This window comes from Dendrobium catenatum, unplaced genomic scaffold (assembly GCF_001605985.2).
Source record: "Dendrobium catenatum unplaced genomic scaffold, ASM160598v2 fragScaff_scaffold_178, whole genome shotgun sequence".
NCBI classification, from domain to species: domain Eukaryota; kingdom Viridiplantae; phylum Streptophyta; class Magnoliopsida; order Asparagales; family Orchidaceae; genus Dendrobium; species Dendrobium catenatum.
The window spans coordinates 559,567-631,626 of record NW_021318640.1 but is presented as its reverse complement, the minus strand read 5'-3'; the positions used below and the strand labels follow the sequence as shown (position 1 = coordinate 631,626).

General features: G+C 36.2%; 3 protein-coding genes across 3 annotated transcripts in view; all 3 read left to right on the top strand.

Moving 5' to 3' along the window:
• Positions 1-908: 908 nt before the first annotated feature.
• Positions 909-2,256, top strand: LOC110112200. Its single transcript, XM_020844340.2, has 2 exons — positions 909-1,553; positions 1,645-2,256. Exons 1-2 carry the CDS (start codon positions 909-911, stop codon positions 2,254-2,256), a joined length of 1,257 nt encoding a protein of 418 aa, XP_020699999.2.
• Positions 2,257-18,792: 16,536 nt separating this feature from the next.
• Positions 18,793-59,816, top strand: LOC110112175 (alpha-mannosidase). Its single transcript, XM_020844297.2, has 30 exons — positions 18,793-18,980; positions 19,080-19,317; positions 19,392-19,475; positions 20,838-20,926; positions 21,016-21,190; positions 24,593-24,712; positions 24,791-24,874; positions 24,980-25,051; positions 25,177-25,290; positions 26,615-26,715; positions 26,800-26,893; positions 26,992-27,159; positions 27,288-27,377; positions 34,367-34,429; positions 34,550-34,606; positions 36,353-36,572; positions 36,691-36,827; positions 37,801-37,869; positions 37,948-38,007; positions 38,135-38,206; positions 51,502-51,549; positions 51,632-51,751; positions 53,121-53,186; positions 53,923-54,035; positions 54,111-54,195; positions 56,962-57,072; positions 57,142-57,237; positions 57,315-57,362; positions 57,449-57,517; positions 59,508-59,816. The coding sequence occupies exons 2-30, from the start codon at positions 19,090-19,092 to the stop codon at positions 59,694-59,696; spliced, it is 3,042 nt and encodes a 1,013-aa protein (XP_020699956.1). The 5' UTR covers positions 18,793-18,980; positions 19,080-19,089; the 3' UTR covers positions 59,697-59,816.
• An 8,311-nt stretch (positions 59,817-68,127) lies between these two features.
• Positions 68,128-72,060, top strand: part of LOC110112186 (protein EARLY-RESPONSIVE TO DEHYDRATION 7, chloroplastic) — a 5,269-nt gene continuing 1,336 nt past the window's right edge. Inside the window, exons 1-2 of the mRNA XM_020844317.2 lie at positions 68,128-69,338; positions 70,637-70,803. Of these exons, the coding sequence (XP_020699976.1) occupies positions 68,359-69,338; positions 70,637-70,803 (1,147 nt within the window). The 5' untranslated portion in view covers positions 68,128-68,358. The remainder of the gene's footprint in view (positions 69,339-70,636; positions 70,804-72,060) is intronic.

The following is a 72,060-nucleotide window of genomic DNA, read 5'->3' as shown; positions in this document are numbered from 1 at the left end:
AAAGATTGTTCAAAACGTTGAACAAGAGCTCTTAAATAGAAGAGCTTCAAAGAAGCTCATTAATTGCAAGTTGCCGACTATATCGTCCAGGCCGATATGGACATCGGCCTGGCCGATCAGTACAAATCTCAGAAGATCGGCCAGAGCATTGCCTTGAATACAAACTGGACGATTTAAAATTGGCTTGATCGTTCAGGCCGATCTCACGATCGTCCCGGCTAATCAGTTCAAATCAGAGGAAAATCGCCCAGAGCTTCGCTCTGAATTCGAGCTGGCCGATATTTATTGTCCAGAAGTGACTAAGGCTTTTGAATAGATCGTCCTGGCCGATCCTGCGATCGTCCAGGACGATATGATTGTATCAATCATCCTTAATTACTCCCTTGATTTCTTGATCAATTAAGGCATAATTTGTGAATATCGTCCAGGCCGATCAATAACCGTCCTGGCCGATTATTAAAAAATACATAATAACTTAACTTTCTATGGCGGCAACTTCTTTCTGTTTTGAGCTTATCATCCTGGCCGATACACGTATCGTCTAGAATCTTTCTACCCCCTCTCTACTCAGGCTTCGTTTGATTGAAAGTTTTTTTGTGCTTATTCTGTTTTAAAATGATAAATTCATTTCTTCTTTACTGTTTGATTCTTCAAATCAAGATCCCAATAACTCTATTTGTTTCATATTTCTGCTATTTTGAGAAAACTTTTTATATATATTTCTCGGATAGAAAAACTGTATTTTCTGAATCAATGTTTTTTTAAATTTTTATTTTACAAAATTACCAAAGAACCAAAGGAAACCTCAGTTGGCAGTGGCCGTCAACCCACCAGTATAAATTGATAATCTCTCCTTCTCACGCAACCTCCCACGCCTTCAACCCGCTCGACGAAATTCTCCGTCGACAATGCCTGCTTCAAACACTCCCTTCTCCTCCCTCCTCCCATTAGCCCTCCCCTTTCTTCGTGCCGAACCCCATCTCGTCGACCCAAATCTTCCCCACATGGTCTCCGCCATCACCTCCGTCGGCGCCGGCGAGTGCTGGCACAAAGACAACTGCTTTCTCGGTCACCTGCTCGATGTCTACCGCATCCTCAAGCTCTGGGGAGCCCCCGACCCTGTCGCCCGCTGCGGCCTTTTCCACTCTGTCTACTCCAATTCCTACGTCGACCTCGCCATCTTCGACCCCGCGAACGGTGGCCGCGAGCTCCTGCGATCGATCGCCGGCGACGAGGCGGAGAGACTTGTTCATCTGTTCTGTATTGTGCCGAGGCAGAGTCTTATACACGATGACTTGCTTTTCCAGTATACGGAGTTGGAGTTAGTGGAGCATTTGACGGAATCGGAGGAGTCGGTGCGACGGGCGAGGGACGAAGGGGTTGTGGATGAGAGGGAGCCGTGGCGGAGGAAGATGGTGGCGGTGCTGCCGGAGGGTGGCGTTACAGTGAAGCACATTAATACAGGGGAGGATGTGGCGTTGTCTCGGCGGATGGTGGCGACGTTTCTGCTCATGACAATGGCGGATTTCTGTGATCAGCTTTATGCATTCCAGGCATGGCGTAATCGATGCTATATTAGTAAAAAAAAATTATTATGTCAGGCTTTCAGAGCATAAAATTTTTGACCACGAGTTCATCTTGCAGGACGAGCTATTCGACAACACCGATGGTCAAATGAACTTCTCCGGCAACACATTCACCGCACTCTGGCCCGGCGACGGCCGACCCGGTCTATGGATGAACTCCCTCTCCCGAATGGCCGCCCTCTACAACCTCATTCTCCGCGAAGAAAGTCTCTACTTACAATCACGAAAAGCATCGATCCCGATCCAATCCGAGCGGGACGAAGCGTTAGAACTAATCGTCCCGCCAGTCTTTTCCAACTGCACCAAAATCTTAGGAAGGGAATCCCAACTCCTGGCGAGAGATCTCTACTGGAAGGCAATGGCGGGGCCTGCGAACAAGGATATGGCTGCGGCGGAGAGTCTATTGAAGGAGTGCTGTAAAGAGAATGGTTACGTTGCGGAGCCGCATTTGGTGCTCGGGCAAGTTTACATGGCGGTGGAAAGGTATGAGGAGGCGGAGAGGGAGGCGGAGGAAGGGCTAAGGCTGCTGTTGGAGTGGGGGAGCCCGTGGGATAAGAGGATGAGTTGGGAGGGTTGGGTGGCTTGGGGAAGGCTTTTACTGCAGAAGGCTAAGGCAAGGTCGTGGCCTAAGACTTCCTTTGGGATCATCAGTCTCGGTCTAGTAAGGTGAGGAAAAAGGAGAATATATATATATATTTAAATTTTAAATTTATATTGAGATTAATACTTAATAGTATATATAATATCTATAATTATATTAATCTTAATATAAATTTGAATAATTTTTTTTTAAAGTCTATTATGATATGTTTTATATCAAAATAATTGGGAATATTTTTTATCAGAGAAAATTCAAAACATAAATATATATGAAAACAAATTATATTAAAATATTTTAATAAAGATCGTGGCCTAACACATCCTTTGAGATCATTAGTCTCGGTCTACTATGGTGACGAAAAAGCAGGAAATAAATAAATAAATAAATATATATATTCTGATTCAAAACATATTAAAATTTGTTTGAAAATTCTTAAATTTATATTGAGATTAATATTATATATAATATCTATAATTATACTAATCTTAATATAAAATTGAATAAAAGTTTTGAAGTTTATTTTGATATGTTTTATGTCAAAATAATTGGGAATAATTTTTATCAGAGAAATTTTAATACATAAATATATATGAAAAAAATTATATTGAAATATTTTAATAAATTTATGATCAAATATGATTTATAATTATTACATTTATTTTAAATAAGTTTAATATTAATTTATGCTTGAAAAAATAAAGATTTTGATATATATCAAATAAATGACGAGGAGCACTTTCTTAATAGTTCTGTATAATTAATTAATTCCTTCTATGATTTTCTGCCCAATATGAAAATGTATGTGGAAGTGAATTTTTTACCTATAATTTGTCCTGAGAACTGAGCACGGATGTAGAAACCGAAGCATAATGAAATTGCTTCTATTGGGCTGAAAAACTTGGCCCAAAATGAGTTTTAGTGACCGGATCTGTATTAATTCTATTGGGCATATTGGGTTTTTTATATGAAATTATGATATTAGACACACATTCTAACTTTGTTATTTTGTTAGCACTTAACAATTGTTGTAGGGAATTTTTCTCATGATATTATAAGAGAAAAATTGTGAAGTATTATTTGGGAGAAATTACTTTTGAGGGAAAAGAATTAACTTAGGCTTCGTTTGGGACGGCTTTCTTCCTGCTTCTTAAAGTAGCTTTTCAGTACAAAAATTAAATTTTTTGTACTAGAAAGCTGCTCTCAGAAGCAGTAAGAAAGTCGTCCTAAACGAAGCCTTATTCTCACTATAAGTTTCAAGAATCTCCATCCCTGACTAAAGTAATCCTTTTAGTTTATGTTGTTTCTAATTTTTCCATATGATGGAGTGTCTGACTTCTACGAACAAATTTATCGCTATGGGGTCATCATGCACATTCATCATGCTTTTGATGCAATCATTTTTCAATGTCTTCCAGGTAATTCTTAAGGGATAAGTTCACACATTATTATACTCTCTTTATGATAGAACTATTCATATTTTTTGCAACTATAGTAAGACTTTTATTAAAAAAATTATGGTCAATTAAATAATCAACAAGTCTCCTCCCATCTTTCTGGAATTTATCGAAATAAGGGAAAGATCTTTAAGCAATATTTTTAAAGATTCTTTTATGAAGTGCTTCAATTTTTTAGAGTGGATACGGAGTTATTACAAGGTTCTCATTCATGCAAGAAACAATCTGCTTTTATGCTGATTTTATTCCACGAGTTCCTTATAAATAAGAATTAATGAACCCATAAATGCTATTTTAAAGTAATTAAAACAATCCTAAAAAAAACATAAGAATTCATCATAAGAAATTGATACTCCTCCCAAACAAAAAAACAAAATAGTTGTCAAGAGATTAAAGATGCTATTATCACTAAATCTAAGTCATTCTAAATCATCCAATTACACCCCATTATTTCATCCAAGATTGACACTCTATTGGAGATCTAAATTTTTTAACACATCAAGTGGGCAAAATCTCTACAAAATTCAAATGAAGAAGCGAGTCTCAATATTGTTACTTCCATAGTTAAAAGAAAAAAAAAACATTTAAAAATTATTATCAATAGATACAATAAATTGAATGCATGATTCACTAGAGACATATGGGCCATTATTTATAAAAATAACTTAAAGATCATAAATCTTAAAATAGAGGTCATAAGATTGTTAACAAAGAAATAATTAGAATTTATTAATAGGATTGTCATTACATTGAAAAATTATCATTAAAATAACTCTTAGAAGTTGAACTCAAAATTTTTAAAAGAATTTATAACTCCCCATTATTTCATCCAAGATTGACACTCTATTGGAGATCTAAATTTTTGAACACATCAAGTGGGCAAAATCTCTACAAAATTCAAATGAAGAAGTGAGTCTCAATATTGTTACTTCCATAGTTAAAAGAAAAAAAAAACATTTTAAAAATTATTATCAATCGATACAATAAATTAAATGTATGATTCACTAGAGACATATGGGCCATTATTTATAAAAATAACTTATCGATCATAAACCTTAAAATAGAGGAGGTCATAAGATTGTTAACAAAGAAATAATTAGAATTTATTAGTAGGATTGTCATTACATTGAAATTATCATTAAAATAACTCCCAGAAGTTGAACTCAAAATTTTTAAAAGAATTTATAACTTAATTCTATTGGAGATAAAAGGTGTACCTTTTAATGAAGTAAGCTTTAACTTAAATTCTTAATTAAACTCTCTTTTTATAAATAATATGGCATTTAGCAAAAACTCTTAGAACTCACGTGAGATAACTTCGATGAAACGGTAGCCGTGGAGATAATCGTCACTTGAAAGATCTCATAATAGCAAGTAGAATATATGCATATGAGATAGCCTAAATGTGAAGCTAATAGTAGATAGTGTATTCACCATAAAGATTCTATGAGAATAGAAGCATCATAAGATACAAATCAATATTCAAAAGTCTCAAAAGGCATAATCCTGAAAACGTACAAATATACTAAAAATCTCGTAACTCGTAAGTCTCAGAAGGTAAATGTACACATACAATCCCAAAAGGCATAAGCTTCAGATGATATATAGGATCATCTTAAAATCTTATAAGGTACAAGTACATAAAAAATTTAGAAGACTAAAAAATCATAAAATATATATTTATTTGATTTTTTTTAATTCAAAAAGGCTATAGTCTCAAAAGGTGGGGAGAGGGGTATTATCTTCTAATAAAATTTGAAGATTTCAAATAACTTCTTAATGTTACATAACTTATTACCAGTATTTGAGTTTGCTTACCCGTAAGGTCGGGTGTCTTCTTCAAACAAATTTGAATCCAATTGTTAAATTGTAATTATTTATTGGACTTGCTTAGATCATTGGAGTTCTAATGTCTACTTAGTAGTGATAAGTTGTTAGGATACCTAACTTGTAAGTGCTTTAGTAGATTTTCTATGCCGCATAGTGATATTAGATGTCCCCATCTCCGGTTCAAAAGAAGAGATTATTATGTTCGGAGACGGGACGCAGAACGTCGTTTAGAGACCAATCAGAATGTGCCATGTCAGCAATACCGAACAAGGGGTAACATGGCACATTCAAGTTAGTCTCTGGACAACATTCGGTATCCGCACATAAAAATTAATAGTTCATTCAAAAGAGAAGATACACAATTGTAGCCAACAAGTAGATTTAATTAAAGATACGAAGACATTCATAACACCTATGAGTGCCAACTAATTTAATTATTAAAAGTAATTTCATCTTCTAGGATCAAATCAGTTTTAAAATAAATGTGTTTTAGCATTATTATTTTTTATCACAACACTAATTAAATGGGAGGAACATTCTAATAGACTAACTTAAAAAAAAGTCTCTCTATAATTTATTTATAAAATATATAAATCTAACTAATAGCTCTTCTCCATTTATTCTGAATCGGTCAGTAGGCAACAAGGTATAGGACATGAAGACTTTGGAATAAAATACTGATAAAATATGGGGAAGGGTCGTCATTTAAAATTAAGTTAATAAAAAAGTCGTGATAAAAAATAAGAATGATTAAAAATATAATTATAGATTGCGATTTTAAAGAAAACGAAATTTTTTATTTCTTTGAAAAAGCAAAAAAAAAAAAAAATTGCGTTTTCAAAGTAAACGCAGTAATTAATTAAAACATATGTCAGGAGTCACTAGTCAACAATTAGAGGTTTTATTTTTGGGTTAGATCTGCAAAGGAAATATTTTAATAATACATCAAATTGAAAATTAATTATATCAACATGATATTAATAATAATAATTGTTGCGTCTTGAAATATTCGCGGCAGTAGATAAATATATAATTTTAATGTCTTAGAGTTATACGAAGATCCAACACACAACTATATAAGAGAGAGGGTGTAACATTCATAAGAGACACCAGAATTTTTACATGAAAACCCCAGAAAATGGGGGAAAAACCATGGGCATGGCTAGGGGTGTCATTTCGGGTAACGGGTCGGGTTCGGGTCGAACCCGAACTGACCCGGGTGCGAAACGGGTCGACCCTAACCCGACCTGGGTAGAGAAACGGGTCGAAAAATCGAACCCGGACCCGACCCCGGCGGGTTGCCGGGTTGACACGACCCGACCCGATTTGGGTGGCCGGCGCCGGAACGGCGGCGGACGACGGCGGAGGACGCGAGTCGGGTTTTCGTGTCGTGTCAAATATTGACACCCCTAGGCATGGCCCAGTTTGAATGAATCCACTAGTATTTGCAGTTGATTACAAATGAGGCCCTTCTTAGGGAGAATGCCTTGCTTGATGCCAGAAATGTACATCATATAGAGCGCATTACATGGTGGTAGTTACAATAATCAGCATAGAAATGTTTATTTGGTCGGCAGGACCATAGTTGATATGATAGAGGTCGGAAAGACCGTAGTAGGTGATGGAGGTTGAAAGGACCATAGTCGGCATGAGATAGGGGTCTGAAAGACTGTTGTCTAGTGATGGAGGTCGGAAGGACCACAGTCGGTAGGAGACAGGGGATCGAAAGACCATAGTAGAAGGGTGGTATCTCAGGTAGAACTCTAGGCGTTAGGTGGTGATCCGGTCGGGCGTCAGATAGTAGTCCGGGAGGAAGTCTAGGCCTCAAGTGATGGTCCGACAGAAGTCCAGGAGTTAGGTGGTGGTCCAGCAGAAGTTCGGCCATCAGGTGGTGACCTAGTGGAGAACATGGCCTCAAGTGAAGGTCCGACTGAAGTCCGGCAAGTGGTGGTCCGGTAGAAGTCTGGGCCTCACGTGATGGCCTGGTGGAGCACAGGGCCTCAAGTGGTGGGGTCCGGCGAAAGTCCAGGCCTCAGGTGGTGGTCCGAAAAAAAGTCCGGGCCTCAGGTGGTGGTCCGATAGAACTCCAGGCGTCAAGTGGTGGTCCGGTGGAGCTCAGGGCCTCAAGTGGTGATCCGACGAAACTCAGGGTCTCGAGTGGTGGTCCGACGGAGCTCAGAGCCTCAAGTGGTGGTCTAGCAGAGGTGAGGGCTTCAAGTGGTGGTCCGGGGGAGCAACGATGTCAGACGGTAGTTCTGCGGAACTCAGGCGGTGGTCGAGGAGGAGCGATGAGGCAAAAGCGATCTTAGATCTCTCTCTTACTCTCTTGCTTGGAGCCTAGCTCCCTCCCTTTTCAAGAGAAAGGAGGAGTCTATTTATAGATTTTTGCAGTGAAATGACCCATAAAATATGTGAGAGATCAAGGGTAAATGGGGAGTGGTTGGATGGATGGTCGATATTGAATCCCTTGATCGTGTATCGTTCGTCAGACATTTGAATGTCTTAATGATGTCGAAATTCATCGATCTTGGGCTTGTTAAATTCGACTCGTCGAGCCACTCGATTCATCTTTAAGAACATAATGTTTGGAAACTATTTGGTAATCCAAATTGTGGTTTGAACCTCCCAATAACACTTCAGGTCCTTGATTTAGACTCATTTGGGCTCGGATTGAGTCAAATTTGGTGTCTTTGGGTTCGTATTTCCGAGACGGTCAATTAGACTTTAAGTTTGCTAAAATCAGAGTTTAGATGGTCCCAATTTTATTTTTTAAAGTTTCCAACTTGATTTTGCTTCGAGATTCGTGACTGATCAAAATACTTTTTTGATGATGTATCAATAATAATAATAATAATAATTAATTTGTAAAATAGATTTAATTTACATCATTTTAGATTTAATTAATTTGTAAATAATTATATCAAGAAGAACTCAACTACAATAAAATAGATTTAATCCGCGCTCAAATAAGCTCAAATCAAGAGCTGAAAGTATATTTAGAAGTTTCATAGTATTAACTGGATGACTAAATGATCTGCAAAATATAAATGCATAGTACTAAATCAAACAACTTTGAATACCCAATTATAACATCATTAATGTACTTGAATGTTGAATAAATATTTTATGATTAATAGAATTAATATGAGCTGTGATGTGTCATAAAAAATTATCTTGATTGGGCACGAATCTAGATGCAGAATCAAAGGAAACTTCTGAAATTAAAATTGGGACAATCCGAACTCCGATTTCAGCAAACTTACTGTTGAACTGAGCATATCAAGAATACAAACCCAACGACACTAAATCCAACCTAATCGAGCCCAAACAGGTCCAAAACAAGGGTTAGAAGCATTGTTGGAAGGTTCGAACCACAATTTGGATTATCAAATGATTTCTAAACATAACATGCTTATAGTCGAATCGAGTGGCTCGATGAGAAAAATCCAACAAGCCTAAGATCATTGAATTCTGACAAATGTCCATCAAACGGTCTGTGATCAAGGGATTCAACATCGGCCGTCCATCCTGTGAGAGCTCGTTCCTTTGATTTTTCCTTTATGGGTCTGATTTTCCTCCTAGGATCGTCCGGGACGATATTGAGATCGTCCAGGATGATCAGTGCAGTGAATACAGCTGATTTTCTGGAGTGGATCGTCCAGACCGATTTTGGATCGTCCTGGGACGATCAGAGCATGGCACAAGTCAGAGAGCAAATCGTCCAATAAATTAATTATCGTCCTGAGATATCGTCCTAGACGATTGAATTTTGTTCACATCGTCCTGGACGATGTAGCGATCGGCCGGGCCGATCAGACTTGTTTTATAAGTAAATCAGCTCGATTTGAGGAGAGAGAAAATCATTTTTTATAAAACAAAATATCTGAGGAGAGAAAGAGAAGGAAAGAAAAGGAAAAGCTGGTTTCCGGAGGCCGCGGAGCGCTTTTCGTCCGATGCCGCTATTGGGAAAAGTGTTTATCTCGTGGTAAGGACTTCGAATCCTATTTCTGTTTTCGAAGATGTTGAGTTTTGATCATTTTGTGCACAGATTTGTGTTTTCGTTACCGAAAAACACGTCGTATTTTGTATTGACAAAACTTTCACCGTACAACTTTTGATATGTTATTGATATGATTTTTCTACACGTTTTGAGTATTTTCTGTAACGATTCTACCGGTTATTTTGGGTTCTGTGCGATTTTGATCGAATAGATAAATATCAGGATGTTGATTGATGTTGCTTCAGTAGAATAGAAGACTTATAATGTTGTCGTGCACGTTCTGTATTAATTTGGTAAATTGTGATTTTTAGGAATTTTTGTGTAAATTCCGTATACTACCGTTATGCCGTCGGATTTTCGTACGATTTCTGATTTTCTGAAATTGATGATTTGAATTGATATGCATACTAATGTGACTATCTGATTATTCATACTTGACCTGTACAGGATGGTGGGCCGACGGGCTTTCCTTTAAACTATTGATCATTGATATAATGATTGGGAGTCATAAGGAGATTGATATGCCGACGGGCACAGAGTGACGACTCTTATTGAACCAACGTATGAATATCTACAACAGCACTATGGATTTCTACAACAACACTATGGATTATTGATAACCAGTGATCGTACTTGTTCAATAAGACTATTGTATTGAAATGCATGTGTACGGCATTGACTCGTGATGGATTTATTACTTTATTGATTTGGATTTACTGACGGATTTACGGACTTACTGTTATTGTACGATTTCATTGATATTTATATTCTGTCACTGCGCATTGCTACTGTTATAGATACTGTATGGATATGGATACTGTGATTGATTCATTGATGTTGCGGACATGGATACTACTGATTTATTGATATTGATTCGCTTCATTGATACACTGTATTGAACTGCTGCATTTGATTCATTGCTAGTATAGACTGGGCTTTATCGTATTGATTTTATGATTTCGTACCGATCGATTTAATTGACCAGATAGTATTGTTTTGATTGATTCGATTTGATACGATTGATTTGACTGATCGACTGATTTTCTACTGTTTATTGATTCTTCTACCGCTGCATTGACGACTGATTTGATTTCCGTATTTGCATACATTCATTGATTATGTGAAATAGACTGTTATGGATTTGATTGACTGACATGCATATTGTTTCCAGTATCGTGCTTTGATTTCAGTTGTAGGTATTAGGTGACCTGCTGGGCTTTTTAAAGCTCATTATATGTGGTTAATATTTTCAGGTCAGGGCAAGGGAGCAGAAGATTGTGGTTGATCAGAAATCTCCAGGTTTTTGTCCTTTTTAGTTATAGTGATTCTTTTGTATTCATGACATGATAGATTTCAGTTCATAGTGTAGTTCATGAGTATTGTATATGATCTTTTGAGATATGAATCTACTTGTACATTGATGTTATAAATGTTATAGATATAGATTTTTGCTAGACTGTTTGATTGAAGTTATAGATAGCTCTGGTAAATTATTGATTGATTGTTTGAAATTCTTTCCAAGTTAGATCTTGGGGCGTTACACATCCAACCACTCCCCTTTTGCCCTTGATCTCCCACTTATTTATGGGTCATACCACTCCAAAAATCTATAAATAGAGGCCCCTTTTCTCTTGAAAAGAGACCCCAAGCCAAAGGATTTAAGAGAGAGATCAGAGATCACTCTTGCCTTCTTGCTCCTCCTCGACCACCGCCTGAGTTCCGCCGGACCACCACCTAACGTCGTTGCTCCGCCGGACCACCACTTGAGGCCCTTAACTCCTTCGGACCACAACATGAGGCACTCACATCTACCGGACCACCACTTAAGGCCTTGAGCTCCGCCGGACCAACACTTGAGGCCCTCACCTCTGCCAGACCACCACTTGAGGTCCTGAGCTCCGCCGGACCATCACTTGAGACCCTCACCTCCGCCGGACCACCACTTGAGGTCCTCACCTTCGCTAGATCACCACTTGAGGCTCTCACTTCTTTCAAACCACCAGTTGAGGCCCTGAGCTCCGCCGGACCACCACTTGAGGCCCTAAGATCTGGCAGACCATCACTTGAGGTCCTCACCTCCGTCAGACCATCATTTGAGGCCCTGATCTCCACCGGACCCCCACCTGAGGCCCAGAGTTCTAATGGACCACCACTTGATGCCCGAAGTTCTACCATACCACCATCTGATGCCGGACTTCCGCCGGACCACCGCCCGACACTGAAGTTCTGCCAAACCAATGCCATACTATCAACTGACGCCCGAATTTTTAAGTAGCACCGGACTTCTGCCCGTCCATCAAGTGATATTATTTTTTCATCCCAGTTTATTATTATATTTCAACTAAACGGTTGACATTTGTAATCTGATCGCCCTTAGGGACTAGTCAGCCCATTATAATATACTTAAACCCTAGTGAAATCATTTCAGACTGTGCCATGCCCTATAGTTTTTCCACTTTTTAGGGTTTTTTTAACAAAAAAAATATCTTGTGTTCTCTATGTGTGAGCTGGATTTTCGTACAACGCTAAGACGCTGAATTTTAACTCTATCGTTGCGTATATTCTAGCCCGCAATAAGTTGTATGATAAAATGTTTTAGATTATGGTTTAAATTATCAAAATATCTATCCCAAAAAAAACTAGAAATATGTTTATATTTTTCAGTCATCAACACCGACGACAACCATCAGTTATTACCGTCGATAACCACCATCACCTCTGGCGATTACCATGATTTAACTATGTTGTTTGGTATAACTAACCGCCTGTGAACATATGTTTTCTATAATGCCTATAAAGAAAATCAACCCCTATTGTTGGGTATAAATTGTCTCTCCGTGGATACTTAACTTTTGTAATCTCCGTCAAGAAAAATCACAAGTTTGTTTAGTCCCCTTATTCTTCAGCAATGAATAAAAAAGAATTCTTGTATCACATATTATATATTAAAATTTTCAACTGAGCTAGGCCCCATTATTTTTTTCCTTTTCCAAATTTTCCACGTAAAATATTTTTGGTATTATCACTTTTATCTATGCGTGTTAAATTTTTGTGCAATGCTAACTAAGATATAAAATATATACTCTATCGACTTAAATTTTTTAGCATGTAACACTATTGAAGATATTAGTATGTTATTTTCATATAAGCTAGCATTTTATTCTCAAACTTAACTCTATCTCTAGAATCTCAAATAGAGGTGTGGAAATGAGTTTTCAGATCAGGTTTGAGTTAAACTCGAAATTGACCTGTGCTAGCCCAGTCCCATGCTCACCAACACGCATAGCGACTGTGCTCACAAGCACTCGATCCCGCACCAGTGCGTGCCTCACTGCCTTGCGAGTCAGCATGCTTGGTCGTGCTTACCCAGATTAGACCCAGGTCATGTTTGGGTTTGTGAATTTGACCCATTTTATAAATCAGAACGAGTTCGGGTCAAGGCGTTGAAGGCAGATCAATTTCTGGTCTGAGTCGAACCTGACCCGAAAACCTATTTTTAAATCCCTATGGGCTAGGACGGGACATGAGATCGTACGCGACGCTAGTACAGGCGATCGGGCGAGGGCGAGACTACACGTGAATGCGGGCGACTGGGCGGGCAAGACATGGGTTCACACGCGAGTGCTCAATTGCGCGCCTGCGAATGAGAGTGAGCGAGGGCGAGACCACATCGCGAACGTGCGACTATGTGTCTGAGGGCCTTAGGGGTGTAAGCTCGCGAGTCAGCCCAAGCTTGACTCTTTTATGGACTCGCGAGTCGAGCTTATCGAGCTCACGAATAAAGCTTGATCTCAAGTTTGAGCTTGTTTAGCAAACGAGCTCAAGTTCGAGCTTGAGCCGGCTCGAAGAAATATTAATATTTATTAAAAAATAATTTTATTTTATTTATTAAATTTAAATATGAAAAAATTATTAAAAGCCACCTAAGTTTTATTTAAATGTTAAACATTTCATTTTTTTTTTTCTAAATTTTGATTAAGTTTTAAAAATCCCGCCTCTCGACTAAATTTAAAAATTATCGCTCATGGCTCGCGAGTCAGCTCGAGCTCATTTACAGTGAGACGAGCTCGAGTTTGGGCTCGATTTCCAACTAACGAGCCGAGCTTGATAAGGGTCTAAACTCGACTCGACTCATTTACACCCCTAGAAGGCCTGCACAAGTCCGGGCTTGGTTGAAGTGCCCGTGCCCGTACAGAGTACTGGGGCGACTGGCAAGGTTTGATTCAGACTTTATATTTGGGTTAGCGAGTTGACCGAAAACCGACCCAATTTTTTAAACATGCAAAAAAAAAAAAAAAAATGGAACCCGAATCCAATCCGTTTGTTAAACAGGTCAACCCCAACTCGGATTTTTTCAGGTTGGTTTATCGAGTTGGGTCAATAATTAACACCCCTAATCTCGAATGCTACAGCGAGTTAAAAAGGAATTATGAGAGCAGTTAGTTATATTTTAATTATCTTGTGGTTAGTCTGAATTTCAAATATTTCCTATTCATCTGCGATAGCTCCAACAATTAAAAGCTCCAAGGTATAGCCATACAAAGAAGACACGATCTTGTCTTGACCTTCCTTCATGCTAAGCACATTCATTATTAAGAATCTTCTTGATATAGATATTGTATTTTTTCTTGAGCTGGGTGGCCGGTTTTGGACGAATATACTAACAAACAGTCCTGCATTACATTGACGAATATACTAACAAACAGTCCTGCATTACATAGCTCCAACAAACTCGTTGATGCCCACTATTTTTTTCAAACTTCGAATTTAACGTATGATTAATATTTATATACTCCGAACCTAATGATTCAATTTTTTATAATACATTGACGAATAAATTGGTATTCTCTTGAAGATTGTTGCGTCCTGGATTATTCACGCCAGCAGAGAAATATAAAGTTTAATGTCTTAGCATTGGACGAAAATCCAGCACACATATAGATAAAAAGAGAGGGTGCATTGTTCACTAGAGACACCAAGACTTTTACGTGGAAAACCCCTTAAAAGGGGGAAAACCTAAGGGGCTTAGCTCAGTTTGAATGAATCAACTATTATTTGTAGTCGATTACAAATGAGGCCCTTCTTTGGGGGAAGGCCTTTGCTTGATGTACATTTTGTATAGTACATTACATGGTTGAAATACAAAGAATTAATGTTGATGTGTTTGTTTGGTCAGAAGGATCATAGTCTGGTGACAGATGTCCGAAAGATTGTAGTCGGTGGACGACGTAAGTCAGAAGAATCATAGTCGACGGGTGACGGATGTCATAAAGACCATTGTCTGGCAACGGAGGTCAGAAGGACTGTAGTCGGTGGGCAACGTAAGTCGGAATGACCGTAGTTGGCGGGTGACGGAGATCATAAAGACCTTTGTCTGGCGACGGAGGTCGGAAGGATTGTAGTCAGTGGGCGACGTAAGTTAGAAGGGCCGGAGTTGGCGGGCAACGGAGATCGGAATGACTGTAGTCGGTGGGCGACGTAATTCATAAGGACTGTAGTCTGCGGGCGACGGAGGTCGGAAGTATAGTTGTTTGACGACGGAGGTAAGAAGGATGACGTCAGGTAGAAGTCCAGTAATTGACAGAAATCTAGCATCATATAAATGTCCGGCGAAAGTCTGACAACAGGCAGAAGTCCGGTGTCAGGTAGAAATTTGGCGACGAGCGGAGGTCCGGCGTTGGGTAGAAGTCTGACGTTAGTTGGCGGCGAGGATAACTCCGACGTTAGATGATATTCGGGCAAAACTCTAGAATCACTTTGAGATCAGACATAATTATGGCATTACTTGGAGATCATGTGAGTTTTGGCGTCACTTGGAGATCGGGCGGAGTTTCGGCGTCACTTGGAAGTCGGGCAAAACTCCGGCGTCATTTGAAAGTTGGGAGGAACTTCGGCGTCACTTGAAAGTCAGACGAAACTTCGGTGGTGATCGAGGAGGAGTTTCTTCCCTCCTTTTCTACTCTTCTCTTTGTCTTCCTTCTTCTTGCTTGGGTCCCCCTCTCAAGAGCAATGATGAGCTATTTATAGTTTTTTGAGGATGACATGACTCGTAAATAGGAGTAGGATCAAGGACAAAGGTGGAGTAGTTCAGATGGACGTCCGATATTGAATCCATTGATCGTGGACCGTTTGTCAGACATTTGAAGGTTTTAATGATATCTGAATTCAACAATATTGGGCTTGTTTGATTTGTCTCATCGAGCTGCTCGATTTGACTAAGCATGTCATGTTTGGAATTGTTTGGTAATCCAAATTGTGGTTTGAACCTTCCAGCAACGCTTCGGGTCTTCAATTTGTACTCATTTGGGTTCGGATTGAGTTGAATTTGATGTCGTTGGGTTTGTATTTCGGAGACGCTCAGTTTGACTGTAAGTTTGCTGAAATTGGAGTTCAGATGATCCAAGATTTAATTTTGCAGTTCCCAACTTGATTATTGTCTCTAGATTCGTGTCCTATCAAGATAATTTTTTGATGATATATGAAAGATATTAATATCTGCTATTTTTATATAAGCTAATATGCTCTTCTAAGACTTGAGTGTCTCTCCACTCTCAACTTTACTTGTCCTTCGTGCCGGAGATATAAATTTTATTGAGGAGTCTAAATTATTTTATTAAATTTTCTCTCAACCTTTTCAATTGGGCTTGGGACATACATAGATAGTTTTAAATATTTTTTTTCAATTATTATCCAAAAATATATACTAATAAATATTCTGAAATAGTTGAATAATTATTTTATTATTAATATAATCTAATTTTTTTCTCAATATAAGCAAAAGACAATTAATCATTATTAAGGAATGTAATAATTATTATTAGTTAATTAAAATTTATTATTTAAAGTTCAATGATATAATTTTTATTTAAATTTAATTCATTTAAATATAAATTATTATTTTTTTATCTTGGTAAGTCATTAACTAATTATTAGTTGATACATTTTATTTTATTAACTACAATTTAATTTATCAAATAAAGATTTATATAAAATAAAAAATATAATAATATATTTTAAGGGGATTTACATGCATAACACTTCATATCATGCTATTTACATATCTAACACAATAATTTTTAATATTTCATGACTAACATCTATAGATGAAATATATGTGATAGGAGGAGTGACATATTTGATATTAAAATTGTCTATGGATGATATGCATGAAGTATTAAAATTTTAAATGTTAGATATGTAAATAGCATGATATAAAGTGATATGTATGTTGGAGCTATCATAGATAAATAACCAATATTTGACATTCAAACTAACCACAAGATAATTAAAAGATAACTAATTGCTCTCATAATTACTTTTTAACTCTATGTAGCATTCGATATTAAGGTGTCAATTATTGACCCAACTCAATAACCCGACCCAAAAAATTCGGGTTCGGGTCAACCTATTTAACAAATGAGTTGGGTTAGGATTTTGATTTTTTACCCCATTTGGAAATTTTGGTCGGGTTCAGTTCAACTTGCTAACCCGAATATAACCCGGATTTGACTTGAGTCCAATCCAAATCTGACCTTGCTAGTCGCCCTCGTAGTCTGTAAGCGCATTGGCGCCTCGCCCGAACCCAGACTCGAGCACCCTTGCAGGCCCTCACACCCATAGTAACGCAGGCTTGGCCCTTGAACGCGATGTGTCCTCGCTCTCGAACGTGATGAGGCCTCACCCTTGCTTGCTCGAGTTCACACGTCTCACGTCGAACAGCTCGTCGAGGCCCTTCCCGAGCTATGTTGTCAAGCTTCCTCCACGAGCTACTCGACGAAATCGAGCTTGATAAGCCATTCGTGTCCACTCTATCATTTATAGTCACCTGCTGCTATTGATAGATCAATGATAATTATTAATCTCCTGACTATTATAAATATAATTTTGGTGAATGAATATAGTGAAATATTTCAATTTATATGATATTTAGGTGTTTTCATTGGATAATGAATTATATCGATGATTTATAGAAGCTTTGATAATTAATTAAAAAAAATAAAGCTTATAATTATTTCAAATTTAATTCTAGGGCATGACGACTCCTTTTCTGAAAATGCTTCTCACTTGTTTTTTGAATGCGCCTTTTCTTAACCTTCTAAGAAGAATCCTGCATTCTTTCTCCAAATTTCTTTTGCATCCCAATTTAATGCAGACATTCGACTACATTGATGACTATCAGGGGCAGAACCCAACTATGTGGAGGGGGGTAATTGCCCACCTTAAAAATAAATGTTAAATTAATAGAGTGGGTTTATTTTTATTTTTTGTAATTTTCCTGCCATTTAGGCCCGGGTCAATTCTGGGTTCAACCCGAATACCTATTTTTAGTCCAAACCGTTCATCTTTTGTTTTTCTTTTTGGTTTGATTTTTCATGTCCTTGTGGTCCAATTGACCCGATATAGTTTTATTGTTTACAGCTGCGAAAAATCCTTTTTTCCCTTTATGAGTTGTAATTGTTTTTTTTTTTTTTTGTATTTCTTCATTATAATAATGAATCTAGCGTTGTCCCTCATTTTTATCAAAGAATAAAAAAATAAAAATTGTTCAATTCAAACTAATTGAAAACTTATCCTTTCTATCTTGATGCTAACATACAACCCTACGAGTCATCAAAGTTGGAAGAGACTTTTCTTCGAAAGTGATTTTGATGGTGTTGAAAAAATAAAAATAAAAACACAATAGGATGGATTTCAAAGCTCTTGAGCTTATATTGAAATATCATATATGATGTCGAACTGCACTAATCTCAACACAAATATATAATTTTGAAGTTCATTATGTGTTATACATATTATGACTATATGTTATACATGAGCTTGGTTGATCTCATGTTTTACACACAAAAAAAAACTTTGATGGCTTTTATATGTTGGGCCAATTTTGCATTAGGGTTTATAAAATTTTTTAGTAATTAAATTTTCATAAATTATATCAAAATAATATTTTTGTGTATTAATTATTAAAATATCAGATTTATATATTTTAAAATTTATTGTATAATTTAATATAATAAAAAAATCTATAGCAAATAAATAAAATCTTACAAATTAAAGTTTTGTTTGAAACTTTGAATGACCATTTTATTGCTGCTTAAAATAATTTTTTTAGTATAAAAATTAAAATTTTTTACTAAAAAATTGATTTGAGATGCAATAAAAAAGTTATCCTAAAAAAAATCTTTAAGATTTTATTTGGGACAATATTTTTATTACTTTTTAAAATAATTTTTGAGTAAAAAAAGTTTAATTTTAAAAAAATTAGATTAAAAAATTACTTTTAAGCGCAAATATTTTATAAGATTTACATCAAGTCGTCAAGATCGGAACGGCCCTGCGTGCCACGGCAGTAGAGCCATCGACAAAACGCAACCTAACCGTCCATCCATAGAAATTGGCATTTTTTTCTTTATATGCCACAAGCGTCGCCGGCGGAAGAGAGCAAATATACTCTGCCTTTCTTACTCCCTCTTCAATGGCACCCTACTTATCATTACTTGGTAAAAGACACGGTAATCATCGTTCTTTGATCTCATCGTCATCCAATCTTGTCTTTTCCTCGTCACCATTTCTATTTTTTTATAAATTCTCACCCTACCCGATATCGTCAGATTGGTCTGAATGTTCCTCTTGGCCGACACGATGGGGTCGTCCTCGGTGGCGTCAGTGACATTGCTATTGATCTCTCTTTTACTCGTGGAGGTTAGGGCAAGTTTCATCCGGTACAATACGAGTGCCGGCATAGTCGAAGGGAAGCTCAATGTTCATCTCGTACCTCACACTCACGATGATGTAGGCTGGTTGAAGACTGTGGATCAGTACTATGTTGGTTCTAACAATAGCATACAGGTTAGTTCTCTTAGTTTTGAATGCTGTTGGGGAGGTGGATTCCTGATATTTTTTTCCGTTTAATGTGTTTATAGGGTGCTTGTGTTGCCAATGTCCTGGACTCTGTGGTCGTTGCGTTGCTTAAAGATCCAAGCAGGAAGTTTGTTTACGTCGAGCAGGTATAAAACAGTTTATTTTATTTTATTTTTTATTTTTAACTTTGTGTTCTTTTTCTACTTGGGATATGTTGAAGTAAGCTTATCGTTACATGTTAGAGGAATATTTAGTGTAAAATCAGCTGCCTGAATCGTCCATTGTTGAGTGATTAAGTCAAGAATCAAAGGAATTGATTGTAAGATCAAAGACTGTAGAATTTGTCTCAGTAAGATCCTTACAGGCTTATTAGTTTTTACTTTTTAGGTTCTTCGGCTCTTTACTCATCTGTTTCACGAACATCTGCATTATAAAACTGGTCTATTAGGCTTACAATTAAACTTGGAAGTAGTCCAAGGCTCTAAAAACCGGACCGGACAATGAACCGGAAGAAGGAGAGTTTCATGGTTCCGGATGACGTAATAAATAATAATATTGTTTAAAAAATAAATAAAATTAATATAATAATATGATGATATTACCTTAAACTTAAACACAAATTCATCCTATCATACATATCAAATATCCAAATTAAAATCGAGTTGTGAGGTTTTAAAATCACATTTAATAAACAATATAATTCATATTTAAATAAAATTATTTAACATATATATTCTTAAATTTAATATCAAATAATTTTAATTTATTTTATATGTTTAGATATAATTATACCCATGGAAAAGTTCAAATTTCATCAAATTACATACAAATTATATCTATAAATTCATCTTATATTATTTAATATTAAAAATATAGGTAAATAAAAAAATATCTAGAATTGAAATAAAATGAAAAAATAAATAGATAAAAATTAAATGTTTATTTGCATTTATTAAATTTTAATAATTATATATATAGAAAATGAGAACTTCTTCTTTGATTTTTTAATCCCACATCACCTAGACAATATATATATATATAGCATTAATTTTTGTCTATATAAAATTTTTGACTCCCTTTTCTAAAGAAAGTACGTGATATGTTGGGCCATGTGCCATGAGATAAAGCATTTTATATGCTTGTTTAGTTAAAATATATAAATTTTAAATGTATTTATAAAGTAAAATATTTAATAAATTTAAGTAAAATATTTAAAAATAAATTTGTTAAATATTTTATTTAATAAAATATTAGTTGAACCGGTTTTTGAAAACCGGCACTGGTTAACCAGTTGAACCGCTGGTTCAATCCAGTTTATGGTTAAAACAGTTTTTATTAAATTTTGGACCGGCCGGTGACCGGTGGTCCGGTTCAACCGGTTGAACTGGCCGGTCCGGTCCGGTTTATAAAGCATTGGGAAATACTCCATTATTAATGTTTTTCTGGTCATTTTCATTCTAAATTTAGAAGGCAAAATAAAAGTCTAAAAATATTCTTATGGATCATAGGCTTTTTTCCAAAGATGGTGGGGCGAACAAAACGAGGCAACGCAAGAAGTGGTAAAAAAGTTGGTTGATTCTGGACAATTGGAGTTCATGTATGGGTGGAATTATTGACCTTCTTTGGAAATATATTTCTTTTTACAAAGGTTTTGCTTCAGTGTGACTTGGATTTCTTCTTTTGTAGAAATGGTGGCTGGTGTATGCACGACGAAGCAGCTGTTCATTACATTGATATGATTGATCAAACTACTCTTGGCCATCGTATGATAAAGAAACAATTTAATAAGATTCCTCGAATTGGTTGGCAGATTGACCCTTTTGGACACTCTGCCGTACAAGGCTACTTACTTGGTGCTGAGGTAATGTGCTTATCTCTTTCCTTTTCACCTACTATTATAAACATGTATTGCCATGCCACGTACAGTCTTGCAAACTTGGATTTAGATGAGCATAACTAAGTGTATAGACAATGATATGAATGTTTTTCCCTAATGCTTTTTTTTTTCATTTCATATTACATACACTTATTCTTATTTTTGTTCTTTTTGTGTGTCTGCTTGATTATTTAGGGTTAGAGGGGAACAGGTACCTGCATTATGTAGAACTTCTTGTTGAATGATGCAGTCTTACATCTGACGTAAAGGCCCCCAAATAATGCTATTATTCTTTGTCTTATTATGTTCAAAATAAACATTCAAAGATCTATTTATAATTCTTAAGATGGAAAATAAAAGGACAAAAAATGGATACTTCTCAATTTTAATCATTCTTCAAGTTTTCAAAAAATCAAAGCTGTCTGAACAGTTTATGCCATTTGTATGGACCTTTCTTGAAGGGTTGAGCATCACCAGCAAGTCATTTTGAATCTCGAAGGGCCCAAATGATATGATGATTCTTTGGTTATGCAAATCAATTAACCGATAAAAGTATGAAAGTGAAGTACTAATAGGACTATGTACAACAAAGTATTTTTATACTAAAAAATCTATATTTGATAGATTTGTTAATTTAATAAACATGAAAAAAAAATGAATTATATGTTTGTATCATGATGTCAATAATTCGAACACTTCACAACTTCCTTAAGAACTCATATGCCTAATCTCCGGTGCCTTCGAACATGTGGGTGTCTCAATAATGAGAGAGATTGCATGCTAGCTTTTAGGGACAATTCTCGCAAAGCCTTTTTGAAAAAGCTATTATTTTCTTTCAAAATTAAATATTTTATATACATTAGTAATTATTCATTTATTAGATTTAAATGAGAATTAGATTCTTAATAGGACATTTTGGAGAAAAAAGATTCATGTAGCCGACCCCACATAGTGAGATAAAGGCTTGATGTTGTTGTTGTTGTTGTAGTAGTAATTATTCATATATATATATATATATATTACTATAAATATTAATATTAAGCTGTTAAATAAATTTAATTCTTTGTGCCTTTAAATAATATGTCATTCATAGTATGCATTTAATTCCATTACAAACAAATCTAATTAATTCTCTCTCTCTCTCTCTCTCTCTCTCTCTCTTTCTATATAAATATATATAGAGGAGATAAGGATCGAAATAGTCTCGTGACTCTTTACGAAGGACCAAAATTGTCCCTGGCTATTTAAAAGTCTTATTTTAGTCCATTGATTTTTTAATTAGGGGCCTAAATGATCCCACAAAAGGACTAATTTTCTCTATATTTAAAGTGTCAGTGGACCAAATTGGTACTTACATTTTAATCGAGGATTATTTTGATCCTTTAGAAAAGGTTGGGGGACCAATTCAATCTTTTTCTCAAATTTATAGTTATCACACTTTATGAATGCACAAATTGTCTCAATGATTTAGGGTTACTTAAAACTAAGCCTATATGATGAAGAGGAAGAGGTCAATTTTTTTCCTAAAATACTAATCCAGTAATATTAATTTTTGATCATTTTATATATTTTTGCTTAAATTTTATATGTAGAAATTGACCTAACAAAAGACCCAACTAAGCGCTGCAAACGAAGCGAGCCGAGCCGAGCAGAAGCTTTTTCATGTTTGAGCTCGTTTATTAATAGCTTGTTTGAGCTCGATTCAAGCTTGGTTCATTTAAAATGGTAGTTGTTCATGTTTAGTTCATGTTCGGTTTATTTCGTGCTTATCGATCTTGAAACAAAGCGGCTTGGCTCATTTAAATTAACGAATGAGGCTTATTGAGCTCTTCACGAATGCGTCGTATCGAGCTATTAATGAACGAGCCTTATTGAGTTGTTCATTAGCTTAACAAGCAAACCTTATTGAGACTACTAACGAACATTTATATTGACCTTGCTAACGAACATATATATCATGATTTTTCGAGCCCATAAACGAGCAAGCTTGTCGAGCTTTCTCTAGCCCATAACGAGTAACTTGTCAAGCTCATAAATGATACTTTTAAAGAACGAGCTTTTTAATGAACACTGAAATCAAACAATCTATCAAACATGAACAAGCATATTTTGATCATGAACAAACTCAATTTATTATGAGATTTAGTCAATATTTATATCAAACATTAATCGAGTTTTCTCATGAGTTTCATATCAACTAAGAATCGAGTTTCTCAACAAGCTTCTTAATGAGCATGTTCATGAGCTTTAACGTGTTGTTCATAAATATAAACGAGCTGAACACATAGTTGTTCAAGCTTGTTTGATTACTTAATCAAAAGATCACGAACGAGCTATAATCGAGCTGAGCCACGAGTAGCTTGTCAAACACTTAGTTCGTTTGCAGCCCTAGGCCCAACCTTTCTTATCTAAGCTTGTGATAAATAGTGGTAGCTTATAGATTATGAAAAATTATATTAGATGGATGATGGGAGTAGCATCAATTAAAGATAACTTTGTGAAAGATAGACTTAGGTTATATGAGCTTATATAGTAATGCGAGAAGCTATCAGGTGAGCAGATAAATTTAATGTGAAATGTTTAGGAAGGGAAAGTGGTAGCCCTAAGCAGGATGGTGGTAACTTGCTTACATAATAACATCTCTTGTAGAGAATGAATGGGGGATGGTGCACATCAAGAGTTCTTATCTATCGAGCTATTTCTTGCTTTAGCTAATAAACCTCATTATTTCGTAACATTGGTGCAAATTCTCAGGAAAGTGCTCTGGCTTGAGCATGCTTAGCTTTGGAATTCCTGATGGAACTTTAACCATTACATTAAATTTCAGCTCAATTTTAAAATTTTTGCCTCATTATACTTGAGGAATCTTACAATCTCCCCCCATTGAGGAATTGATATCATTGTCAATATTCATTAAACATGGCCTATAATCATCCACAAGATATAATTATGAAGGTGATCTTATAGGTTCAAGAGCTGGCTGATGTTGCGTAGCACTTTGTCCTATATGATATTTAGTTCTCATCTTCTTTTCAGTGTATTGCTTTGATATGAAGCTTTTATCCATTGAAATATTGCCCCTTTTGGCATAGCAAACCTTAATGTTTTGTCCCTTTGGTGCAACTTCCTGAGAGATCACTCACCTTTGGAGTGTTCTAGGATGAGCATGCTTTGAAATTCTTGATGAAACTCCTATTACTACATCAGAGGGTGCATCGGCATTTGAGATTTCGGTATCATTACATGTATGGATCTTGCAATTGAGGTTGGGATAACACTAATGATGGGATGAGTTTCAATAGCATATTAAAATTAGATAATTAAATCTCTTAAAGTTTTAACTAAGTTATGTAATAACTTCTTTTAATTCTCTTATTCTTCATGCAGATTGGTTTCGACTCTATATTCTTTGCAAGGATTGATTACCAGGACAGAAAGAAACGTTGGTTAGACAAATCTCTTGAAGTCATATGGCGTGGTTCAAGAACTTTTGGGTCTTCTTCTCAGGTTATCAATTTTCTGGTTTCCAATTTATATTTCCTCGAAGAAATTTTTTATTTATAGATGGGGATTCTGGTACTCTAGATTTTCGCAAGCGCCTTTCCTAAGCATTATAGCCCTCCAAATGGATTTCATTTTGAAGTCAATGATGAGGACGCTCCCATCCAGGTATGGAGTTTGAATGCACTAATTACTTGTTCTAGTTCTATCCCCTCCCACACAGGGACACAGAGAGTCCATTACAATGTTCTTTGATATCTTTTTTATCTGCAGGATGATCCTATTCTTTATGACTATAATGTTAATGAGCGTGTCAATGATTTTATTGATGCTGCTTTAGCTCAGGTAACGTGAGATGTGCACTTAAGTTTGCCTATGTGAATATCAATGCATGGCATCAAATTGTTATACTATTTAAATTAGAATTTTCCTTGAATTACTATATTCAATACCTGCAAGCTTTTTATCAGGCTAATGTGACTCGAACAAATCATATTATGTGGACAATGGGCGATGATTTCCAGTATGAGTATGCTGAATCTTGGTTCAGGCAAATGGACAAACTTATCAATTATGTAAATCAGGTACTCATATCAGTTTGACTTTAAAATACAAAGAAGATAACTGCTTTTTCATTTTTTTAACGTTTAGGGGATGCAATTCGTTTGAGTGGATTAAAGAATAACATGGAACTTGGAAGTTGTTAAGTTGAAAAATTAAGGGAGGCCTTATTTTTAAAAATAGTTGATGGCTATAAATGAAAAAAGCATTACTTTTTTTTATTGAAAAATATGAAATTGTCATGAATAGAGGTGTAGCTGGATTTTGTATTTGGAAGGCTTGACAAAAGTCCTGATATATACCTGTTATCTAAATACCGCACTTATTTAATAAAACGGACCAAAAGGATTTTTAAAGTAATATTTGAACTGTGCTAAAGGCTAAATTTTTTTTTCAAGCAAGAAAATATTTTATTTTATATAAGTGTGATCAAAATAAGGGCACATGCGTGATATTATTCTTAATATCTCCATGGTAACTTTGATCTGAATTAACTAAGTAATTAGAAAAATGGCGACATTAATAGTTAATACATATCTTACAAAGCATGCATGCTCTTGAGTACATACTTTGTGCTAACGCATATTCTGCATTTACATTCATGTTTGTGTTTTGAATCTTCAATCCAACATTGAGATTCCTTAATGCCAAGTGCAACACAGTTCTTATGCATAAATATCAAGTAATGCAGCAAACACTAATTAATTTTATAGTTCCTTGTGGCTTTTTTAAAGGATCTTTTTCACCTTGAGATATCCTTCAAGATTGTTATTACATCATAATAAAGAACATGATCAAATGAGAAGTGTTTGTAAGAACACACTAATCCAATTATTGTCTCGCAACTGAGAAGTATATGTAGCATTCATGATTTTCGTTTTATCGACAATAAGTAGTATTCACTTCTGCTGTCTTTTTCTAATTGGAAGAAAATAGAATATCAGATATTCTATTACCACCAAGGGTATGCTATTTGTATTTTAGTCGGAAGATTGCGTGCATTTTCTCCCTCGCTAGATCAATTACGAAAGCTTCGGCGCTGGGCATGCCTTTGTGAAGAAGGCTTTGAAATTTATATGAAAAATACATTCGAATTTTAATGGAAAAAGGGGGATTACCTAGAGCAAGATGCCCCAACTAATGTGTGGTGTGGAGAGGGGCTGAACAATGTGCTCTTACCCTTGGTTCTGCAGGGAGACTTTTTTGGTGATTCAAAGTCTCTTTCTATGTTCTATTTGGGCAACTTAATCATTGCTTTGTGCCTGTCCCTACACTAATTTAAAGAAATACATTTCTGTAAAAATGCAAACCATTTACTGCTAATGAGCACCATCATTGTGTTGGTAGGATGGCCGTATCCATGCGTTGTATTCCACCCCATCATTTTACACTGATGCAAAGCATGCTGCAAATGAATCATGGCCGCTGAAAACCGATGACTATTTCCCGTAAGCTATGGAAATTTATGTCGCTAAATCAATTTGTTATTCTTCTTACACTCATCCGTGCACACTTCTATAAATTAAATGCAGATATGCAGATAGTCCATATTCTTATTGGACTGGTTATTATACCAGTCGACCATCATTCAAGCGTTTTGTTCGAGCATTAAGTGGATATTATCTGGTACAATGGTTTGTTTATGATTTTATGCTTTCAGCTGCTTCATTTACTCTCGCACGCAAACAATTAGAGTTTTACTAAGCATCTTACATGTCAAGTAGGCTGCACGTCAACTAGAATTTTTGGTAGGGAGGAAATCTTCTGGTCCAGTCACATCTATTCTAGGAGATGCTTTAGGCATTGCTCAACATCATGATGCAGTCTCTGGTACTGCAAAACAACATACAACAAATGATTATTCAAAACGTTTGGCATATGGGGCATCTCAGGTTTGCTTGCTTTTCACAGCTTAATACTTTTCGTACATTGCCCTTTTTTTGGGTGCTGTTTTTATTTATTACCTGTGAATCTTTTGATTTTAGAGAAGTAGATTTACAACTTTTGTTGTATTCTGTAGGCAGAGATGGTTATCAACCTTGCTATTCCTTGCCTTGCTAATCCTGGAGAGAAATGTGCCTCCAACTCTCCATCAGTTAAGTTAAGCCAGGTATGAATTTGTCTCTTCAATGCTTTTTGTTTACATGAACATAAAGAAAAATAAGATATAAATTTCAATTTTTAAATATCAAATCCTACTGCTACTATATGCTTGATACTATGTATCTGTTTGATGACTAGCTTTAATCAAAAGTTCTCTCTCGCTATCGGGAGGGGTAATTAATTATAGGGGTTTGCACCTATAGGAACCATGAACTCAGATCATAAAGTCCTTGCAAAATGAGGGTGAAATCTCTTGGTAATGTCTTATCTAAAACTCAGTCTGCCTTCTGAAAATTTGCGTTGGAACTTACTCATTAAAACTCTCCTCGACGACCCAAAAAGAGAAAGTGGTAATGGAGAGGCCGGGGCGCGAATTTTCAGAGTAGGTCGCACCGTCTGTTTCTTTTCCCTATTTCACACTACAACCGTTCTTGCTAACTTCTCACGTGAATACCAACACTTCACTCCAGTTATAGCAGCCTTTTCTGCTTCCAATAGCAACTACGTGAAGCTTTTTGTACCAAAGCAACCACATACAATCTCTCCGAAGGCAGCCACTTTACAAACCCTCAACCCCATACAACTCCCCTGATCACATAAAGGCAGTCACTTTAAAATGCTGACAACAACTGCAATGGTCTACTCATGAACGAAGGTAAGATGAATGTAATTTATGTCGTGTGTGTTCATGAACATAATGTTGAAGAGGCACAACAGATATAGCACCTATGTTCAATCAAGCACATCAAAGCCCGCAAGCAATGACAGTTGAGATGCAAAGAAGATGATAATCCACCAACAAAACATATTCAAGGGAGTCGTAATGAATATGACTTGCTCGCAGCTAATGCTAATCAGCTTGTAGCTAATGTCGAATACCTTGCAAACAAATTAACAGAATTCCTTGCAAATACATATAGTGTAGCATACGATAAGTGCTCACTTGCTGACGACGACGAGAAATTTGCCATATGCATTATAAGCCTATGAATGCTAATCAACTACAGGCAGTGGATGCTACGACGCCCTTACAGTCAACAACCAAGCAATGGTAATCAAATGCACTAATCCCTTGGAAGCAGAGGTGGTCAGTAGGCAACAAATATATGCAAACACTCACAAGCCACAACAAGAATGTTCGAATACCACAACACTCTTTCAGCCGACATATGCTAGTTAGCAAATGAAAGCTGCAGTCCCATACAAGAATTGAAAATTAACGCGTGATGAACATAGCAGTGCTCTCTAATCGACATCCGAATAGAATCACTGATAGTCTTTGTGACAGTCATGCAGGAAGAGACAGTAGCCCCTATTACATCCACTTGCAAGCACTGACGGAAGTTTGTAGTGAGCACATTAGCCTACTTGTAGATTACGATGGTAGATAAGATGCGAAAGCAACGATCTCCTTACATTCGACATCAGGTGTCTTGAAGATACAAGCGGTAGCTACCACAAGAATTGAAAGATATGCAAGCAGATACAACAAGCTTGTCAGCCAGCAGGTCCAGCATGAATGGAGAAATTAACGCTTATGCAACTCAACCTTGTTGCCAAGTATCAATATACAAATAAATATGTTCACCCGACTACAAGTGGCGACGATCGACATGTATTGACTTGCAAATCAAAATGCATGAAGTGATCATTTGGTGAATGTAGCTCAGCTGGAAGCCATCAAGTTACAAATGAGCATACTGATTTGCATAACAAGCAATGACGAAGGGTACGTTGCAATGACAAGGGGTCCTTTGCGAATAAGGACATGCAAGCCATCACTTGCAAACAAAGGATGAAAACCATAGCAAATGCAGGAAAACTATAACAATTGTGAGCTCCTACGAGCTACCATAGGAGGCCTATCACGTGCACAAAGTTCTATCTATGAACAAATACCGAAGACCACAAGCAAAAGGCCTAAGGGCTACAACAAATGCAAGCTTCTATGAGCTGCTGTAGAAGATCCGTCTTGTGCACAACACACTACCTACGATGCAAATAGAGAGAAGCAGTAGCAAATACTAGCTATTTACAAGCCATCACAGATGCATGTGACTAATGCAAGTATCTACCTGTATAAAACATGCACACAACTCACGACATACCGCCACGTCACCGGATCCACAACATATATACAAGCAGACAAAAAATGTCTATAAGTTATCAAACAAAGCGCTGTGCACATTCAAATGACAGTCGTCCGCACAATCGATCAACGACAAGTATCATAAAATGCCCTCGTCATCTATGTATTTTGCACTGCACACAAGTATCCACTTCACAAATGTATTATGCAAAATACGTGCAAAGACATATACCTGCATAGGCCCCGATGAGCATGTTGTTGGTGCACATATAATATTTGAGGATGTTGCGCGGGTCGAGAAATAAACTTATGTGTAAGTCTAAGCTTCTTCTTGATTTGGGTTGGGGGGGGGAGTTGTTGAACCAATGAACAAATATACGGTCGCAACATTGATTGAGATATTTGTCTTATACGTTCATATTATGCCTTCAAGGCCTATTACAAAATAAATTCATTAATAAAGGCATAAAACCTACTATGAACCCAATCCTCTGTCAGTAATTAGACAGAGTCGACAAGGTTCAACAAATAATTATAAAAATTCCCCATAAATACTCGATGGGCCCCGACGAGCGTATTATATTTACATACGTGATGTCTGAGGATGCTGTGTGAGTCTAGAAATGAATCCAAGATCGAGCTCTATCATTCTGCATGAATGGATAGGAGTCGACATGACTCTAACTATCAAACAAATATACGACCACGACATCGATCGAGATATTAATTTTAATACATTCATATCAAGCCTTCAAGGCCAATAACTAAGAAAATTCATCAAATAAAGACATAAAGACTACGATGAACCTAATCCTCTGTCGGCAAGCAAACATAGTCGACATGGTTCAGTCAACAAAATAAAAATGTCCATAAAAATTCTGATGATGGTCGTGTTGAACGTAGATCTCAACCGGAGGGGTTAATTTCAAGTATTCAAAATGTCTCTCAATTTCCCAAACGCCTGCAAAATCCAAAAATCCAAGAAAATATTAAAACCTGAAATATTTAAAATTGAAATTAATCATCAAAATGCTTAAAGCAAAATTCATCAATCCTCCTCAACAGTTTCCCAAGATGTACAAATTTAAATATAACTTCAGCTTATAAAGAACTAATGTTTGGTTGATAATATCACTAGGATTTATTCTCAAATAATCTTTTGTCAGTAAGGACGTGACATTGTCCCTCTGATTGGTGGTTTGGCCGGATGGCTCCATAAAGAACCCATGGCTTGGCCGAATGGCTTTGCGTAATTAACATATACCACCGCGGTCCTCTCATCTAGTGGCTTGGTTCAACGACTCCTCTATATTACGGTTACAATCATAGCCCATATGTTCTCTAATGACGTTAAATTCTTGAGATGTGAATCAATATGATATAATAGATAGGACATTAGGACATAAAGCTCTTATTTAGCTAAGGTGGATTCATATTTGCCCCCTTAGACAAATACTCATCATAGGTCTACAAGGTATCATTTGCTGAAGCAATCCATGGCTGACGATAAGGATCCTCTGTCAGGCTGGGTCGACTACCACCTCTGACTAAGCATACTAGAGATCATGATGACTCGGGATGACGGAACCATGGATCTTAATCGGGTTCATCACATTCCCTCCCACCATCCGTTCTAAGTGCAAGATGGTGCATTTCTAATTTTAAGTATTATATTTTGAACAACAAAACCCATGCTGCTATTATAAATCAGATAACACATATCTCTATGCATCTATTTGACTAGTCTTAATCGAAAGTTCTCTCTCGTTACCGGGAGGAGTAATTAACTATAAGGGCTTGCGCCTATAGGAAACTATAACTCAGATTGTAAAGTCCCCGCAAAATGAGGGCGAAATCTCTGGGCGGTGTCTTATTTCAAACCCAATCTGCATTCTAAAAATTTACCTCATAACCTAATTCGTTAAAACTCTCCTGAGAGCAGGAGAGGCCGGGGCGCGAGTTTTCGGAGCCTACTCATGAGTTTTGAATATACTTAATTTATGATGGGCTTTGTTGGGATATTTCTCATGGTTAGTTAAGTTTAAATTATAATTCATTGTTCCCTTAAAATAAAATGTAGGCAACGAGTTGGTTAACCCAACTACTTGATCTTGTATGGTGTTGAGTTCATAGGTAGTTTTGATAGATTACCTAAAATTGATGTTTTTAGATGAATCAACGGAGTTGAATTTAAATATACCTTGTAAATTCAAAAATCATTTATAGTCTATTTCAAAAATTTAATACAACAACAACAATATCAAGCTTTTATAGTTTATCCCACTACGTAAGGTCGGCTATATGAATCTTTTTTTTCCAATTTGTCCTGTTAAGAGTCAAATTCTCATTTAAATCTAATAAAGAAAGGTTATTTCAAATATTTTTTAACCAAGTCTTTTTAGGTCTACCTCTACCTTTCTTAACATAAACCAAATCTAATATATCTATTTTCCTAACCGAGTCATCAGAAGGCTGCTGTTTTATGTGAACAAACCATCCAAGGCGACTCTCTCTAATCTTGTCTTCCACTGGATCTACTCCAACTTTTTTACATATATGCTCATTTCGTATCTGTCTCTAAGAGTAAAGTCACTCATCCACCTGAGCATCCTCATCTCTGCAACACTTAACTTAATATTATGCTTCCTTTTATTGGTCAACATTATGCACCTTAAAGTATTGCAGGTCTCACCACCTTCTTATGTAATTTTCCCTTAAGTTTGAGGGGGACTTTTTTATTACACAACAAGCCCGATGCATTCCTCCGCTTCAAACATCCAACTTGAATTCTACTAATAATATCCCCATCTGTTTCACCATCATTATGAACAATAGACCCAAGATATCTACAACGTGTACTCTTATTATTGACTTGATTACCCAAAGTCACAATCCCCCACTAGATCTACTACTACTAAAATTATACTTCATATATTCAGTTTTAGATCTACTCAAACAAAAACCTTTACACTCTAAAGTTGACCTCCATAATTGAAGTTTACCATATTTCAAAGTTTTAATAGTTTAATAGAATTTCAACTTGAATATTTGTTGAAATATTACATGTATATATATAAGTAAAAAATATGATTAAAGCACATTTTTGAAGAGAAGCATCAACTATGCTTTCTTTGTTATGACATGCACGAGTACTTCAAAGCATTGCAATGCTTGTGGGCATTGCTTCATGCTTCATCGTGAGACATGTTAATTGTGAGCTTAGTTCAAAACTTCATTGAGTCTCCCCGTTCGACCATATGTTGATTCTCGTATTTTAATAATGTCCTAGGTCATTGAATGAAACTTGAAACTCTTTTGTTTCTCGTTTTTTGTTGGCTCTTAGACTCTTCATTTCCGCACTTGCTTTCTTTATGCATTTTGTGTTATTGGTCCTTCATTGCTCTCAAATCTTTTGTTTGTTTCTCGCTCTTGGCATTTTTGGTTCCTTGCTCGAAATGCATATGATGTATTGACCTCAACTCTCTTGTAGAATCTATGGATTATCAACTCTCAAGCAAACAAATTAGCCTCCTCTACAAAAGTTCTTAGCCCTCCATCTAATGAGTTTTCCTTGATTTTCAAGTATTCTCTTGATCCATTCTGGATTCTTTGACTTATGTTTTGAATTCTATTTCTCTACTTTTGAGCAACTCAATTTTACTTTCATGGTAGCATGATACAAAACTTTGCTCCTTCAGTTCGTTGATTGCTTGTTTGAGGTTCTTTACGTCATTTACCTTAAACAATCTTTCCATTTATTTTTTGTACTCTTTATATGTAATATTACTTATTATTTGTGTTTCAATTAATTGACAGTCGACTTTGTTTGAGCTTAGTGCTTCTAAGCAATATGCTTTTTTTTTTCTCGTTGATAAGCCTTGACAACATATTACTTGCTCACCAACTGTATAGTTTAAGTGAATTGCTTTTGTATACATTTTACATGATGTAGGATCTTACTTTTATGATGCCACATTCTTTACTTATGTTGATTAGCTATATGTTCAAGTTTGTGTTTTTTTTTTCAGGTGGAAGCATTGAAACAATTTAAAAATTATATATATATATATATATATATATATATGAAAGATTGGTTGATCTTGTTTAATGGGTGTGATCATGCTTGTAACAGTTCATGAGTTAAATCCCTTCCTTCAATATTAAAATTTTATTTCAATTTTGATTTGTTATGCATATGAGAGGTGGGTGGCGTCGAGCAGTATCTTAGCAGGCGTGAGAGTTGTTATTGAAATGACATTGTAAACATGCTCATTAACTAGCATTGAGCGCATTAGGTCCAACCCACGTGTGGTCATACACATTATGGCCAACCCATTACTATTTTTAAGCATTGGCTAATGGACTAAAGTGGGCAACCCAATCCCTTTGGCACCCTTGTCCCTATATGCCTATTGCTATTGTTAGGGGGATATGTTAGTAAAAATCTCAAAGAAACTATTATTGGAACTCTCAACTTAATCAAATCTATGCATGCAATTCTTTCTGTTTCAACAAATTCTAATTACTTTACTTTATAGTTGAAGCAACATTCAACTCGTTCACTAACTTTTTTTTGTTTTGTTTTGATAGGATACATTTTTTCTGGATAATTTGTGTCAATCAGTTTACTGGTATTGATGTAGGGTTGAATGGCCTTTATTTAGTAAAGTTTGCTAGAAAGTAACTTCAACATCATTATGCTACTTCTAGATTACATGATTTTGATTTCTTATTTTGACTTGGGATCCAACAATCATGATAGTAATACTTACATTAAGATTGAAGAATGCGCATTAAAGATGGGTTTCTAGTTCTTGTTAATGAGGAATGAAGATTTGTGACATACTTAAGCTGCTATTTTGTGCAAAGTTCTTATTCTGCAAAAATATTTCTGGTTATTATTTCAGTGCAATTTGCTCAACGTAAGTTACTGTCCAGCTACAGAAGAACTTTCAAATGGGAAGAGTTTAGTAAGTTTATATTTTTGTTTGATGATTTACAGATATCACTTTCTCTCTATTTTTTATCGAACTTTATATGTTTTTTTAAAATTAAGGCAGCAATTTGATGAATTACATTTGCCTGCACAGATAATGGTTGTATATAATTCTCTTGGATGGAATCGTACAGAATATATTAGAATTCCAGTAAGTTCATTATTAAATTATGTTTCTTACATCTCTTCTCAAGTAAATCTTAATTTGGGAAGTCCTTCCTACTTCAAGAAGAAGATGTCAAACCATGCTTTTATAATTTCATACACTTTGCTCTTTTTTGTGAACTGTATAAACTGCATTATTACAACTCTTACAACGAAGGGATGACTCACATAAGCACCTTATTCAAATAAACATCTAATAAAGTTTTTGACTCATTAAACATCATATGTATCTCATCCCTATGGCTTGTATCCCTAATAAGCAATCTATTGATAAGCACTCTTCAAAGATTAAGAATAATCATATGTGGTGGTTACCATCATCAACTTTCAAGAGAATGGACTGAACTTGTGAATGCGTATGTTACGTAGAATCAAAACATTCTTCCTATCAAGAAGGCTATGTTTATAGATTTGTTTCAATAAAAAAGAACACTTTTAGGGTTCACATGTATGAAGTCTACATCATTGTTTAGAACATACTCATTAATTAGTCATACCCTAAGATGGTGAAAATCAAACATCACATTTAGTAATGTCTAATTATAGTAGGAGCTTGCACTAAGCATGCCAGAAAGTGCTACAAGTGTTGAATAAACCAAATTAAAAAAAAAAAGATAATGCACCACGCATAGCACAAATTAAATAAATGTGCAAGTAAAATCAATTTAAGAAGAATAGTAGTGATTGCTTAAAAATAAATAGATGTTCATAGTTGTTATGGTAGGTTATTAAATTGCAGTATCCAAATAGATTTCATGCTAAAACTGCTACCTTCTAATTAGAGAATGTTCTCCTTTGACTAAAAAAAAAAAAAAAGTTCTCCTTTGACTAGATGTATTTGATATGTAGTAAATGATTGACTTAACTTAATTGTTCATATTCATGAGATGAAGTTTACGTCATTGCTTAAAACTTAGCTAAGGCACCAACTTGGACAAGTGATTGGAAGATGTTCGAATGCTAGCCAATTCATTTGACCATTCGTAGCCTATAGTTCCTTCTTAATCCTCTGCTTAATGATATGGAAGTAAGAACAGAATGGTTGGAGGTTGGGGTTGCTATAACCTTAGTTTCAATTGATTAAACTCTTTAATCTTTACTTTAGCTAGTGTAGCTCAGAGAAGGCGAGGGGAGAAGAGCGAGGGAGGTGAAAAGTAGGAAAATATAGATGAGTTAAGGAAAGGAAGGAGATAGAGATATGATGATAGAGTGAGTGAGGGAGAGAGTGAGACAAAGTGGTTAAAAAAGGAGTAGAGATTGGAAGGTATGGAAGAGTAGGGGATGGAAAAGATGGTGGAGGAAATGAAAGGGTTGGAGTAAAAGGAGAGGGGAGGGAGGGAGAGAGTGAGATAGATAAATAATTTGGAAGCATTATTGCATTAGGAGGCATAAAGTAGGTAGTGGAGATTTTCCGGGGGGGTAAGAAGTTAAGGAAAAAGGCGGGAGGTGCGAAGAAGTATGGTCGGGAAGGAGGGTTAATGTTGGCATTACATAGATTATTGTCCCTATTTATCACCTATCATTTAAAATCCATCTTGTGAAACTATACTACTATATAAGTTGAAAGTGAGAAAGTGAACATGAAATGAAGGTATCTTAAGTGAATTCCCACTTTAACTGTTTATTAGTTGTATTATTTTTATCTTTATCCTATTTTTGAACTAGGTGGTGCAATTTTTTTCAGTATTTTTTTCTCAACTGCCAAGTTAACATGTATTTCTGCTTCCATTAGGTTAATGATAACCAACTGATTGTACGAGATGCAGATGGAAATGTTATTGAGACTCAAGTCATTGAGATGGAAAACACTACTATTAAAATTAGAAGTTTTTATGTCAAGGCATACTTAGGAGAGTTGCCAAAAGACGTTCCAAAGTATTGGCTTGTATTTGAAGTATTTGTGCCTCCTTTGGGATGGAATACTTATTTCATATCAAAAGAAACCAAGCAAGGTGATTTTAACATTAATTTGAGACTGTAAAAATTCCATCATTAGTTTCCTTAACCTTTTTTTCAATTAACACCGTTATCATTTTTATTAGTTTATCTAATTTTAATATCTAACAACAGCACCCAATGCAAATGGCTATACCTCAACTATATCAACACCAGATAATGATACAGTGGAGATTGGACCGGGGCATCTTAAAATGGCCTTCTCATCAGCTTCTGGACAATTGAAAAGAGTGGTGAATAACAGAGTAGGAGTGAGTAGTTTATATGCTCCGAATACTGTCTACTGCGATAATCATGCAAATCATTTACCTTGGGTTATGCTAATTTGATAATTGACTACAAGCAACTAATTTTCCATGTAATTACGAGCCTATGCTAATTTGGGTGATTAAGAAACAAGCTTGGGCAATGGGATTTTCAATGGTGATTCATTCTCTCTTGTTCTTTCTCTTAGAATTTTTTTGGCTGATGTGGCTACCATTTAATTCTCCTTAAATTCTTACATTACGTGCTTCACATTTAATCAATTCATATTTTGTTTGTGATGCTTGCTATTTTTTTGTTCAAATGGAACCATTCCTGAGCTTGTCAAACATCTTTCACCAATTAGTAACATATATTTATTTTAACATTAAGTAAAAAAGATATTGTTCTATATATATATTCATGTGCCACTTACTCTGTTTTTACTTGTGATATCAAGCATTTGATCTTATTGAAGTTGGATTTGATCAACATCATGTTAACTCTTCCTTGCTTGAAATATCTAAGTTTTGCTTTGGGAATGGAATGCATTTGGGGATTAACTATTTAATGATCTGGTGGATTCTCAGTGGAAGGGAAGTTTTCTGAGAATAGATAAAGCTTGTAAAATGCCATGAACTTGGCCATTTGCATGCATGATTACATTATGCACTATCCCTTTTTTTTTAAACTCTATCCCTTTTTTCTATGCCATTTTACTGTTTAGGGCATGAAATAAAAACTATTTCTTTTTTGCATTACAAGTCAAGTTTATTGGTATTCTGTACTGATGTCTTTATGGTATTTTCCTTCTGTTCTATTGGAATTTATATCTTTCATATAAATCCTTAATCCATGGAAAAATTGGCTGACCAACTTTAGGTTTTCATACTCTGAAATAATTTTGAAAACAGTTTAATAATAGATTTATGCATTCTATATTAATGCAGAACTTTTAAAGCGACTTTTTTGATTAATTAGGTTGACTTACCCGTGCAACAAAGTTATCTTTGGTATGGTTCTAGTGAGGGTGATAATGAAGACAAACAGGTGAACACTTAAATTTTATCGGCATATTTGATGTGCAAAATTTTGTTAAATTGTTGAAATGAGTACTGTTTCCATTAGGCCTCGGGCGCTTACATTTTCCGGCCTAATGGCGCTCCTCCTTCAGCTGCTTCAAGATCGGTAATGATTTATGGTTTCCTTTCATTTCTTATGCAAAATACTTTCTTTTTCTTGGTGAAACACTTTAACAAAATGGCTCTCTTACATGCTTAATAATCTATTTATGTTTGGTATTTCTTGAATGTAGGTAGCTCTGGAAGTTTTGAGGGGACCCTTAGTTGATGAAGTCCATCAACAATTTAATTCGTGGATATATCAGGTGTGCTAAAGTGCTTCTCTATTAGCTTAACAAAATCCATGGAACATTAGATGCATTCCTATCTCAGACAAACTCAAGCCTCAAAGGAATACTCTGCTGGACATATCCAATATAGGCTTAGCTAAGAAAATTAAAAAATATATAATTTGGGATCCTGCAATATGTGGGTAATCAATGATATTTTTTGCATTGAAAGCATTTTAATCATGATGTTGTCGAATCTTCTCAATTATGTTGATGTGCTTAGCTATTGTAGCTATAAATCTTAGAATGGTGATGGCTACGATGAAAAGTGTTGGCAATGGAAGGGGGGATTTTTGTGGACTTGGATATTTTGATTGTTGAGAAGAGAATGATTTGATATATGAAAAAAATTGAAGTGATAAAGAGAAGAAACAATTTTGAAAAAAGGATGATGATGCCTAGAGAGGCGGGAGGCTAGAAATAGAAAGAAACAAAAAATGGGCGCAAGAGGGAGGAACCAATCCCCCAAAAGAATACTAGAAGAAAGCACTTTCTTTATTTCATTGTCAACCATATGAATGACATTATACTAAACAACTTTGTAATAATAGTCATTCAAAATCACTAAAGTACCCTTGAACAAGCAAAAAAAACACCAAAATAGTTCTATATGACAAATGATGCTTTAACCACTACTAGTTAACATGTCATATTAAATAATGTTGAAAAAGTGCAATGATGACTTGCAATGTACAACTATAATGATTTGCTTTGCTAGAAAGTTGGATTTTTTATTTGGCACATTTATGATGAATATTCATTTGTTTCTAGTGGAGAAGTTTTTCTTGATTAACAATTCTGCAATTCCTCTTGTTTAGGTGCATGAGGCATTAAGTTTAATCCTGAGTTGGATGGTTATAGAATATGATGGTGTAGAAAACCAAGTTGTTGGCCTTTGCTAGTAGATTTCTTCTTTTTGGTTGAAAGTAGATTTGACCATTAGGCCATCGTGGTCCCTGGTCTACTTAGTCAGAGGAGGTAGTCGACCCAACCTGACAGAAGGATCCTTGTTGGCAGCCATGGATTTCTTCGTCCAAGGGGACCTTATAGACCTGGGGTGAATATTTGCCTAAGGGGATAAATTTGAATCCACCTTAGTTAACAGAGGGCTTTGTGCTCTATCAATCATATCCTATTGATTCATATCTTAAGGATTTGATGTCACTAAGGAACATATTGGCTCTGGCCATAACCAGTATTTCGAGGTGCCATTTGGCGGCAAAATCACTCAGTTCAGAGGGCACATACCACGTCCTTATTGGCAGGAGATTATTTGAGAATAGATCCTAGTGATGTTTTCGACTAGGCATTAGCTCTTTGTGAGCCAGAGTACATTTTAACTTGTCCACCCCAGCAAGCTGTTGCGGAGGGTGGATGGATTTTGTGCCTTAAATGTTTGATGGTTTGATTTCAGTTTTAAATATTTGAATTTGATATTCTTTTTGAAGTTTTGGATTTTTTTTTTGTGTTTGGGTGACATTTTGAAGATATTTGAAATGAACTCCTCTAGTTTGAATTTGCATTCAACACGGCCATCATCGGGGTGAGGGGATTATTCTTGTTTTATTGACTGAACCTTGTCAACTCTGTCATCTTGTCGATAGAGGATCGGGTTCGTCGTTAGCTTTATGGCTTTGTTAATGAAATTTCTTTATTGGAGGCCTTGAAGGCCTTATATGAACGTATAAAACAGATATCCCGGTTGACATCTTGATCCTATATCTGTTTGATAATTCGAGCCGTGTCAACTCCTATCTACTCGCATAGAAGGATCAGGCTCGAACTACATTCATTTGTTGACCCGCGCAACATCCCTAGACGTCGCGAGTATTTGAGGGCATTTTATAATTATTTACTGAACCTTGCCGACTCTTATTTAGCTTCTTAAAAGGATTGGGTTTGAATTTATTGACCCGCGCAGCATCCTTAGACGTCACGTGTGTCCTACAACATGCTCGCTGGGGCCCATGCGAGTTTTTGATTGTGCTTGTCCTGTTTTTTAGTGTACCTATGTGTATACAAATTACGGTGCATGTGCGGGGGTATTTTGGACATTCGACTGGTCTTCTACAATAACTCGTAGAAGTTTGTATTTGTCATAATACTTTAGTTTTTGTACGTAGAAGGTATGTTGGATGCACGATCCCTGTTTATCAAGAAACTTGTAAGCCTCAATAATCTTATCCAATTCAATATTCAGAACCTAGTTGAACTGAGGCCTATACTCCCTATTGATTTGATCCGGCTTTCTCATTCTGGAGCTATAGGAATCAATAAGCGACTTCCTGGTTATGCCGTAATCATCATTTTCTGTTGTTGGTTTAAATAAAGGATCAATCTTTTCAACCTTAAATGACTGTGTCTTTATTAATGTCTTATACTTCATAGCTAGTGGCCGCTGTCTCAAACCAACAACTATGATAGTCGAAGGTATATCAAGCCCTCTATCATGTTCATTGTGTGCTGACCTTCAACACTCGTAGGCAATCACATTATTTATTGACGAATCAGTTTTCATTGACTGGAGAAGATCCGTAATATTTATCGGGACTATATCAAGCTTATAACACCTCTATCATTGCTGATTGTTGGTATTTGTAAGGAATGTTGTCATTCACAGGGGATTAATACATTTGCCTGATGCCAATGTTGCCTGCAAGCGATTTACCATTTCTGTTTGTATTGGTTACAAGATGCTGTGTTTGCTGCTCTGTATTCATGGAGGATAGGCCATCTTTGTAGTATCTCTGTTACTGTCGATTGTAGAGGCATGGCTACATTCATCACTGACCATTTCATGCATGTTGGCTAGTGAACTATTGTAGTTTACAATCTCCTTGTAATCACTTTTAAGCACATTATTACTTGCACTAGTCAAAGTAACTCATGATTTTCATAATAATTCAGTTCATTGATGATTGTGCTCTGACCAGTCTGATGATCTTCATTTAAAGATCTTTATATTATTGTTCGTAGATTGTCCAATTTGAATGTGACAAATCCCTTGGTGTCATATGAAGATGACTCGAACCACGCATGATGAGTTAGCTTCTCAACTGGAATGAGAGTACTTTAATGCTCATTGAAGACTTTGTATTGTTAAGCATGAGCATACTATTGTATTTCTCCATTTGACCCTTGCTTGAAAATATGTTGATACAAGTTATGTTCAAATTCACAAGTCTATGCTCATTTCATGCTTGGATTAAGCTCATGTGATTCAGGTCTTTCTTCTTGTTGTTCAAACTTGAGTCCCACTTAGTTCAAAATTTGGACCCTTATTTATTCGTTGATATGGGTCTAAGTTCTAGATTGAGTTTGAGTAGAAGTTCAAGGTCTTTTGCAATGCACTTAGATTCCTTGTCATTATTCTTTTGAATTCAAATTTAGGCTTATTATAATTTGTTTGAGCTTAGTTCTTTATGCATTTTGTTCATGTTCAAATTATCTGAATTCAGTCCAAGTCTAGAAGCCCCCTGTTGTCCTTTGAGTTCAAGTGTTCAATGTCAAGTCCGCTGCGGTCCAAATCTTTATCTTCAAGTTCAAATGATTAAGTTCTTTGCACTTAGTTTCCTTGAGCTCGAGTTCTTGTTCAGTTCAAGTTCAAGTTCATTGTAGTTATCCCAAACTATAATCTCAAGTTCATTTGGATTTATGACTCCCATTTGTCAATTGATTTAAGTTCTTCTGCATATGGTTCAGGCTTGGTTCATTCAATTTCATTTATTTAAGTTCAAGCCTTTTTTATTCAAGTACAAGTCATTGTCTTTTTTAGACAAAATTTCGGTAGCCTCCCGGCATCTCCCCCATTTAGGGGAAAAACCAAAAGGCAGCCTACCCGCCACGTCAAGAAAGACATGCACGGTTGGTGTTGTGAGACACTGCGGCCGTAGTTTTTTTGTCATCCACCACGCCAAGAAAGGCGTGCATGGATTTTTAAAGCTTTTTTTTTTGAAAAAGTTGTTCTTTATTGCCCCGCCGTGCTAAGAAAAGCGCGCACAGCCTTCTCGTTGTAAGGCTCCGCATCCAAGGTTCCCTCCAACACCACACTAAGAAATAGCTTGAGCAATGGGTGATCCCTTGGCGCGTCGCGAACACGAAAAAGGACTTTAGGGGAATACCCTGCCTCGCCACACGCATCAGAGCGATACTTCCTCCCTCGTGCTCCAAGAAAAGAGTGCGCGATATGAGTGAATTATTCTCAACCTGTTGAGGGCAAGTTTTCTGAAGTTCAAAACTTATATTTTATCAAAGGTCGTCGGTGGTGTTTGCTTGTGGAAGGAGGGCAAAACATCTTTCTAATTATTATTCATTATATTATTATTATTAACTAATTAATATAATTAATAAATACTCAATAATAATATTTAAATATAAAAATAATTAATTAATAATTATATAATTAATTATAATTGATAACATATTTAAATTAAAATAATTAATTTAAAAATTAAGTAATTATTAATGATATATATCATATTATAACAAATTAATCAATAATTGATTTTAATTGAAAACTAATTAATATAATAATAATTAAATATAATTAATTACTATTAACAATAATTAATTATAATAAAAAAATAATTTTAATAATAATAAAAAGAAGCATGATTAGAACAGGATTTATGTTGATTTTGAGCAGGATTTAAGGATGATTTACACATGATATAGAGATGATTGAATCTCACAGAAAGCTAAATCCTCTGTTTCCTTTTATTTTCCATAAATCAAGGGTTTAACCCCTTAGTTCGACAGCTTTGCGGGATTTGGCCGAAGAGGTGCGTGAAGGGGGGGAGAAAGTTACCTTCACACACAACAAGCTCCCACTGTTGCTTTTAATCAAAATGTCGTAGCTTCTGATCGGGTAGGAAGAAATGTTGTGGAAGGAGCGAATTTGGTCAGCAAGGGAGGAGGTAGGCCGGCTTCTCCCTTTCTCTCTCTCTCTCTCTTTCTTTCTTTCTCTCTCTCTCTCTCTCTCTCTCTCTCTGTGGATCAAATGAGAGGGCCAGGCTCGGGTAGAGCTTTGGCTATGGGATCGGACAAGGTAGAGGGGTGGTAAGTACTAGGGATTGGTGGAGTCCGACTTGCTATGGAGAGGAGGGGAGATCGGGATAAGGTAGTGGGGCTTCTGCTTGCGGTTTGCAGTGCAGGGGCAAGGGAGCTAGTGGTTTGGGCTAACATCGGCTGAGGGGAAGAGGCGTCAGTTGCTGCTGCTGTGGTTGGCTTGAGGAAGCGAATGAGAAAAACGGGGCAGCTCTCGATGGGGTTCGGTCATGGAAGAAGATAAAGAGGTTTCGGCAGTGGAGGAAGGCAATGACAGGAGCTTCGCATGTCCAAATCGGAGGGCTCTTTGTATGTCGTTTTTAATGAGAGCCAGAGCGGAGTTTATGCACGCTCTGCTCTGATCCAGCGCCAAATTGCAGAGCTCGGACACAACACCACAGTAGAGGCGGGATTTAAGCTAGATTTGCGTAGGATTTGCGGCATGTTTCGGCACAGGTAATGATTTTCAAGTATATTTTTTTATTTTGTTTTGTTTGTTTCTTTTGGCTGCATAGTAGAGGTCAACAATCCTCTATTCGAGAGAAGGATCGTTCTCTCCCAATCTCTAGACATCAAGTTTAGAGCCCAAGACACCCAAGAGACTCCAAGAGAAAATAATATTCAAGTATGCCCTATCCCTTCCCTCTCATGCCTATTTATAGCTTTAGCCGCCCACCCCTCGCCAAAAATAGATTAAATCAAATAGTGGACCCCACTATTAATGGGCGGCAATCAAATAGGCGTGGGCCCCTATAGCTTGGGTGGCAACATGGGAGGCGGTTTGACCCGCCTCCTGTAGACTAAGGCCGGCCCATGTGGGGCCGGCTGAGTCGGTTCAGGAACCGATCTAACAAAGTGTTACAACCACACTTGGTATGCTGGTAGTCTGTTTAATTCTTCGTATATTTACTTTATTTTCCAATTGAACTAGCCATGTAGTTAAGAGTGTTGAAAATCCTGGCTGAGCAAGATTTGTTTGTGAAAGTACATGTTCTTTTAGAAAACCTGGAACAACTGCCCATTTCAATCAACTAGGATTACTATTACCACCTATGACTATCATTTAGGTTGCTTTTAGTTCCTTCGTTTGTAGTTAATCCATCTTATATTCCTTGGGATTTGTTTTTGGTAAATTATTTCCGGTTGATATTGATACTGCTCTACTTTCTAGACCATATGTAACTAGAGTTAATGTTAAAATGAATGTTACTATTCTTCTGGAAAAGGAGATGTGGATTGGTTCCTCATCTTGTGGCTATTGATAAAAAATAGAATTTGCAGGCATAACTTCCTCTTGTTCATTGTGCAAAATTGTTTATTACAACTATACAACAACTTTGAATGTTTGAACTGAGAAAATAAACTATATAGGCTCAAAATGAGTTTACAAACATTCTATTTTTTTCTTTAAACATAATGGCTGCAGATCCTACTTTAGATTACACTTGCATACAAAATTTGGAACCAACTCTTCATCTTACTAGTCAAGACAAGGTCAGCTCGTCTGCATGAATGAACATTAATCACGGTCCTCCTAATATGTTAGACATTCATCTTCTTCCTATTATTGACGACGTTGGTAAATATGTTTACGAGCAACTTTATGATTCTTATGGGATTTTTTCAAGTATCGACGCTTGAGTGGATAAAAAGCCTCAAATCTTATTCATCATGCGAGGCAAAATAAGAAGAAAGTTTATCATCACTTTATAAGGTTTACAATACTTCAAGGCGTTGTAAATGAGAGTTCATGTTGTTTTCCCTTTCTTGCAAAAGGATACTTTCTCATACGCCAAAATGGTGCCTTAACTTTTTTTTTTTAACGAAAAATACCTCCATGTTAATCAAGAAAAGGATACAAGTCAAAACAATCATAGGGCTCGCTAATGCTCCCAAGAGCAGCACTACAGGAGGAAAGAGAGTCCTAATGAGCCAAAAAACCAAAACACATAACAAGGTGTAAGACAAAAAAACAAGGAAACAAATGAAAGGAACCAGACTCAGGAGGCTACGCATACCCACCCCCAAGCCAAGCAAGAGCCCTCCATTGGAGGCTGCAAACCAAGAGCAACAAGCCACAAGTCCCAAACCGCAAAAAGACCACCAAGGTTGCCAACAAGCAAGGCCAAAGAGGAAGCACAACGAAGCCTCATCATTATTGCCCAGAAATAATCACCAACCATCAGAAAAGGACACCATTGATAAGGAAGAAAAGACAGTAGCTAAAGCGAATCCAGATGATAAATTCATTTCTTCTTCGATTTACGGTTTTTCTGATTACTATTTTTAACATGAAGGCCAACGTCAGCAATTTGAAGAATACTTTGATCAAAATCCAAAGCATTCACATCAACTTCTTCCCCAACAGTTGAGGAAAATTCATCAATCAACCAATCACCTTGCATGACCTCAAAATTCTTCGCATTATAAGTTAGGTGCGCTAGCAAAGCATCATTAGAAAGAATTGATATGGGAACATCAACCAATCCCAAATTTCCCGCCATATCATCACCCTTAAGAACAAAAGTACTTGCACCCTTACAACCATCAGCAGTCAAATTCCTGCCCGCAGAAGGAACACATTCACGGTCAGTAGGGTCTAGAGGAGCATAATCATCAGAACACTCAATTTCACTATCACTAACATCAACATTAGAATCTGGGGCTACTGTAGGACTAGATATCAAATTAAGTAAGCAAGGGTTACCACAGTAAGGTGCTACTGGCACGAACGATACCACAATTCCATTTTTAGGTTGGCTTGGAGGATCAAGCACAACAACCGGCACAACTAAAGCATCAATTGGAGTAATAGCCAGCCTATTACCAACCATTAATCCACCATCACCAGGAGCATCAACATCCACCAAACTAGCTACACCACCGACTGACAAGGGAATTTGCGGCTTGTCAAAAACCCCCTCAGTACCCGAAATTATTCAACTCCACAACATTAGGAACTATCAAGCGAACCTTATCCACAACAAGAGAGGAACAACCAACATCAGCATACAACCCCACATCCACAGGGGCAATTGTTTGGTCGTATTGATTACCAACCCCTCCAACAATAGGATGGGTCAAAGGTTCCAAAACCGATCCCACCATAGGGGCGAGGACATTAGCAAGATGAGGATGCAACATACTACACTCAGCTTTCGAATGACCCAAAGCTTTACAATAACCACAATAAAAGGGAATTCATCCATTTCCACCAATTGAATATAACCCATAATTTCAGAACCTAGCCATACTTGATTCAAATACCTCTTAGTAACATCTAGCTCTACGAGGACACGACCAGCGGAGGGTCTAGTCCTGTTAACAGTAGCGTTATTAGTCCTTAGGGGCTGGCCAAAGAGGGACCCTAACCCCTGAAGAATTCGGGTAGAAAATAGATGAGGGCGAAGGTTAGGGAAAGATATCCAACTTGGAATGATAGGGGATTCCACATTAGGGCCAAAATGCGGAGACCATTTAAACAACTTTATGAAACAGTTGTTAACAAAATAGGAACAATGAGAGAATACCCTACAGTAATCTAAATCATTCCTAAGCTTGATCAAAACATTCTTGTTGTTGAGAATAGTGACAGAGAACTCACCATTAAGCTTAAGTTGGAAAAAAAAAATTTGCGTATAGCTTCAAGAGAAGGACGCCGGTCGGGAAATTTCTCGACTAAAGCAAACTCAAACGACGCAGCTAGGGCACGCAATTCTTCATCAGAAATCAACAAAGAAGGTAAACTGTGACAGGGCGAAACTTTCAAAGTCGGAAAAGAAGACGATAAGGAAGTCCTCGACAAAACCTCCCGAAAAGAGAGAGATTGCAGAACCCGATCCAAAAAGTCGGGGTCAAGCAATCGTTTACCAGCCATAAAGAAGTAGAGGAAAAGAACAACCAAAAAGATTAGGGATAAGCGGACTTCCTTGCAGGAAAATGGATGACGGTCGTGCCACAAACCCGAGCAGAGCACTTGACATCCCTTCAAGATAACTGAGTGGACTACAATGAAAAATGGCACCTTAACTATTCGTATGTGGTCGATTCAATACTAGGGTTTTGCATTACAATATATAATCCCTTAGGATTGTGATCAATTTTGTTTTATAATTTGTATACGACACTATTTTTGATGTAGGCAAGGGGGGTCAAAACAAATTGGGTTTTATTTTTGGTGAGCTTTAATTTCCTATAGTAGATGTCAGCTCATAAATGCTTTTCTTCTACTTAATTCAGCTCATAAATTATCTTTATTAGGTTCATTCCCTCCCTTGTGGCTCTTATATTTCTTCCCTTGGCTGCCTTTTTGATGCGGACATCCGACGGTAGACGTTAATCCAAGGAAGAGATGAAGATCGATGGCCGAGATCCCTCCATTTTATCTTAGTTTATTAATTGCAATTTTTATTTAATTATGCATTTTCCGTTTTTACCCTTAAGGGACTTGTCTTATGTAAGCGCAAGGGGCAAATTTGTCTTTTAGTTTCTTTTAAGGCTTATATATAGAGGCCCTTGCTCTTGTATTAGACAATGATGGAATTATAATAAAATTTTGTGTTTGCACTTGTGTTCTTTGGGAAGAACCTTGGGTGAGATTCCTATGGGAGGAATCCATAGCTTCCACTAGCCGCAGGATGTGTCCGGGCTTGTGGCCTGAAGTCTCTTGGTGAAGGGCAACGCAATACCTGTTAGTCTTTGGAAGAGTCTGAGACTCGCGGTTTTCTTTGTCTTTATTTATCATTTTTTTTCTAATCGTCATCTCCATCCTCTCTCCAATCCCGCCGGCTTCATCCCCTCCACCCAAACTCGTCGGCTTCTTCCCACAACCCTCTCTTCTTCCCCACCGAAATTTATCATCTCCCTCCTAAGCCTAATCGGCCATCTTCCTCCCCTCCCCCCCTCCAAATTCCCTCCATGAATTTTGAATTTCAAAATTTGATACCTCCCTTAATTACCTTCTTAAAGTAGCTCATATCAATTTGAAAAGTGTCTTTATTTGAAATCAACTCTCCTTTTGAATTTCAAATACTTTCCTCTTTGATAATCCTTAATTATGAAGTCTCCCACAATTTCATCTTGTATTTAAAGCCTTCCTATTTTATACATCTTAATTTGGTAACGAATTTGAATTCAAAATTCAAATTAATTTGAATTTGAATTTGTTTCCTAAATTTGGATTTGATTTAAATTAATTAAATTAGGTCTAATTAAATTTTTGATTGGATTTGATTTCAATTAATCTTCCTCAATTTCGGTTTCCAATCAAGGCCCACTTTAATTCTCTTTTCCTAAACCCTATTCTCTCTCTACCCGCCACCCCCTCTCTCCTATATCTTCTCTCTACTTGATTAATGCTTCTCCATTAAGGCCCCCAATTTCTCTCCTATTTTAATTAATTCCTTCCCAAAAAAATGGAACTCCATTTAAGGAATTAAATAAGTACCTCTTCCCTCCCTTTTCCATTTAGTTTGAAATTCAAATTTCAAATGACCCTCTCCCCTCATATCCGTTCTACATTAATTTGGTATCAGAGCATGGTTACCCGTGGTGTGGACTCGACGGAATCGAGCTCTTTTCCACCCCGGGAGAATGATGCGGACATCCGACGATAGACGTTAATCAAAGGAAGAGACGAAGATCGATGGCCGAGGTCCCTCCATTTTATTTTAGTTTATTAATTGCAATTTTTATTTAATTATGCATTTTCCGTTTTTACCCTTAAAGGACTTGTCTTATATAAGCCCAAGGGGTAAATTTGTCTTTTAGTTTCTTTTAAGGCCTAGATATAGAGGCCCTTGCTCTTGTATTAGACAATGATGGAATTATAATAAAATTTTATGTTTGCACTTGTGTTCTTTGGGAAGAACCTTGAGTGAGATTCTTATGGGAGGAATCCATAGCTTCCACCAGCCGTAGGATGTGTCCGGGCTCGTGGCCTGAAGTCCCTTGGTGAAGGGTAACACAATACCCGTCAATCTTTGGAAGAGTCCGAGATTCGCGGTTTTCTTTGTTTTTATTTATCCTTTTTTTTTTATTCTAATGGTCATCTCCATCCTCTCTCCAATCCCGTCGGCTTCATCCCCTCCTCCACCCAAACTTGCCGGCTTCTTCCCACAACCCTCTCTTCTTCCCCACCGAAATTTCCCATCTCCATCCTAAGCCTAACCGGCCATCTTCCTCCCCTCCCCCCCCCCCTCCAAATTCCCTCAATGAATTTTGAATTTCAAAATTCAAACCTCCCTTGATTACCTTCCTAGAGTAGTTCATATCAATTTGGAAAGTGTCTTTATTTGAAATCAACTCTCCTTTTGAATTTCAAATACTTTCCTCTTTGATAATCCTTAATTAGGAAGCCTCCCACAATTTCATCTTATATTCAAAGCCTTCTTATTTTATACATCTTAATTTGCAACGAATTTGAATTCAAAATTCAAATTAATTTGAATTTTAATTTATTTCCTAAATTTGGATTTGATTTAAATTAATTAAATTAGGTCCAATTAAATTTTTGATTAGATTTGATTTCAATTAATCTTCCTCAATTTCGATTTCCAATCAAGGCCCACTTTAATTCTCTTTTCCTAAACCCTCTTCTCTCTCTACCCGCCACCCCCTCTCTCCTATATCCTCACTCTACTTGATTAATGCTTCTCCATTAAGGCCCCCAATTTCTCTCCTATTTTAATTAATTCCTTCCCAAAAAAATGGAACTCCATTTAAGGAATTAATTAAGTACCTCTTCCCTCCCTTTTCCATTTAGTTTGAAATTCAAATTTCAAATGACCCTCTCCCCCATATCCGTTATACAGCACTTTTCCTCTTCCCCTTTTTGTGTCTCCTTGGTTTCTCCTTGTGCTGTCTCGTGAAAACCTGCTGGTTGCTGGGTGTTGGTTCCGATTCCTTGTGTGGGATTTTCGGTTTCTCACCCTGGCTGCTTTCCCGTGGCTTCTCTTGCCCGGTTTCTGTGTTGGCTCTTCGGGTCCCTCCCTGGCTGTGTTCCCGTGGCTTCTCCTACCCGTTTCTTGTGCTGATTTTCGGGAATTGTTTTGTGTTGCCTGCTCCTTTCCCGTGGCTATTTTTACCTAGAATTTCTGTGGCTTTTTTAGTGCTGTTTTGAAATAAATGCAAGGCTCTTTGGGTGCTGTTTTTATTGGTTTTTATGTGGCTATTTGGCTCTCCTTTCTTTACCTATATATAGGAGATGTTTGTGGTTGTTTTAGAGTTTTAAGAGAGATTATGTGGTATTTTTGGAGGCTAGAAACTTGATGGTTTTTCTTCTTTCTTTGGAATAGCTTGCGAGCTATACTTCGGCTCGGCTTCTAATCTCATTCTTCTTCCCGCAAGTATCCACCCCATCATTACCTTTCTTCTCAACCAAGAAGTGCAACTTTAGGAGCTTTATTTTAAAAGTTTGTTAGCGTCGTTTGTAAGCGTCCTTTGTTGTAAGCGTCATGTTTTTTTTATAAAGTTTGTTTTTGTCGTATTTTGCCTATTTTTGGAAATTTTGTGTATCTTTTAAGTCTTTGCTTTTGCTTGCAAAAATTTTGTGCTTTTTCCAAATTTTTGCTTGCATCAATTTTGGATCAATTTTACATGGTCAATGGACTAAATTTGAGAAATATGATATTCTAAGATTAAATTAAGCACATATGAATAGTTAAAGGACTATTTTGAGATTTAATATTTTTATTTTAAGTTTTTTACTTTTTATATGACATTTTTCGTGATTGCGCATGTTGTACTTGTTTCATTAACTTGGATAATTTCCAGTCATTCCAAACTCGATTCTATACTCAGAAGATGGCATCACTTGCATTTTATTTGACATCACGTCAAACGTGCGGTTGTTTCAGATTATGTAATTACATATTTAACCAAAAAAATAGAGTAAGAAATTTAATACTAAAGGTTCATTTGTTCTAGTTATCAATTTTTGTTGATGTAATTACTTACAGTTGATTAAAGTTACTTGACATTAAATTTTTAAAATTTATGTAATATATATGCATTAGAAATACAATAGTAGGAGATAAATTTTACATGCACTATTACTTTTTACAGTCTTGGTAATATCCCAATTGACCAGATTATGCCCTACTTCCTTCGCACGGTCAAGATAATGCGATTTTATTATGGAAATATTTCATACTTTTTCCTAAGTGAAATCATTGTTCTCTTGAAAATCCTGCTTATCAGTCTTATTTTCATTGGACTTAAAATAGGTCACAAGAATATACAAGGACAAGGAAAATGCTGAGTTTGAGTTTACTGTAAGTTGTTTGTTATTTTTTTTCTTTTTAGTATAATTTTCTTCTTCTAGTTCCTAATTCTGATTCACTTTTGTGTGTGAAGATTGGACCAATCCCAACTGATGATGGTGTGGGAAAGGAAGTTATCACTCGGTTGTCGGCCAATATGGTCACAAATAAGACATTTTATACAGACTCCAATGGAAGAGATTTCCTTAAACGGGTAATTTTTATGAATTCTACTTTCTGATAAATTCTTCCATGATCTCTTTATTTTTTGCTGTTTGCCGCATTCCTCGGCATAACATGACTCCAGCTCTTCGCATTCCTATAACTAATTTATGCTATGAATCAATAAAAAAGTTCTTTCTGTATAGGTATAGCTATTTCAGTAAATTGATTACCAGAAGGGAATTATTGATTCTGTATCTCTTGTAGAAAAAAATATTGAAAAAAAAGCCAGTTTACTTCACTTGTCCCTGATTTGTTTGAATAGTTTCCTTTGTGTATTGGAAATTAAATAACTCCGGTAAATGCTCGAGTATTTCAATTAAACCAGAATAAAATCAACTTGTGTCCTGTGATGATTATGTCAGCATTACATTAGAATAGAATGAAGTTTTTGTTTGAAATTTGAACTTAATGATGTAACTTGATAGCCTAGATTATGTATTGATCTTGAATTTTGGATGAAGATAATTTAGATAGACTATTTCTAATAATTTAGAATCAATACAGTTTTCTGCATTTTTATAAGTATTCATGATTAGGATAAAATTTACTCAAGATAAAATCAAGTTGTATCCTGTATGAACTCACAACAAACACTAGGAAAATAAACACAGCAATATCATCACACCTAACCTTAATCAAAACTCTCACTCCCCCTTAAATAGCCCTAGCCATATTAGCACAAATAGAACCTTCCTAAACAATTATACATATTTTAGGAAACATTCTTACATAATTAAACATAATTTAAGAAATCTTCCTAAATAGCATAAATACAATTAGGAAACTTTCTTAAACAACTCTCCCTTAATTAGGAACATTCATAAATAATTTTTTCATTAATTAGGAACTTTTTTAAATATACCCCCTAATTAAGAACCTTCTTAAACAACTCCCTTGATTAAGAACCTTTCCTAGATCAAGCCCCCTTGATTCCTCCTTGTATAATGATAATTCTTTAAATCCTTCATTAATAATTTGCATCAGGAAAGAACAAATTGAATCTTTTTATTTGAACGATGTCACCAACTGGCAGTTTTAATTACACAAATAACATTAAAAAATGACAAAATAAAATCTAGTAATCGACAACTTGGAAATTCTTTAAATATTCTGTATGGTGATGTGCTTTCTAATTGAATTCTCTTATCTTTGTGTTGGGCTTGAATTTATTGTATCATTCCTATGGTTACAAGAACTGTATAGGCTTTTGGATCAATCATAATTTTTTAATCGCATATGATAAGCATTTCCTTGTTCAATTAATAGCCAAAAGTTTATTAAACTTTCGAACTATCCATGCTACATGTTTTTTTATGATGGCCTTTATTGATATATGAGAATTTTTTCAACAAATGTAGGTCCGAGATTATAGGGAGGATTGGGATCTTAAAGTGACTCAACCAATTGCAGGGAATTATTATCCGGTAAGGGTTTTTTTTGCCTTCTACAATTTAACCTCTTTGAAATATTTCCATGAAAAAAATAATAACAAAATTTAAGGGAAATGATTCAATTGTGCACAAATTTTTACGTCAATAAATGTGTATAAAGGTAGGTTGATGAGCTTTTCTTTGGAATTTAGCTTGCTGGAGCCCTATATATTTACACTTGCTAACAAAATATCTAAGCATGCAATAGAAAAAATTTATTAAAACCATTGAACTTTTTATAGCCGAAAGCTAAGTAATGGACTAGCAAACATTTTAGCGAGTAGTTGTTGCTGGCCTGGCAGCATGTATTCACAAAATATATAATTAAAATCTAGGCATACACGAGGAAAAAGAATTGAAAGCCACTGTTTCAGATGAAATAATGAAGCTTGAAGTTTGAACAGGCAAAATGTTTTCTAACAGGCGAAGGATAAGCTTGAAGTTTGAACAGGCGAAGGATAAACTATTTGTTAGATGTAAAAAATCATCTTTCGCCTGTTCAAACTTCAATGCTACTTAAAAAATAGCTATTTCCGGCAACAAAGATGAAATAATGAAGCATTAGTTCTCTTGGAAGAGATTAATGTATCTCACCCTTTCAAATGTTCTTATTTTCCCCTTTTATCTTTCTTGCAACCAATTATAAGGTGTTAGAAAACATTTTGGACATTCTAGTCACGTTCAAGTTGACATCACTTTGGTTAAGTTGCTTCTTGGGTAAAATTTTCAGCTCAACTTGGGAATGTATATGGCAGACGGGAAGTATGAGCTTTCCGTACTTGTTGATAGTCCTTGTGGAGGCTCTAGCATTCAAGATGGTCAATTGGAGATCATGCTTCATAGGTTCTATTCAACCACAGATTGATCCACTAAAATTTTTTTGCTAATGCAAGCTGATGAAGTTCTTTTTAATTTAAGGCGCCTACTCGCTGATGATTCTAGAGGCGTCGACGAAGCCCTTGATGAGGAAGTTTGTACGGATGATGGTTGTGAGGGTCTTACGGTATGCTCCTTTGTCTGTTTGATTTTTTTCTTTCCCTGCATGCAGTTTTTGTTTCTTAGGCTTCGTTTGAGAAGTTTTTTTTTTGTTGCTTAAAGCGGCTTTCTAGCATAGAAATTTTAATTTTTTACTAAAAAACCGCTTTTAAAAAATAATAAAAAAGCCGTCCCAAATGAAATCTTAGTTGGACTACCCAACTTACACTCATCTTTTAGAATTTTCAGTATTTTACAAAATTATTAAAACCGATAAAAATTCAAGTAAAATGAATTTCTTGATTCTATTTCTCCCGAGTTGGTGTATGGACCAGTATGGTTAGGTATTATTTAATGCAAATAATTTAGAACCTTCATGCTGTTGTTTTTTTCAGATAAACAATCTATGCATTATAACTTTTTATTTAAACTTCAACATTTCGAACTAGCTCCTATGGACAATGAGTAAGATGAGAACATTAACAGCAAGTGCCACTTCTTCTATGGACAATGAGTAAGATGAGAACATTAACAGCAAGTGCCACTTCTTCGTTTTGTGCTTAGAGATATCTTTGTTCAGGCTCCTGCTTACTTAAAAAGACAGCTAATTTTTCATCTCATGGCATATTATAGCACCAAATATTGCTTAGACTTTCCTCTACATGATTGCATGTAGTTCATATAACCGAAGTATTTATGAGGTAGTGGACGATAAAATAATTTTTGTAACTTTTATCAAGTATATAATGTGTGAATATCCAACACAGGATGTTAATCACCTTAGAAACAATTTACGATCCCTCACAAAGAATTAGTTGAATGCATCAGTTCATAAGGTATGACAATCATGCATATCATACTGTTTGATGTGACATGTAGTGTATTAGGAGGGATTCCATCTATCTGTTTATTGTAACCATGATTAGGCGGAACAACAAGAGTTGAATCTATAAATACACATATACTAAATTCCATAGAGAAAACTCAAAGCAAGATTAGAAGTTTATGTATGTAGGAGGCATACCTAGTGCATGAGGCTCCAGCCAATGCAAAGTTAGGTAGGGTTTGATGTATGCAACTTAATTTGAACCCATGACCTCCAAGTCACAATTTTCATTTTATGCTTAGAGGGAGTGTCTTTCTTCAGCTTCCTGCTTAAAAAGAAAGCAAGATTTTCATCGCATGGCATATTATATCACCTAATATTGCTCAGATTTTCTTCCACAATACTTTCATATAGTTAAAATAACGTAAGTATTTATGAGGTATCTGGACTTATAAAATAAATTTTGCAACTTTCATGAAGTATGTCATGTGTGAGGGAAATTATTCTGTGAGGAGTCTGGATGGAAAGAACCATTCGGATTTGCTACGTATTTATTAAGTATTTGCTGCGTATTTGTAAATACTCAGTAAATACTCTGCAAATACTCAGTTGTGAGTATTAATGAGTATTTTGTGAGTATTTTGCTGATTTATTGTGTATTTACTATACTCAGTAAACATGCAACAAATACTCAGACAGTAATTCGGACCGTTCTTTCGTTCTTTCCGTCCAGACTTTGCACAAAATAAATTTTCCATGTGTGAATAGCCAGCACAGGATGTTAATCACCTAAGGAAACAATTTATGCTTCAACACAAAGTATGAGTTGAATGCATGAGTTCACAAAGTCTTATGCGGCAACCATGCTTATCATACTAATTGATATGACGTGGTGTACTGGAAGGGAATCCATCTTTCTGTTTATTTTAACCATGATTAGCTACAACAACAGTTGAATCTCTAGGCCCATAAACCAAATTACAGAGAGAAAACTCAAATTTCAAACATAAATAGTTAAAAAAAAATGTCAAGACCATAAGTTTGTATGTAGTAGGCATACCTAGTGCATGAGGCTCCAGTCCATGCAAAGTTAGGTAGGGATCGATTTACCCAATGTCACCAACTATTAAAGGAAGACTGCTTCGTTCTAACCCATGATAGCAAGTCACATTGTAACCTTTCTTAGTTTATTTATGTAATTATTTTAATGTACTTAGGGTTGAAATGAAATTAACAGAACATAAAACATAAATCACAAGCCAGAATCGGCCTCCCTATATTTTGAATATTAAAGGTAGAATGATATACTTAATTCTTTATTTGTATGTTCTCTGAGGATAATATTTGATGGACTTTGCAATCTAGATTAGTCAAGTCCAGCTCTATTAAAAAACTCATCTAACTTTGAATAAATTTAAAACTAAAATTTACTGCAATGGACACGCCTTCTATCTATTAATTATAATTCAATCATTTAACGACTGAACTTAGTTTTGTTGATGATCACTTTCTAAACTTGCTTCAAATATTTTTATAATAATCTAAGAAACTACCAGGAATAAGATTTACTTCAGAATCATTGTGAATATGAAGACTGCTAAGTAATTTATTGGTGCAAAGCTGTCAGTTTTTTTCTCCAATAGCAGAACAAAAAGTGTGCAGTAGTCTTAAAGTTTTGCTTTTCTTTGTAGAGTTTAAAATCGCCAACTAATCTTTATAATTTTATTTTACATTTTACTACCTATTTTTCTTTACATGATTCTATTCCGTTATGCTAATCAGTTTGCCTTGCAACTATTATCCTATTAAGCTATCATTTAGTATGATTCAAAGCAAGGCCTATTTCTTATTTAGTGGGATACTTTCAAGACTCTTATTTCTTAGTAAAAATGTCATTTACTTGAAGAAAATTTAAAAATACATTTGAAGTTCTAAAATGTTTTGAGTCCCTTTACAATAATCTTTTAGGTTAGAGGGAAATATTACATGAGTGTCAACCAATTGGGAAGTGGTGCAAATTGGCGGCGAACATACGGTCAACAGATATACTCGCCTGTTCTTCTAGCATTTACACATGAGGTACATCATCATTACTTCAATCATTTTAGCCCTTCTCTTAGTTTGCTAGAATTTATCATTTTCATTCAGGATGAGAGAATTTGGAAATCTTCTCAAATCACAAAAGCTACTTCTATGGATCAAAGTTATAGTTTGCCTCCTAATGTTGCACTCATCACACTCGAGGTATGGAGTTCATCTATCTGTTTAAAATTTTGCTATTTAGCGATGACTGTTTGACTTGAAGGTTTGTGATCTTGCAGGAATTAGATGATGGCTCTGTGCTCCTGCGTCTGGCTCATTTATATGAGGTACCATTATTAGTGATTCTTTTTTTTTTTTTTTTTTTTGCTATGTTTTTCAGTTCAGATATGGTTTTCAACACACTTTTTTCCAGGCTGGCGAGGATGTAAAAAATTCAGTATTAGCCGAGGTGGAACTGAAGAAAATATTTGCTGGAAAAACGGTACATTGATCAACTTATAATTCACAGATAGTAATTCTAGATGCATTATTATTTATTATTCAATACAGATTATGTGATTTTCCTTTGATCATAATCATAGTCATCATCATCATTAGTCTTATTGGTCATCTTTATGAGTCCTCATTTTTCATTCATCTTTTTTCAGTGTTACCTATGGCATTGAAGTTATTCTTCACAAATTATTTTGAGTAACTTCTAATCATGTTATCTAACCATCTAACAAGTTCATTTTCTATTCTTTGTATATTTTCAAACCATCCAAATATTTTTTCGTTTACCTCATCTTCAATAAATGTCATACCAATCATTACCCTAATATTATCATTCCTTGGTTTATTTTTTCTCAAGTTACCACAAATTAATTTTAATATTCTTAATTTTTGTCACACTCAACTTAGTTTTCCAATTATTTTACTACCCAGTGCTCAGATCCAATATAACATAGGCAATATAATTGTAATTCTATAAAGTTAACATCTAAATTTTCAGATTCTAGTATACAATACTCCTGACCTGAGGTACTCAATTTTAACTACTCAACCTTAACTGTTGTGGTTATATTCTCTTTTATATCTCCATTCTTAAATCTAAATTACTTAAAACAATCACAATTAAATATAAATTTAATTTCTAATAATATGGACTTATATATTAAGCCTTTGTTCTACTAATTCTAAACCTTTAGATATCGTGGTGAACAAGAGAAAGGGAGCATATACCAAAAGGGACTTAAGAAGAGAGGGAATGAACGAGATATATATGAGAAAAAGAGAGATAGGGATGGGTGAGGAAAGCCGTGGTTTCCCAAAGCAAAATATTTCATTGAAGTAATAACTATTCCTTAGCATAGCCTTTGGGACCCTATTTATAATAAAAGGATTCATAGGATTACAAGTAAAGAAAAAAAAAAAAAAAGGGATCCAATGAGGTAATAACCCGTCCCTATCCATTTTAACAAATAGAAATAAGTTTAAACTAAATGATAATTCTTATCATAATTATTTAATTTGAATTTAACTATAAAGACAAACTTATCAAAATAATTCAAATCTATCCACACCATGATATAATATTAAACGGGAGATCCAATGGTCTAGCATCCAAAGCCTATAGACGCCTAACAGCATCATCTTCAATCTGAATGATGATTTAATATGAGAAGTATCATCGGTAAGCAAAGATATTATAGATTTTTCATAAAACTATGATGATATATTTTACTAAACATTTTATCACCAGTGGCATAGTTCCCTACTCTCAGATAATTCTGCTTTTACCTTTTCATCTCTAACATTTAGGGGTTGTTTGGTTGCCTAAAAAAAGAATAAAATGTAAAAAGGAATGCAGTGTAAAATAAATATTTTGGAGTTGTTTGGATGAGTGTAAAAGAAGTACATGAGATTATTATTATTTTTGTTTTGTTTGAAGTAAAATGAATGAAATGTAAAGTAAAAAAAAGGTAGTGGTCGGTGGCCGACATTGGCGGCGTTATGGCCGGATGCAGGTGGCCGAAGGTGTGGCTAGCGGGCAGCTGACGGTGATGGTGGTGGTGGCCTGTGAAAAATGCAATGAACTTCTGATGTATTTGTAACTCACTTAAATATAAGAAATTTTAAAAATACCAAAAATAAATTAGTAGGTGAATTTCAAATGCATCAAAAGTTTGCACTACATTTGTTTTACTTTAAATCAAACACTAATATTCTCAAGACCCTTACATTTGAAATACTTTATCCCTTATTTGCAGACAACCAAACATCCCCCAAATCCTCATAGATAGGATTGCTTGATTTGAGAGGCGTTCCCTTAAGATATATTTCCATATAACTTATGATTCTAGTTTTTTTTTTTTAATTAGGAAAAATCATGCTTCGATCCTGTGGGAAAAAATTTCTCTTAATCCCTAAATGAGATGATGGAAATTCTTATATGTTCCTTCTATTTTCACATGTTATTGCTGGAAATGCAGATCAAAGAACTGGAAGAAACAAGCTTATCAGCAAATCAAAACAAATCAGAAATGAAGAAAAAGATTTGGAGAGTTGAAGGAGACGTTATAAGACATCCAGCTCCGCTTAGAGGCGGTCCTGTGAACAATTCTACCTTAATTGTGGAGTTAGGTCCTATGGAGATTCGTACTTTCTTGTTGAAATTCTAAGAACATGTGCTGCAAGTTTTCACCTGACGAAATTCTGACAATTTGATGCTAAACTTCGAAATGCAGTAATGGAATAAATTTTAAGTTTGGTAATTGGAAGGCGTCTTCATTTTTCTTTTAGTGTTTTTTCTGTTATGTTAAGCCAAATTTCTTACCAAAGAGCTTTCTCCATCCTGACAAAATTTTCCCACTTAGTACACGAAAGTCCCAAGATCAACAACAATTGCCAAAGTCTAAGCAATGCTCAAACTTTGCAATAAGGAGTGGCAACAAAATCAATATGCTTTGTTCTCTCATGAAACATTTGATATTTGGTGAGAAAAATAACACTTCATCACACAAAAAGTGATAATTTGCAAGTTGTTTTCATTGAGTTCGCCAAACAACCCCTTCAACCAAATAACCTACAAGCCTCAGTAATAGCCATGTTCTTGGCCTTAGTAGTAGTAGATAGTACAAATGTAGTTTGCAAAGTAGCTCTCTAGTAGACAGTAAGAGCTTCTTTTATGAAGGTCTCGAACAAAATTAAAATCAACATAAACAAATACTCCATATCCAGTTCAATCCTTACTAAAAGTGCTGCTGAAGCTTTCCTACAGCAATGATTTCCAAACTCTTGCAAAAGCCTTTCCAGCGAACATAAATACAGTGTATTTGCAGCAATCTCTAAACCACTATAAATAATTTCATAGGTGTTTAAACCGTTACTGTAGGTTAGAAAAAGCGCTGCAAAAATCTGATTTATTAGTAGTGCAAACTACCAACAATCATCATTAGTGCTTCACAAGTTATCTTAAAATTGATTGAATTGCTCTCCAGTGTTCCTTACCCAGATTAGTCATAGATCTACTTACTACATTGATTGCATATGACAAATCTGGATGTGAATAAATCATGGCGTACATGAAAAATCACTTGCATTAGAATATGGAATATGTGACCTATAGTCAACCTCATCATCTGATTGTAGAAATAAAGCAAATAAACGTCTTAAATGAGCTGTTAATAGAGTACTAACATATTTACAATTCTGCATATTAAACCTACAAAGAAGATTTTCAATGTATCCCTTTTTTATTTAGATATAATATACCAGTTTTTTTCTCTCTATAAATCTCCATGCCTAACAAAAAATAGACCAAAAAGGATGACAAAATGACTTTAACAGAATTTACTAAGGAAAAAATAACAGGTTGTAGCACAGATGGGCCTAAGATGGGTGATGGATAGCTGGACTTAGTAAGCTAAATCAAATTCATATTATGGTCAAATAAACTATTGACAGGAACACTTGCCTGAAAGTGAGGCCGTCCAACCCTCTTGAATACTTTCATATTTCTCCAATTAGCAGTCTTGTGAATTACAACAATTTTTATGAGGTGAAGAGCGAGGAAATACTTTTGATAGAATTGCCAAACTTCATGCCATTTCTCTACCTCTAACAATAATAACAACAACAATATCAAACATTTATCTCACTGCGTGTGGTTGCCTACATGAATCCTTTTTCTCCACTTTGTCCTGTTAAGAGTAAAATTCTCATTTAAATCTAATAAAGAAATATCATTTCAAATATTTTCTAACCAAGTCTTTTTAAGTCTACCTCTACCTTTTTTAGTATAAGCCAAATCTAGTACATCTACTTTCCTAAGCGGGTCAACGGAAGGCTGCCATTTTATGTGACCAAACCATTTAAGACAACTCTCTCTAATCTTATCTTCCACTGAAGCTACTCTAACCTTTTCACGTGATAATTTCATATCCTATTTCTAAGAGTAAAGCCACTCATCCACCTGAGCATCCTCATCTCTGCAACACTTAACTTAATATTATGATTCTCTATTAATGGCCAACATTCTGCACCATAAAGCATCGCAAGTCTCACTACCATCTTATAGAAATTTCCCTTAAATTTGAGGGGGACTTGTCTATCACATAACAAGCCCAATGCATTCCTCAACTTCAACCATCCAACTTGAATTTTACTAATAATATCCCATTCTATTTCCCCATCACTTTGAATAATAGACCTAAGATATCTAAAACATGTACTCTTATTAATAACTTGATTATCCAAAGTCACAATCCACCCACTAGATCTATTATTACTACTGAAATTATACTGCATATATTCAATTTTAGATCTACCGAAACGAAAACCTTTAGACTCTAAGGTTGACCTCCATAATTCTATTTTACCTTCAACTCCCTCTCTAGTCTTATAAAAAAGAATAATATCATCAGCAAGAAGCATGCACCAAGGTATAACCTCTTGCAAATGTCTAGTGAGAACATCCATGACCAGTGGCAAAGCCAAAAAATTTATGGGCCTAAATTATTTTATTAAAATTTTCTCTCAACTTTTTTTATTCGGGCTTGAGACCGGCATAGACAGTTTGATTTTTTTTTTTAAAATTATTATCCAAAAATGTATAATATTAAATATAAGATAGTAAACAACTTATAATTTACAATATTAAATATAAGATTTGTGATTTCATCAAGTTAGAAATCAAGTTTTGAAAAACTAGGCATTTTATTTTAATTCCTCAAAAGTGAGGATTTCAGTTTGCCTCTCAAAATGAATGAAAGCAAGAAAACATGACTTTCTAATGAGGGAAACCAGCCAACAAAGTTACAAACTTTTCCAACAAGTTATGAACTTCAACTGTTCTCCTCTTCAAGCCAAAGTCACTACGAGTCGACGCCACTAGCTTCGCTACCTCCCCCGCCGCCTCCTATAATAACACACATAAGCAAACCCCAACAACTAATCCACCAAATCTATCTCAAGTGATCTGATCCTGCGCCGCAAATGAGCAGGAATGCTCGCCGCCGTAGCTGCTATCCATGAATATTTGAATTTGAATATGTTGGATTTTTTTTTCAAACCAAGCAACGTGACACTTCAATTTAGTTATTTTATTTTATTTTTCTTATTTAGAACAGTTTTAAAAACTCCTTGTGTTTCCTATGGTTATATATTTTCGGTGAAGAAGCAAAAGAGATATTTTAGGCTCCCTGTTTTTCTTTGCTCGTGAAGTATTTAGAGAACTGAAAAGTTTTTTTTTTTTCTCTGTTATATTTTTTTTTGCTTCCATCAGAATCTGCTTCCCTTGCTCCCAAAGAAGTCCCAATCCTAACGCCACTGGCTTTGCTATCTTATAATATGCTTCCCATGACTAAAGAAAAATAGATATGGGTTTAAGGATGATCCTTGATGTAATTCAACTGAAATAGGAAAATGCTTGGTCAAACCACCTTATGTTTAAATACAATTAAGAGCTCCTACATACATATCCTTAATGACTTGAATATAAGCATTATTAACCCCTTTCTTTTCTAGAATTTTCCAAAACACTTATCTTGGAACTTTATCATATGCTTTCTCTAAATCAACAAATATCATATGTAGATCCTCCTTATTCTATCTGTACTTATCCATCAAACTTTTCAATAAATGTATAGCTTCCATAGTAGACCTATCCGACATGATCCATATTGATTTTGAGAAACATTAGTGGCATGCCACAACCTATGCTCCATAACTCTCTCCCATAGTTTAAAAATATGACACATTAACTTAATTCCTATATAATTCGAATAATTTTGTGCATCACCTTTATTTTTAAAAATAGGAATCAACACACTCATTCTCAACTTATCTGACATCTTTTTTAGTCTTCAAAATAGTATTAAAAAATTTAGCGAGTTAAGAAATTTCTTAATCTCCTAATCATTTCTCTACCTCCAAATATAGTAAATATAGTAGTTGATGTTCACATAGTAAAGCTTTTTCCCATCTCAAGACATTGAGAAGAAATCCTCAATATAATTAAAAATTTGCTTATTGTTGGGTATCAAAAGAAATTAAGAGATGATTGGCAAGATTTTGCAAAGAATTTGAAAAAGAAATCACATTCAAAGTTGTTGTGTCCCTGAATATTCATGGTAGTAAAGAAATATGAGCTTTAACGTCCTAGCTTAATACGAAGATTTATCACACAAACAAATGAAAGATAGGGGTGTAGAGTTCATAAGAGACAATAGACATGAAAACCCATAAAAAGGTCGAAAAATCATGAGTCTTGACCCAGTTTAAATGAATCAACTAGTGTTTGCAGTTGATTACAAATGAGGCCCTTTCTTAGGAGGAAGGCCTTGACTTGATGTAGCAAATGTACATTATATTGAGTGCATTATATGGTGGGAGTTGGAATAATCAGTATTGACATGTTTGTTTGGTCGACAGGACCATAATCGGCGAGAGATGTAGATCAGAAGGATTGTAGTCTGCGAGCGATGTAGGTCAAAAGGACCGTAGTCAAGCGATGGTGGTCAGAATGATCGTAATCAGGTGATGGTGGTCGGAAGAACCATAGTCAGCTAGCAACGAAGGTCGGAAAGATCGTAATTGGCGGGCAACGGAGATAAGAAACATCGTAGTCAGGTGACGGTGGTCGAAAAGATTGTAGTTGGGTGACGTTGGTTGGAAAGACCATAATCGGTAGACAATGGATGCTGGAAAGACAGTAGTTGGGTGATATTGGTCGAAAGGATCGTAGTCGGCGGGAGACGTGGGCCGATATCGATTCCCTTGATCATGGACCGTGTATTGATTATTTGAGTGTCTTAATGATGTCAGAATTCGGCAATCTTGCGCTCGTTAGATTTATCTAGTTGAACTGGCCGATTTTACTATAAGTATGTCACATTTGGAAATCATTTGGTCATCCAATTTATGGTTTGAACCTTCCAAATGTGCTTCAGATCCTCTATTTGGATCCATTTGGGCTCGGATTCAGTCGAATTTAGTTTTGTTGGGTTCATCTTTACGAGATGTTCATTTCGACTGTAAATTTGTTGAAATCTGAATTCGGATGGCCCTCTGTTTAATATTGAAAATTTTCAACGCAAATTTTTCTTGTCCCATCTAGACAATTTTTTTTTGATATATCTAAGGTAAATTTGTGAGACATTCTGGTCAAAGATTGACACAGCTCAGAAGTTAGATGTTACGGTCGAGTAGACCACCAGAACTTTTTCAACCATCCAAGAATAAGAAGAACAAAATACATGGAATTATAGAAGAAAAGGATTTGCCACACTTGCTTAGCCCAACTAACTTTCTCATAATTATGAAATAAACAGCTCATATAATTTTTGAGAGAGGGCTTAGGATTTCCCGTCCAAGTAACCTGTAGCACAAGTGAGGAATTATGGTAAACAGTAAAATTTTTTTGACAGATAACAGAACAAAAAATTTGGTAAATTCCAGGCTCCATTAAGAGCTTTGTCAATGAAGGCAATACCCTCAAATAATCCAAATTATGATTGCAACTTGGCTAAGTACTCAGAGATTGAGAAAGCTGCATCAAATAAGTGAAATACTTAGTGATATTATATATATTTGATACGTCATGCAAAAATTATCTTGATTGGGCACGAATCTCGAGGCAAAAATCGAGTTGGAAACCTCAAAAATTAAATCCGAGAGCATCTGAACTCCGATTTCAGCGAGCTTATAGTCAAACTGAGCGTTTCGGAAATATGAACCCAACGACACCAAATTCAACTCGATCCGAGCCCAAATGAGCCCAAATCAAGCACCCGAAGTGCTATTGGAAAGCTCGTACCACAATTTGAGTTACCAAACGGTCTCCGATTTTAACGAGATTATAGTCGAATAGAACGGATTGACGAGACGAATCCAACGAGTGCAAGATCATCGAATTCCGACATCACTAAGGCCTTTAAATGTCTGACGAACGGTGCACGATCAAGGGATTCAATATCAGCCGTCCATTCAACCACTCCCTATTTTACCCTGATCTGGCGCCTATTTATGAGCTATGCCACTCCAGAAAAACTACAAATAGAGCCTTCATTCTTCACAAGAGGGGACTCAAGTAAGAAGACAGAAGAAGAAGGGAAGAGGAAGAGAGGGGAAAGGAGAATCATCGCCTCCTCGATCACCGCCGGAGTTCTTTCCGCCTCCTGAATACGCCGGAATTCTGCCGGATATTGGGGAAACGCTGGGATTTTGCACAACTTTGTTTTAATTCAGGAGAAACTTAGTGTAACCTGATTGTCCTAACTTGTGGGACGAATCAGCTTCTTGTAATTTCTGTTTGTGTGCTGAATATTCGTACAACACTCAGACGTGAATTTGCAAACTCTACCGCCGCGTATATTCTAGCCCGCAACAATATTAAAGATATTTACAAATTTTTATCTCAAAACCACTCCTAATTAAAGTATAATGTGTTATATATTTTTTGAAATATTAAGTAAATGTAGAATTTAAATTCAAATTTTTTATAATTTTTATAACTTTCGAGAGTCCTTAGGCGATTTAATATTTAATGCCTATCATCTATCTGTGGACCTCCGAAGGAGCACCGCTCGTGGGGTACGAACGCAGAGGGTACGGCCGCACTATCCCTGTAGGACAAAACGATCGTAGACCTCTACACTCGACACGAACAGGTCGATGGGAGGGCAGATTGGATCGTGCATACGACTAACCATTGGGGATAGAGGCTGTCGCCAACACACCCCAACGGGTAGCAATATACACGACCTAGTCACGGGTTTCCCCCACCCGATACAAGAGATTGAGTGGGGTAAAGTAGATTGCGGGGCCAAGTTTCCCACGGGCGCAAGCCCCCGTGGTTAATTACATCCCGGGCCGGAGCCTGAGAAAACTCTCGATTAAGGATCATACATTATCTTTTCCAAATTGGGATTGACACATGGGTATAGACTAGGAAATCCTACTCAAAAGGAAGAAAGGTCCGAAGGGCTGAATCAACATGCGTGGCTCATACCAGCATCTGGAGGCTCTAGGGCACTAAAGAGAAACTGAAGAAAGAAAGACAAGCAATCAATCACATGCGTGAGAGAAAGATGGGCGCGATCCGAACCGTTGATCACAGGATCAACGGTTCAGATATCCCGCAAGCCATGCAACGCCCGATCCGAAACCCTAGGGCTATTCTTGCTTCGTTCTCCCAAACGGCTGGACCAAATCTCATGAAATTTTAGATCTAAGTTCTATGCATGAAGAGCAACAGTGGGAAAGTTTTATTTTGAATTAATACATGCTAACAACGACGCTAATTAACCCTAAGTGTTCTAACTAGGGTTAGGGATATACCTCAATCCACACGGTGGATTCGGGAGATCTTGGGCTTGTTGGACTCGTTGACTCCTCTAGGACAGATCTCCTGTTGAACTCGAGCTCCGAAACTATCTCTATCGACCGTAAATCGAGCTGCAAGGGGGAGGGCGGTCGGTCTCGCCGGAGTTCGTCGCCGGCGGGAGTTTTGGCCGTCGGGCTTGATCGGAAATCGTAGGAGGAAGTCCCAAGAGCTCTCAGGAGAAAAATCTCGGGCTTCGGGAGAATAGATTGCAAGATCCTCTAATTGGAACCCTAAAATCACTATTTAAAGGCTTGAATTGAATCTCAACGGCCACGATTCGATCCACCGTCCATCACCAGGCTAGATCAAGTGATTTGGGCGGGATTTAGAGTTTAAAAACGTTGGGGATTCAATTGGCATTGATTAGAGCAATGAATGGGCTCTAATTGGGCTTTAATAGGTTAATTTAGCCTATTAATGGCTAGATTTGACCAAGTCAAAGCTTGACTTGGTCAAACCAGTCAAGTAGACCAAGGAATATGAGGGTTCGAGCCATGAGTAGGTTTAGATTGGATTTAAATTGATTTGGGGCCTAAAGGGGTTAAATGGTCAATCCTGGTTGACTTGGTCAACCAGGTTAAGTCAACCAGGTTGACCCAGGGTCCAAGTTCAGGCTTAACAGACTCGACTCGACTCACTGAACCCATTGGAGAGGGTCTTGGGGTCTGGCTTGGTCAATTTGACCAAGTCAACTCTCCAGGCCCCGGGTCTAGGCAAAATCGAGGTCAACACTATCGATCAATATAAGTGCAAGAAATGAAATATTAAAGTTTATAGAATGTCATGGGTGATAGGAATGAAATATAAAAGTGACATATTTAATATTTAAATTATTTATGAGTGATAAACATAAAATATTAAAATTTTAAGAAATTATTCCGAAAAAACACTTGGCGGTGTGACTAATCATCGGTTGATTTAGAAAAAACACCCACCTCAGAAATCTCATGGTCCGCACTTGATTGAGCCCAACTTAAAAGACATTGGTGCTCGAGAAAAATCAAACATGAATTAGAGAGTTCCAACCATACTCACCCAACAATCAAGTTAAACGATGGGTACATAATATAAATTGGTGTGCTTGTAATTTTTTTTTTTTAAAGAAATTATTCCGCAAGACAAATGTGAGGTTAAAAGGGTAATTTTCTTCCATATTTATTTTCCGTGGTATTCCCTCAGGCCTCAATCGTTTCCCATCATGCCATTTAAATAGTTTTCGGATACTACGCGTCCTGTACGTGGCCGATATCTGTACTACTGCTGGCAGTTACTTTACCCGCCTCCGCCTGCCAAGCGACACGTAGCGCGTCACCGCCTCGTCTTCTCCCTTCCATCTCCCCCAAATCTCCATTTTTTTTCTTACACTCGAAGCCTCATCGGGCTTTAATCGCATCCCTTCAACATTTATATAGGAATCCAGTAACGTCACTCAATTTGCACACCATTGCAATTCTTCAATGTCTTCTCAGAATCAAGCGAAACAACAACCACTCTACCCTAAAGTACTCGACTCCAATCCTGAGATCGACTCTGCTTTCCTCTCAAATCCTAAATCCAATTCCAATAGCTCGCCCTCTTCCTTCTACCCCTCTTTAGAGCAACCGTCTCCTTCCATTTCTTCGGATACTAAACCCTCGTCCCTCTACCCCACCGTCGACATGAAGGATCTCGCCAATCTCTTCCAGGACTCCGACGCCGCCGCACCCACCCTACCACCGCCGGTTGAGGAGACCTTTCTTCGCATTCCTGGCGCCATACTCCACCTCATTGATCGCAACCAAAGCGTTGAAATTGCTTCCGGTGAGTTCGCCGTTGTTCGCCTCGTTCAGGGTGAGAGCATCGTGGCCGTCCTTGCCCGCGTAGGCGCCGGAGATGACCATGACGACTCTGGCGTCCAGTGGCCCCTCGCACAGGACGAAGCCTCTGTCAAGCTCGACGACTCGCACTACTTCTTCTCACTCCACGTCCCTAAGACTGAGATCACTGAGGATGAATCGGAGGGGGTTCTGAACTATGGATTAACTTTTGCGTCGAAGGGGCAGGAAGATTTGCTGATGACGTTAGACGGAGTTTTGGAAGCGTATAGCAGCTTTTCTGTGCAGAAGCTGCCGGGTAAGGCGACATCATCGGTGTTGGATGGGTCAGTGGCAAAAGAGGTGACTCCGGCAGAAGCTATGGCTGATGGGCCAAAGAGAGAGCTAATGGAGAAGAGATCAGAGATTTATTGGACGACGCTTGCCCCCAATGTAGAGGACTATAGTGGATCAGTTGCGAAGGCGATTGCTAAAGGATCTGGACAGCTTATAAGAGGGATTTTGTGGTGTGGGGATGTTACTGTTGATAGGCTTAAGTGGGGCGAGGAAATGATGAAGCGACGAACGAGCCCCTGCTCCCAGCCGACGGAAGTTAGCAAGGATGCTTTAAAAAGAATGAAAAGGTTTGTTTTTTTTTTTCCTTTGGTTAAATGGATTTAATTAATGCATTTTGTTTAAATTGGTATGTTTTTATCCATACAATGGTTATTTTGTTATGCTCCTCTCCTAATCATTATTTTTATTATTTTGTTACCTTTTACTCAGTAGGCTGTTTTTTTTCCGTTATTACACTCAAGAGAATTAGGTTTAGTTCTATATCAAATATGTTGATGCTGAAATACAAGATATATGAATTTGTGTTGAAAGCTAGGTTAATCACCAACTCAAATACACATTTGGTTACATACTCTCCAACTAATGGTGTAAGAGCCCATGATTTGTCTAGGATCAAATGGTTCACATGATTTGTGGCTCCTGAGGTTCTTTGTGGTGCTCAGTTATGGTTAAGAAAATTCTAGAGCAAGCAAGTTTATGTTATTGTTGGATTGAATGAACTGTGCTGCACCTAAACCCTTTCACCTAACCGTCGGAATGTAGCTCCTGCTAACGCCCTCAATTCATTTTGCTTTCTATTCATAGAACAAAATCTGATTCTTCCATCGACTAGACTCTATTGAATCAGAGAGTATCGCACTTTATCGCAAAAACCTGGCTTGCTTAGTGGCTGGCTTGGCTTTTTCTTCTTAATGAAATTGGTTCTTTCAACTTAAAAGTAGTGAAAAACGCCAAGGAGTTCTTAGGCGTCCCTATATATAGATTCAAACGAGAAGACGCAATGATGCATCGTCTTATCATTTGTCCTGCCTTTTTTGGTCGTCCTCTTGTCTTCGGTTATAGCTGACGAAGACATTGATCTAGTTATCTTTCTATCTATCCTCTTTCTCAAGATAGATAAGCAAGATTTTTATCACTACTGGCAAGAAGCCTTAAGAGAAGAAGCCATTTCTAGTGGAAGAGGTTGGGACCTAGCCTTCTTGCTCTTATCTTCCTCCCTCATGTAGAAAGGAAAGGCATAGGTAGCTAGCCTGAGTCATTGCTTCCTCTATGAGCTGGATGTAGCGACTTTCTGTCATAGACATGATGGCAATGCAGAAAGCTCTCCTATGGCAGTGGGATTGTTAATGCACTTGAGAGTAACCGAGCTTAATTCACAATGGATATGTATTGGTGTTCAAATACGAAGTGATTGGCTTTCACCTATTAAATGAAAATTTTTTGTTTAAAAGGGATTAGACCATTGGCATGTTTGGCCCAACTTCAGTCTCGCTTTAGTTTTATACTCTCCCATGTGTGCATGTTTTAGTAAACTGAAAATTTAATGTTTTTTTATTATTTGATAGTTTTGTGGTGATTTTGACAGGGTTAAGACAGTCACAAAAATGTCAGAGAAAGTGGTATCTGGAGTTCTTAATGGTGTCGTTAAGGTATCTGGATTCGTCACGGGTTCTATTGTAAATTCAAAGGCAGGCAAGAAATTCTTTGGACTTGTTCCCGGGGAGATTGCTCTTGCTACTCTAGAGGGATTTGGTATGTCGTCATTTTACATAGCCTTTTTCCTATTTTTGCTGCTGAATTTCCACATTTTCTATGGTTAATAAGATAAATTCTTAAAAATGAGGTTCTGTCAATTATAAATTAAAAACTGAGCGCTTTGAATTTTGAATTCTTTTTTAGAATTTTATGGTCATGGTACTTTTTGCTATATTTTCATGTAGAATTTGAGGAAATTCTCAGCCCCAAATTTTAAATCACTTTGTTAAAATTTAATGCTTAATGCATAAACTTCGTTAGTTTTTTAGTTGATGCATAAACTAGTACCACATATGCACATATATTGTGAGAGGCCGGGGATTGAAAGAACTAAAACATTCGTACATGATCTGATTTCCTGTTTTCTGTAATTTACTACAACCTCCACTTGGTTGAAGGTTTGAAGGAATATGATAGGTAATACTTGAGTTAGCAAGTAACCCAAGAGGAAATATTTGAGTTTGAGAGCGACCCTAGCAATAATTAGCCAAAACAGATAGAAAAACAAGAAAAGACGGAGGAAATCGATTTAAGAAGACTGATTGCAATAGTAGAAACAAAGCAAAATAAACTCCAAACAAGATACAATTGATCCTCAATTCGAGAGAAGGATCGTCTCTCAATCTCTAAATTTTGAATCTAGAGCCCAAGACACCAATAAAACTCCAAGGAATTAACTCCAATTCATGCATAACCCTAACCCTAATTCCTCATCCCATACTTAAAGCATACAATTAATTATTTAAAGCCAAATTACTCCCTTGCCCTTGCCTGCCCCTCCTTTGCCTTCAATTTCTTTGAATTTGAATCCTTAGTGGGCCCCACTCCTTCCTCTCTCCTTATGTCGCCACCCTCCTCCTGTAGCAAAGAACCGGCCTCTTCAAAGAGGCTGGTTGGGGTTAGGCCGGTTCGCTAGGGCCGGTCTAACAGAATATTTAAAAAAAGGAAAAGAAAAAAAAAAGGCTGAGAGGATGAAACATGAATCATGATTTTCTTTTTCACTTCTGATTTTATGAAACTCTGTGGAGTTGATATTTCTCACCAAATATATTGAAATCAAAAACTCATTTGTAGTTATGTAGGCTTTAGAAATAAAGAAGAAGGATTCTATATTTAGAGAACTTTATTTAGTCAATCCTTCAATGTGTCTTGAATTTTCTGGTTTTTAAAGTAATCACTATATATAATAATTATTAAATCTTCAGGATCTGGTTGCTCAATTGCAACGCTTGTCAGGTGTTGAATGTTTGCTAC

Excerpts from the sequence above, each read along its gene's own strand:
- LOC110112200 (XM_020844340.2), top strand. The coding sequence starts at position 909 with ATGCCTGCTTCAAACACTCCCTTCTCCTCCCTCCTCCCATTAGCCCTC. Across the intron at positions 1,554-1,644 it reads ATCAGCTTTATGCATTCCAG|GACGAGCTATTCGACAACAC; the intron begins GCATGGCGTAAT and ends TTCATCTTGCAG.
- LOC110112175 (XM_020844297.2), top strand. The coding sequence starts at position 19,090 with ATGTTCCTCTTGGCCGACACGATGGGGTCGTCCTCGGTGGCGTCAGTG. Across the intron at positions 34,430-34,549 it reads TTTCAAATGGGAAGAGTTTA|ATAATGGTTGTATATAATTC; the intron begins GTAAGTTTATAT and ends TTGCCTGCACAG. Across the intron at positions 53,187-53,922 it reads TTGCAGGGAATTATTATCCG|CTCAACTTGGGAATGTATAT; the intron begins GTAAGGGTTTTT and ends TAAAATTTTCAG.